The 60,948-nt window shown below is 42.3% G+C and overlaps 3 protein-coding genes across 4 annotated transcripts; 2 read left to right on the forward strand and 1 right to left on the reverse strand.

Moving 5' to 3' along the window:
* Window positions 1-5,136: 5,136 nt before the first annotated feature.
* Window positions 5,137-28,849, forward strand: cers5 (ceramide synthase 5; the record flags this gene model as incomplete). The annotated part of the gene is made up of 10 exons (XM_080727274.1): window positions 5,137-5,309; window positions 16,570-16,675; window positions 18,862-18,992; window positions 19,288-19,345; window positions 19,511-19,561; window positions 21,136-21,228; window positions 24,086-24,214; window positions 25,177-25,283; window positions 26,647-26,803; window positions 28,673-28,849. The coding sequence occupies 10 exons, from the start codon at window positions 5,137-5,139 to the stop codon at window positions 28,847-28,849; spliced, it is 1,182 nt and encodes a 393-aa protein (XP_080583400.1).
* A 3,460-nt stretch (window positions 28,850-32,309) lies between these two features.
* Window positions 32,310-33,793, forward strand: LOC308287126 (pre-miRNA 5'-monophosphate methyltransferase-like; the record flags this gene model as incomplete). Its single annotated transcript, XM_080728246.1, has 2 exons — window positions 32,310-32,522; window positions 33,230-33,793. 2 exons carry the CDS (start codon window positions 32,310-32,312, stop codon window positions 33,791-33,793), a joined length of 777 nt encoding a protein of 258 aa, XP_080584372.1.
* A 1,016-nt stretch (window positions 33,794-34,809) lies between these two features.
* Window positions 34,810-60,010, reverse strand: ppp4r1l (protein phosphatase 4, regulatory subunit 1-like; the record flags this gene model as incomplete). 2 transcript variants are annotated; one of them, XM_080727851.1, is made up of 20 exons in its annotated part: window positions 34,810-37,221; window positions 38,583-38,724; window positions 40,899-41,033; window positions 43,746-43,866; window positions 44,322-44,422; window positions 45,358-45,519; window positions 46,056-46,241; window positions 46,763-46,849; window positions 47,142-47,482; window positions 50,582-51,093; window positions 52,402-52,526; window positions 52,841-52,999; window positions 53,307-53,372; window positions 54,372-54,479; window positions 54,707-54,853; window positions 54,987-55,129; window positions 55,256-55,362; window positions 57,078-57,207; window positions 58,005-58,049; window positions 59,986-60,010. In XM_080727851.1, the coding sequence occupies 20 exons, from the start codon at window positions 59,990-59,992 to the stop codon at window positions 37,076-37,078; spliced, it is 2,970 nt and encodes a 989-aa protein (XP_080583977.1). In that variant the 3' UTR covers window positions 34,810-37,075. The 2 variants fall into 2 exon arrangements, with proteins under 2 accessions (XP_080583977.1, XP_080583976.1); XM_080727850.1 differs by lacking the exon at window positions 59,986-60,010 and having other exon boundaries at window positions 58,005-58,095.
* Window positions 60,011-60,948: the final 938 nt, after the last annotated feature.

Below are 60,948 nucleotides of genomic sequence, written 5' to 3' on the forward strand. Positions count from 1 at the left end.
TTTGGGCATTGTTTCAGCATGTGGCTGTTACGGTGGCCACACTGTTTAGTATCAGTCAGCATGCTGATCTCCAAATTTGGGCATTTTTTCTGCATGTCAGCATGTAGAAGACAGACTGTCGGACGCCTTTGGAGTAATGGTTAAGATGTTGGACCGTCGCGTGGGAGACCCGGGTTCGAAGCCGGGTGGGGAGGTTCGGATCACTTTCGTTACATTGGTGCCGTGACCCGGATCCGGGCTTCCCCGTAGGAGGAGGTCAAAGGGGGGTGAGTGTGGCGGAGAGAGTCGCAGCCCCAGCCTGAAGCCTCAAAAGTCTAGTATCTGCCCTCATTCCATAGGGATATCCCTTTGGATTAATGGTTAAGATATTGGACTTTCACGCGGGGGACCCGGGTTCGAAGCTGGGTGGGGAGGTTTGGATCACCTCTGTTACATATGAATCAGGTTTTTCTCTTTTATTTATTATAGCCTATTTTACTATATATTTTTAAGGCTTTGCAGTTGTAATGTTGTCAATGACCACATGGTGGTGCCATCGCCCAGGTCATTGAGATGTCAGGTCAGGACAGGTCAGTGTTAATTCCCTTATTGTTCCATTCAATTCAACTCAAATACGGAGCTTTATTGGTATGAGAAAAACATACGTTTACATCGCCAAAGCAAGTGTCAAAAACCTAATAAAACAAACTAGGGAAAGTTTGTGTTTGACAAAACACAGAAAACAGTGTTTGATTACCAGAACTGGCAAATGAAATAAAATAAAATAAAATAAATCATATTAAAATTACAGGCTTTTTAGCTCAATAACCGCAGCTAACCAGTGGTGTAAAGTAACTAAACTAAACTTACTTAAGTACAATTTTGAGGTATTTGTACTTTGCTTGAGCCTATTTCCATTTTCCAATAGGCTACTTCTACTTCTACTCCGTCCACTATCTCAGAGGCAAATATTGTAGGCTACTTTTACTCCCCAGGAATTATTTGACAACTTTATTTAGGCCTACTTGTTAGGCTACTTTGCAGATTTAGATTACAAAACTTACATTAACGGCTCACAATGCGATGCCACGCATTGTGAGCTTGTAGATCTGCTATTTTCAAAAGATTGTTATACATTTGAAAACTTGAAATGGGACATTCTGCATAACAAGTACTTTTACTTTTGGTACTTTAAAGGAGTAGTTCACCCCCAAAATGACTTTTTTTCTATTGATTAGTCACGCCATGGAGACTAGAGTTCAATAATATTTTTTGGTTTTTGTCACATTCCTAAGACAAAAATTTGATTTGAGTAAATTTACCCCCATTGATTCCGGATGGTGACCCGTTTCGAAACGGGTCACCATCCGGAACGAATGGGGGTAAATGTATTGTTATCACATTTTTGTCTTAGGAATGCAACAAAAAACAAAAAATATTATTGAACTCTAGTCTCCATGGCGTGACTAATCAATAGAAAAAAAGTCATTTTGGGGGTGAACTACTCCTTTAAGACAAGTACATTTTGATGAAGATACTTTTGTACTTTTACTCAAGTACATTTTGAATTCCGAACTTTTACTTGTAAAAATGCAAGGTGGATTCAGGCAAATATTGCAGCATGGTCATGCTGGACCTCCAGAAGGCATTTGACACCAGCGTAAGTCACTGATTGATAAATTAAAAGGTATCGGTCTTGATAGCGCAGCAGTGAGATGGATGCAAACAGGTGGTGGAGGTGAACCCCCTCCCCTCCCCTCCCCCCCTGAGCATAGGGCCCAGCCCGCCCCCTGCGGCAGGACTCAATGGCTTATGGTGCCGTCCGTAAGCTTAAGGTTGCGACCATTATGCAAATGTGTGTTTCGCCTTTGTTTTCGAGTATTTGCCGGTTTCAAGGGGCCCGGCCACAGCAGTCCCCCTCGTGCCGCCGGGCCTGATAGGGCCTCTGTTCGCGGATGACTCGGCTCTCCTTGTCTCGGTCAGGGACAAGTTGAAGGTTCAAAAGGCCCTTAGCGCTGAACTAAATAAGATCTGCACCTGGCTCAATGACAACAAACTGTCAACAATAACAAGAAAAGATGAAATGTCCTACTTGGGTTGCATCCTAGAGGCTAATCTTTCCAGTGAAATAATGACTACTAAGGTAATCAAAAAAATCAACCAACAAACTTGTTTCTTACGGATTGCCCCGCTGGTTGGAAAAAAATACATTGAAGACTCTAACAGGAGCACTCATTGAGCCCCAGATTCCCCACTTTCACTATGGAGTCCACATATTCACGACGCCTCAAAGGCCCTAAAAACAATTAAGGCTCCAAACAGCCCAAAACAAACTAATTAGGCGCTTCTGCTTAACCTTCTATCCATCTCACAATTACAACACAAGGCAGCTCTACAGATCATGTCCAACCCTCATTTGGCAAAAAAGGGTCAAATGCGTTCTCTATGCTAAAATGTGGAACGCCCAAAGGCCTTAAAGATAATGTAAATCTCTCCATTCCTTTAAAACAGTACTGAAAAGCCACTTAAAGTGGTCTGCTACTCTAACTGGTCATTGAAAACATAGCATATCCTTACTTACCTCCCCTGATCTTTCTATTGTAAATACCATCTATTTTCCATTGTCTATCCTTACCTCCCCCTGACCTTTCTATTGTAAATGTCATTTTATTTTTGCATTGTGTTTTTTACAACTGTTTTTCTGATAACAGCCTAGCACAGGCATGCACTATTGTACATTCCGTGTTGGTCCGGGGAAAGGGGGTGGGTGGGTTTTCTTTTCCTTTTCTTGTTTTACTATTGTTTGTGTTGTTTGTCTGTTAATTGCATTTTTCTTTTGATTATGGAAAATAAAAATATTTGATAACAAAAAAAACTGTTTTTCTGATGATATCTTCTGCATAATACTGTGTTCTATCTGTCTGTCATTCAATGTTATTTTAATTTAAAAAAAAGGATCTAAACAAGCCAAATAGCCATAGGCTTTCTTGGGCGTATCCTTTTAGTTGACCGTGTACCAGTGAACTGTACTGTCATGAAACTGTACCTTTTCCTATGCAAACTTCTAATAAAGTCTTCAATCAATCAATCAATCAATCAATCAATCAATCAATCAATCAAAGTTAGGCTTACTTGTTTGTTACTTTATAGATTTAGATTACAAAACATACATTACCGGCTCACAATGCGTCTCGATGCGACGCATTGTGAGTTTGTAGATCTGCTATTTTCAAAATATTTTTATATATTTGAAAACTTGAAATGGGACATTCTGCATAACGAGTTCTTTTACTTTTGGTACTTTTAGACAATGAAATTTTGATGCCGATACTTTTGTACTTTTTCTCAAGTAGGCCTACATTTTGAATTCCAGACTTTACATTGATTGATTGATTGATTGATTGATTGATTGATTGAAGACTTTATTTGAGTTTGCATATAAAGGTACAGTTGCATGACAGTACAGTTCACTGGTAAAAGGTCAACTAAAAGGATAGAGCCTACCTCAAAAAAAGCTTTTGGGCTTGTTTCAATTGGGGTCCTTTCTCATAACATAGAATGACAGACACATTACAGTATTGGGACGTTTAAGTAAAAATAATGTAGTACTTTTTCCCACCACGGCAGCTAAACACCATTTATGCATGAATGCATCCATCCATCTATCTATCCATCCATCCATGATGATCCATCCATCACTTCACTGAGAGTAGCGTGGGAGGAGAGGAGGAGAGGAGGAGGGGCCGCCTTACTTCCTCAAATTCCAGTTCTAGAGTCTACATCCCATAGCTCGGACTGACAGCAGTGCCGTGATTGGCCAGTCAGGCTAATGCATGCTCTTCTGCTCTGTGGAAGATGAACAGTAGGTCATAACATAACTGCTGCAGTGACACTTTACTTTCTTTTTATGAATTGAGTTCAAAAGGACCCCAATGTAAACAGGCCATTGTGCTTTTTTTGTGGTTTAAATCCTATTAGTAGACCTTAACATGACATACAGTATCTGAACTGTAGGCCTATTACTATGTCCTGTAGGCCTACTTTTACTGTGGGAACTTCAAAAGTATTCAATCAATCAATCAATCAATCAATCAATCAATCAATCAATCAATCAAAAACGGACATAAATAGACTTAAGAGTTGTTAAAAGTATTTGAAGAGATACAGTGATGACGTTTTTAAGGATGTACTTACCCATGTAGGCCTACCTGACAAAATACATCCAAAACATCAAGGATGTTCACAATTACAACACCATGGCAGCTCCACAGATCACGTCCAACCCAGATTTAGCTCAAAAAAGGGTCAAATTCATTCTCCTGCTATGCCGCTAAAATGTGGAACGCCTAACCAAAGGCCTTAAAGGTGTGTAAATCCATTCCTTTAAAACCGCTCTGAAAAGCCACTGAGGCTGATACTCGAACGTGATGAAAGAAAACAAAGCCTATGCCTCCCCCTGACCTTTCTATTATAAATACCATTTATTTTGCATTGTGTTTGGGTTTTTATATTTTCTTCATAGTAGGCAACTGTGTTTTATTTGTCTGTCATTCAATGTTATATGGAGCCCAAAGGACCCCAAATGAAACAAACCCAAAAGCTTTCTTGAGGTGTTATCATTTTAGTTGACCTTTTACTTTTACCAGTGAACTGTAAATGAAAATGCAAACTTCTAATACAATGAATCAATCAATCACCTTCATGTAAAGCATATTATTGTGTGCAAACTTCCAAGAATGAATGTGTGTGTGTGTGTGTGTGTGTGTGTGTGTGTGTGTGTGTGTGTGTGTGTGTGTGTGTGTGTGTGTGTGTGTGTGTGCGCGCGCGTGCGTGCGTGCGTGCGTGCGTGCGTGCGTGCGTGTGTGTGTGTGTGTGTGTGTGTGTGGTTGCCAGACGACAACGCAACAGCGCAACTGTTCCTCCGAGCGATGGGATGTAGAGCCATACCTTCCTCCTCCTCCTCATCTCATGTCCCTGGGGCGGTAACTAAACTAACGTTAATGAAGTGGAGTGGGGGGCAACAACTCATCAACAAACTCTCAAGGAGGAGATCCTTATACTTTTATATATATACTTCTATTATAAATTCTTCTTTGGGGATACGGGAACTTCTTTAAAAAAAAGAAAAACAGCTCAAGAACAGAAAACCCGTGAAGAATGGCTGCTCTTTCAGCCTGGTTCTGGAACGAGAGGTTTTGGCTGCCACACAATGTAACCTGGGCGGATCTCGCAGACCCAGCACCCGGGATTGAGTATCCCAAAGCCGGACACTTGCTCTCTGCCCTGCCGCTGGCGGTGGGGATTTTTATCGTTAGGATCTTCTTCGAGAGGTGCGTATACGTAAACTTAAAAGGTTGGAGAAAGTTTAACATATAACGGTAGGGGGGTTGGGGGCAATTTTTCACATCACGACACATGCCCACTTCTGTGGGGCTATAACAACACTAAAAATCTGAACGTTTTGTGGCTAATAACGCTAGCTGGCGATTTCCTGTCTTCTTTAAACGGTCAAATCAAGACCCTGCATGACATGTATGATGCTTGGGAAAGTCTGGAATGTTGCAAACTGCTATTGTGACATCTTGTGTCTTATAGGCATGGTGATGGGTGGATAGAGACGAGTATCTAAACCAAAGTGTGAATGAAGAAGTTATAAACTTTTTAAACCTTTGTTAAAAGTTTCTATTGTGAGGGCAAGGGAATTGCACAGTAGCCTAGAACATGTATTGATATGATGACATGGAATTGAAGCACAGTTAGCAGCACACCCTGACTAACTTCTAATGCATGCATGCAGCAGTGCCAAGCTGAAGTTCAAGTCATGCAGGCAGTTTCTTGCTGTCTAACCAAGTGCAGACATGTCACGACGGAGGCGTTTACTTTGGCAACCAGAGGAAAAAAACGGGATTTGGTTATTCATTTGACTGTTACACGGGAGGGAAGTTATATCATCCTTAAAAAGATAAGGCAGGCCCAGGCCAGATTGCTGTTATAATGCAGTAATGCACTCACTGATAACATGGGGGGAAACATTGGAATTCCACTGACATGCAGTTGATTCTTTGTGGGCTTATTTATGCTGTGAAATAAACGTGCTCGTTTCTCGGCGTCACATTTCCCACTTCCAAATGTCACCTCTCTCCATGGGCTTTGATCTTTGGTCTGGGGTCTTTGGTAAGGGTTTATTTTAGAGAAAGCCTTGATATTGTGTAATAACGGCATTCTGTTGGTGAATCTGAAACACGCCTACTTCAAGGCACTGCTAGTGCATGACCGTGACTACTAAACCAACAAACCACAAACTGAACACGTATGGAAAGTGTGATGATGATAGATCTGTTTAATAACGTTTTTCAAAATCACATGCCTTGCCAGGGCTTAACAGGATTATTTGCATTGACACCGAAACATATAGGGAAAAAGTCATAATTGATAAGTTAATGCATGTCATCTGCTATAGCCAGATTTATACTTTGTTTGACAACATTGTCATGTGCTGAAATTAGCCCAAAGGTATAGTCCACTTTTGCACAACAACATAGGGAGTTATTATTGGGATACATTTTGAGCAAGATAATATGGCTTTAGGGAGAGTTCAAACGCAGCCCACAGTAAGTAGAGTTTCAGGACAAGATTAGATGTTGTCATCTTGTGATCCTGGGCTTGGTAAAGTGAGTAAAGTGCCTGTGAATAAAGAGCAGTCGGTTACAAAAGGTTATCAGAAACCATAGCCGAGGTGTTTGGGCTGTCTCTCTGTCGGGTACAATGGCAACTGGGGAACCTATCAGGTGCCAAACGGCTTCTGGCTTTTCCGCTCTCATCAGAGGCTCTGAGCCTCCAGGGGAGTGCAGTGCCTGGGGTGATATTATCAGATACCATTAACCCTGTGTCTGTCATTCTGGCCTGGCGGACTCATTCATTTATTCATCAGAGAACCGGCAGACCTGGGCTTGGTTTCCAACACCTGCTTTCCACAGCGCAAACACAGCGCGGTTTAAAGCACAAACACACTGAAACACAATGCACACAGAGTGTGTCAATTAGACACACTGCATGTAAACTAGAATTGGATATTATTGGAGAAAAAATGTACTCACACAAACCTTGTAGCCTATACATACTGTAATGTACTGGTTCCCAAATGCTGGGTGGGGACCCATTTGTGGGTCGCGGACACATTTCTATGGGTCGCCTAATCTTTGTTTTGCGAGCTTGTAGATCTGCTATTTTCACTAGTTTGGGTCCCGGGCGATTGTCCAATTTCTCTTTTGGGTCTCGAGCTAAAATGTTTGGGAACCACTGCTGTAATGTACACGTATTCTATTCTGTCGGTGTTATACTTAATAATTTGTGCATACTGCATACACACACGATCACATACGATTGCAAAATGTCGATTATCCACTGCCAGCTGCCAGCCATGGCTTGTGCCAAGGTTTGTTTGCTGCATGGCTAGTGGTGGAACAATGGAGAATAAGCCAGTGTAACCTAATCTGTGCCTAGATAACAGGCCCGAGTATCATATCTGTGTTCAAAACCCACGCCATGTTGAATTAACACTTGCATTTTATAAAGGTGATCAAAAACTATGATCCTTTATTTCCTACCATGTACAGTATGTAGCCATAAACTTGCCGCTAGGCCCAACTAGCTTGGTCTTGTTTACCAATTACTATGCTGCTGAGCAGTGCCCATCCCTCCAAACATGTCCTTTGTCCTATTGAAGCAAGGATGCATATCTGCAAGATCCTCTTTTCTCTTTTACCCACACAGGCAGTGGCCTGTGTAGGTCAGGTTGACATTACTATTTCAGAAGTGAAACAGGTGTTCTTTGTTAGACTTGTTTCTTGTTTGATCATAATCATTACTTTCCTGTTGGCAGCAACTGTGTAGAACAGTCAGGGTGTTGGTGTGTGCAGGCTAAGGCCTTTCACTAAGCCCCGTCATGGGTTGAACACTGTTAATACTGGAAACAATAATGTGTGTCGGATTATGAGCTGCCAGACATACCTTGCAATCTGCAGCGTGCTGTTAACCAGTTTCTCTTATCTACCGCTATCTAAGTTCTAATAGTGGGTATGTCACCTGTTGGACTCATCTTAAAAGGAACACTGCCTCTTCTGGGAATAGGTTTTGAGGAAGCTAGGAAACAAATGTTGGTTGTCTGGTTGTCTGCTAACGACACATCCTTCTATTCTGCGTTGTGTTGCCCTGAGAACTGACGTTATGGTTTCTTCCTGATCTGTCGTTTTCCTGTTTAACCACTGTCCCTATTTTAGGCATATGTTACACTGAAATAACAGTTAAATCGCACCTGTGCGAACTGTGTTATTGGTATCAAACACGACACACGTGTGTACATCTCCTTGTATGGGCCTTTCTGTCTTCTGTCCGTGACGTTAGTTATCTCCATACATGGAGTTCCACACTCATATTGGACATAGGGACCTACACACAAAGCCAGACGTAGGAGAGGTTAGCACAGCTCAAAAATCAACACGCGTACGTCACGTGTTGTGATGCTGCATGCTACATGTTCAGGCTTGTCACAATTATATATATATAATATATATAATAATTGCTTAATCACAGTTATTTGAGATAATCACTATTAATTTGCATAATAGTCATTGTCGTCTCAATGTTGAAAAACATTAAAAAACAATAGTGGAAATAGCCGATCTACAACCTCACAATGTGTCCCAATGTAACACATTTAATCATAAAATGATTAAATGGCCTTTTTTGCATAGTAAATTATAGGCCACTGTCAGTAATTTTGTATATTAAAGGTATTTGTCATATCTGCGCCATGCAACTTTAGTTTACAAAGCCTAAAAGCCAAACAGAAATGTGATACTTATGTTCCAATGTTCAATGGAATAAATTGTTAATCAAAATTATTTGTATGGCAATTAATCATCAAATATAATGTCATGCTTGTGACAGGCCTAAACATGTTGTGAGTTTTGATGTTCCCAGCTTTTAATTTCACTGACATGAACACTACATTTTTGTAAACATATATCGGTATTCGAATAGCCTAAAATGAAGGGAGCACAAGCGAAGGAGTGTGTGAGCTTGTAGATTGGTTGTTTTAACTAGTCATCATCGTACGATAAAGTATACAGGGTGGTTAAACCAACAGTGCAGAGTCTGTTGCTCAAGTTCCCTCAGCCCTATGTTCCCTCAGCGACGCGGGTGAATGTTAACCTGGTAACCTGCCGATGCTGGTGAGCAGCTAACTGGTGAATGTTAACCACTATGTTCCCTCAGCCCTATGTTCCCTCAGGGTGAATGTTAACCTGGTAACCTGCCGAATCCGATGCTGGTGAGCAGCTAACTGGTGAATGTTAACCACTATGTTCCCTCAGCCCCTAACCTCAGTGAGGGAACATAATAATAATAATAATAAACTTTTTTTGTATAGCACCTTTCATGACATGAAATGCAGCTCAAAGCGCTTTACAGAGCAGAAGATGAAGCACAAGTGCTTAACAGAGAAAAAATAATAATATTAATAATTAATTACAATGATTACAATAAAGCAGAAAAATAAAAACATAAAACATTGAAGAACAATTTCAGAACAGTGCGGATGTCAATTAAACTGCACAGGGATTTAAACATTCAGCTAAAAGCAAGAGTAAAGAAATAGGTCTTGAGCTGTGCTTTAAAGCTATCCACAGAGGCTGCCTGTCTTAAGGTGTCTACACACCAAACAGCCTATAGGAGACTCCTTCTGACTGTACACAGACTGCAAAGAACTGCAAAAAACTAAGCACTTATTTTTTTTTTTTTTTTTTTCAGACGACGCCGACTGTAGTTACTGTATGGCAGTGGTGCCAGGTCTGCTCCTTATAAGCAACGTTGATCCTGTTTTCCTATAATGTTGCTAGTTGTGTGGGTTGCTTTTGTTTGGGCTTGTTTCTGAAGTGTAGTTGCTTATTTGGCCTTGCTTTCAACATTATTTTATAAAATAACTAATGTAATAGAGTTCAGAGGTGAAACTGGTCGCGCTTTTGGGCTTATTTTCATAGACCTGGTCGCGTATTTCACTCACAGAATCTGGCAACCCTAACCCTGCCGGAGGCAGCTCTGTTCTCCGTGCAGAGGAGGAAAAAAAAGAAAACATCAACACGGGCACTTGATGGACTATTACTAGCCTACTACTAGCTTTGCTTTGGATCCGATTGGAATAGGAATTGAGAGTTGAGATTGAGAATATGGTATTTAGTAAAAATATGCGACGGGAAAATGTCTCTGGCTTGTTTTGGCTTGGTTTTGGAGCAGTAGTAAACTATTCTACAACTCCCTCAATCTTACCGACGGCGAGGGGCGACTGAACAAAACTGAGCAAGTCCAGTTTTCCAGTTTTCGGTCGATAAGGTTCCCGACCCGCTGCCGAAAACCTGACGATGAGCTCCCGTTCGGCAACAGGCGCTTTCCGCCGCCTTCCGCCGCCGAATCGTCGCCGAATCTGTGCGGTTAAAAGTGGCCTTTAGGTGTAGTGGGAGTTTATTCCAAGCTGTCGGTCCGTAGAAGCAGGAAGCTGCTTCACCATATTTTTTACATGTCATTGTTGGCCCATAGGGTCCAGGGAACATACAGTAGCCATGATTGTGTGAATCATAGCGAGCTCAGGGATTGCATTCAGTGCTGCATTCTGAACGGTCCCATCCTTTATGTATGTCCAAGGTTTTCTTTCACAGATTGTGCTGCCTCCCTCCGAAGCGCCACCGCTGTGAGCATTCACAGGCCATGCCGAGCCTGTCTCCTGGCAACAGGCTTTGTGTATGTTGGAGTGGTCAGGTTCTGAGGAGGAACAGGGATGTTTTGACACATGACATAACAAATATATTAGTTTGTCACCTTTGTCAGCTTTTATCTGCCCATCCCCATTCCCCTCCTGAGGTTCCCCTCCAGGCTAATACTAACATGGGCTATTTTGACATTAATCCTCCTTGTTAAAGATCACTGGGGTTTATGCTTAATTAAGAGAACATATCCCATTTGTGTGGCATAAGGCGAAATTGCTTACCTTTTGGCTTATAAACATCTTAATCGCTGACAAAATGTAAAATTATACTCATTATAAGAGGCACCAGGGGCTAACTGAGGACGGTTGAATTAGACTTGCAACGTAACCTACACGTAGATTAAAGAGCTTCATTCAAAAGAGACAATGGCATTGTTGTCATGCCTGCATGTTTATGTCCCTGACTCACTTTCTAATATCTGCTTATTTATTGTTCAAGGTTGCCTCCTACACTGTCAGACTGTGATGAGAGAGGCATTATATGCATTGCCTGGAGTAACGTTTAACATTATGTCACAAAGCTGAACTATGTAGCCCAGGGCTGGGCTGGGAGGGAAAGCCATGTCTTGACATTGTACCAGGTGATCTTGACAGGTTTAACCCCAAAATAGATGCCTCTGCCTGGATTATTTGTTACCGTGCAATATATTTATTCTGTTGTGTCATATTGTCACCAACTACTAGACTATAACTTTATTCATCATTTAGACTAATACTCCTTCTGTATGCTTCTCTGATTAAGCTAATGTCACCTTGTTTTTGTTTTGTTTGCTTTTACCCAATGAATTGAAAATGTACAGTAGTGAACCCAAATAGTTTGCAATCCACTTATAGATTGCGAACCACATAGTTTGCTGTGTGGTGTTTCTTTTTTTTTTCTCGTTTTGGGGCTTTTATTGGATAGGACAGTTAGACTGACAGGAAATGGGGGGAGAAATGGGGAGCGACATGCGGCAAAGGTGAATCGGGAATCGAACCGGCGACGCCGCCAGGCATCCATGCCTAAGTGCTATGCGCCTGAACCAGTAGGCCAAGCCCCTGCTGTGTGGTGTTTCATTCAGAACTGGATGGGCCAGGTATCAGGAGGCAAGGCTGGTTCATGTTGCAAGACAATAAGAACGGGGAGGACAACAAGTGGGAGGTTTTTTGTTAGCGACACAAGCTGGGTTTTCTTTTTTCACTCCTTCACATGTAATGCATCACAATGGCTCAGGTTATTGGGCAGTAAGTGTCAGATTCCCACGGCTGAGAACCATCTCCTATGTACTGCATTGGCACAATGGAATGGAATTACCGGTGTATCATGAATTAATTATTGGAATAGTGCTGTATATCAGGGGTCTTAAACGTTTTCAGGCCAAGGACCCCTTGTTTGAGAGAGAGATGAAGCAGGGACCCCCCACAACCTTTTCGTAGATTCCATATAGTTTCATTTCATCGTTTGACAGCACAATCATCAGTGTATTTTGGATTCATGCTAGTCCCATATAGAACCTCACCCGTCGGTGCATACTGTTGTGCTCCGAGACGAGGTCCTATAAAGATTTAGTGGGGGGGGGGGGGGGGGGGGGGGGGAGAACTTCTCCAACGTTTAGGTAGAAAACACTTTTCCCGAAATTGTATCCACAAAGTAAAGGTAGTTCCAAGCTCCCAGACTGTGATAACCTAACAAGGGTCCATAAAATATGAACCAGGGCACGCTAGTTTTGTAATGTTTACAAGCCTGGAAGTTGCAGCCGGAATGGCAGCATTAGCGCCTCCTCTGGTCGAATGTTGCATACTGTGACAGCTATTTTCGGCTAAAGTTCTCAGAATATGGACACTAGGGTTCAAGTGCATGCATATAAAAAAGGAGAAAAACATGTTCTATCACACAGAGATTTGGAGGACCCCCTGTAGTAACTCTGAGGACCCCCTAGGGGTCCTGGACCCCCTGTTGAAGACCCTTGCTGTATATAATTGGAGAAGATTCTGACGCAGATTAGAAGGTTGTGCCTGGGCCTCATGAATGTTTATGAAAAATAAAAGCCCCATCATGATTCTACATGTGGCAGAAGCAAGATATCTTGAGTTGAAATAAATCCATGCAGGGCCTGTAGTGTGGATTTCTTTTTTCAGTGACTCAGCAGACTTGCTGTCTGTCATCAAGAACAAATTGAAAAGCTATCTCTTAAAAATATTCTCATACCGCCTCTTTCCCACTAATTAGATGCCCTCGCCATGCCAGTCTTTTATCTCGTGCTGTTCTTATAATGTCATTCTTCCATTATCTGACCTTCTGTGTTTACTAGAACATGTTCTGCTACCTTAAGCCCGGCGTACAACTATCAAAAATAGCAGATTTACGAGCTTACAAAATCTACCACGCGATCTTGAAGTTTGAGATTGTAGATCTGCTATTTTTGCTATGCGACACCTCCAGGGGAAAAAGGCTTTTACCTTTGTTTTGCCCCTTGCTTGAAATGAAGACGCGAGCTACAAACTGGTGTTTATTCTGCAGTTCAAAGCTAGGTTAACCCCCCCCCCCCCCAATGGAGCATCTCTGAAGTGCTTGAAGTCATTAAAATGGTACTTACTACTGTACTTATAAAGATGACCTCATATTAAATAGAAATGCCGAAGTCCCAGGGAATTCCAGCTGTTACAGGGGACTCCCCTTGTATTACAGAATCAGCATATGGAACATTTAGTGATGAGATCACGGCTAGGCGATATGGACACAATCACACTATTTTGGACCGAATACCTCCATCTACAGTATGGTTACGATATTGTGGGGATAACAATGCAGTATATTAAGATAAAAAAAATATTTACACTGAGATTAGCCTACTGACAATGGATACGTTATTGACATTTGTACTCGATTATCCGGTAGGCTTGTTTGAATTGTTCAAATTCTTTACTGAAAGCACTTGCTAAGCCAGAGGTAAAGAAAGTTTGACAATGATGAAGCATGGGCTTTTGAGAGGTGTAATCGAGGAACCAAGGAATTCCAGTAGTCTCAGCATGGAGGTTTTTACCACAAATATTTCTTGTATTGTTTGTCAGAGATTGTTTAACACCTTCAGAATCAGTACATTATACAGTAGTCCACTGGTTGTCAACTGCAAATGTTTTTTTTTCTTTTTGTAAATACAATGGGCATTTTCTTTCCAGAATTAGCTTAAAAGAATTGAAGGCACACATTTAAAGGGTAGAGCCACCCATTTTCAACTAACTCTCTTTTTCTATTTTTTCCCCTTAGTTTTTGTTTAATCATGTCTCTTTCATTAAATAAAATGTTCTTTTGTGTGATCATCATCTTGCTTAATATGAATAAATTAACAGTACTTGCTCCAGTGATGCATCTTTTACACTAGCAGCAGTTGGATACTGTGTGTTTGGAGGGGGAGTGTTTATATTTGTAAATGTGTTTTTGGGATGAAGTGCAGCAGGGAACTCAATGCTTTGTATTAGCCTATTAATTGTTCATTGATACCGCCACCTGCACCCGTTTTAACCCCCAAAAACACTAATAATTTAACAAAATAATCCAGAAATTTTGCGCGTTCACCCAAAAGAGTCCCACCCTGAAGTTTCCAGGCCCACCCTATTTCTCTGTTCTGGCTGCGCCCCTGATGCGTGTGCAGTGCACTGATCTGCTTCTCTGCAGTGCCACAGGTTCACTCCAGTCCTCTGCATCATCTTTTCTCAACCAGGCCTGTCATTCATTTCACTGGACCAAGCTATCCTCCAGCAAACATCGCATTACTGTCCGCTGCTTGTGGTTGAGTCTTCCCCAATAGACTGTAAAAAAATATGGACAGTAGAAAGCCATTGGTTTCTATACTGCGAAAATTATGCTTTTTTGGCCCTTGTACGGGTGCCGCCATCATTGTAGAAATCAACGTTCATTGGTAGAAATGGTACCATCTTGAAAGCTATTGGCTGCCAACGGTCACGTGCAACCGCAGGGATACTTGGGAGAATGTGGTGTTGAGTTTGCAGAAAATAAAGCACACAAAGAAGAATCATCACAAGCCTATGATCACAAGCCTCTCCTACAGCATACCCTGCTTTAACATCAATTATAAATTGGACCATATTTTCACAAAACGCATATCATGGTGATTGAAATGAGGCTTCAAACTAGCGACAGTATTCATGACAATGTTTATTAAGGTAAGAAAATCAAATATAAAGGTTCGGAGGAAATACATGGAATCCTATGGAGAACATGTTGCTTCTGGTACCAGAACAGCACAATTAGCGGCCAATCATAGGAAATTTTAGTTCCGTGTTGCTTCATTTTAAATCCGGACAACTTCCCCCCTGGTCTTCCCACTAAGATTTAGACCAGCTGTTTCTGATCTCCTTTAATTAAGCACTTTTGTAACGTCCGTCCGTCCGTCCGTCCGTCCGTCCGTCCATCCATCCATCCATCCATCCATCCATCTACCGGTATCTTCAACCGCTTATCCGGAATCGGTCACGGGGGTAACAGTTCCAACTGAGATTTCCAGAGTTCCCTATCCTGAGCAACTTCCTCCACTCCCTCCGGGAGTATACAGAGGCGTTCCCAGGCCAGTGTGGAGATATAATCCTTCCATTTGGTCTTTGGCCTGCCACGGGGTCTCCTCCCAGTGGGACGTGCACCGAGGACCTTCCCAGGAAGGCACTCGGGAGGCATCCGTACTAGATGCCCGAACCACCTAAGCTGACTCTTTTCCAAGTGTAGGAGCAGCGGTTCTACTCCAAGTCTCTCTCGGGTGACTGAACTTCTCACCCTATCTCTAAGGGAGATACCAGCCACCCGTCTGAGAAAACTAATTCCGGCCGCTTGTACCCGTGACCTTATACTTGGTAATGTAACATAGGTAACCCACGCACCCTGCTTATGTACTAACTAGTGCTGCCAAATGTAAACATTGTAAGGATAATCATCCCAGATTATTATAAGAATATGTATTGGTTTTGTTTCTTGACTCTCACTCTTACAACTCTCCTGTGTTTCATTCTCACTGTTGTTGCTGTTATGACACCCGAATCTCTCCTGGGATCAATAAAGGTTTATCTTTATCTTAACCTGTGATGATAAACTGCATACTGACCTTGTGGACTTCTATTACTTTTATATGCAAATGAAATAACCTATATTTTTGCAGTGATAACATATAATAATAGTGTCATTATTGTGAAATTGTAATTGTCTTCCATTTGCTGTCCAGCAGCTTCAGAGAATCTAAATATGTTGTATCTTCTGGCTTTCAGAGGCTTTTTCACATTTTGAAATCTTCTATTAGATTCAAACGGACCATTTATGGGATTATTATTCATCATATTATTAAGCACAGTGTCACAGTGAAATCCTCAGCACACAAGATACATTATTTACACGACTTTATTCAGTTTCACTGTTTAACAGTTTTTAGGAATGTTAAGTGATCATAGTTTCTTTCACCTTACAAACAACCTCAGAAAGTTATGGAAAAGTTCTTGACTTTTATGTCTGAATGTGTGAAAGAACCCCAGATCAAGACATTTACATACCAGATAAAATACAAACTAATGCAAGCTCATGCAATAACATAGATAAATTATACTACTACAGTATATACTAATCTCTCTCTATTTGAAAAATGTAGCAAACAGTTTGAGTCATAAAAAAAAAACAGAGTTTGTCCTTGGTGACACAGGCCCAGTAAGTTATATTTATATCCATACAGCGAGAATGTGTGTATGTTATGGTGTGTATTGAGACTGAGTCTTCCTACGCTCTGTGTTGACAGGTTTATTGCTGGCGTGTGTGCCCAGAGTCTACACATACAGGCAGACGTGGGGCGGCGATGTCAGCCCAACGCTGTGTTGGAGAAAGTGTTTACATCCATCACAAAGGTAAACACGTTATTACTGTGGTTCTAGTCTTTGTTTGTTTTTTGTCTTGTTTGCCCATTTACATAAAACACTAGGGATGGGACGATAAGCGATATTATCGTTTATCGTGATAAAAAACACTCACAATAATCGCATCGTGGAGATTTCATTTATCGTGAAATCGTCCTCCGTCATGCACTGGGATCAATTTAACTTTTTATTTGCAGAGGTGCATATCCGGTACCACTTAAACCCTCTATTGGTAAAACGTAATATACATACTTGATACAGTCCCTTTTTCACTCTGTACCAAATCTCTTTGCCAAAAAATAGCCGATCTACAAGCTCACAACGCGTTGCGTTGCAACGCGTTGTGAGCTTGTAGATCGGCTATTTTTTGGCAAATGTTAATGTTCTGCCCCAGGATAATGGATGTTGGGGATATTTTGATTATCGCGATAATATCCTAAATCGCGATTTCTTTGGTCACAATAATCGAGATATAAAATTCTCATATCGTCCCATCCCTATTGTTTACTATGTGGTTCATGCATTGATGGATGGCGGGCTGACTGACATGTTTTGAGTTTACACAGGTGTACGTCAGTTTATTTGAAATGTACATCTTGTCACATGCCATTTGCTCTAGAAATAAATGTTTGGGAGACTGTAAAGGTTCTTTTTACATAATAAATTGGGTTGCGGTGAAATATATTATATATAAATATATTTGCTGTTACATTGAGCCCCAGCAGTCAGTGTAAGCCACCCGGAAAAATATAATCTGTAAATATTGCCTAATGATACATTGTGTTCCTGTTCATAAAAGCAATTAAAACAGCAGTTAAATTAACCCCTAGGAGGTGCACTGACACACACTACACCAAGCTCAACCAGCCTTTTCAACTTCTCCCTTTAGCCCTCTTATTTCTTGCAGGCTACACCTGAATACCTTTACTGCACATAAAGTAAACAAAGGAAGGATAGCCAAGGTTGGCTTGGTTCACTGTTCACATTGCAGTGCATGCAGCATGCCCATAGGCATAATGAAGCGTCAGCGTTAGTTTATGCAGGACATGGGAGTCAAGTGCTGCTCGGCTGTAGTCAGTTGTCAGTCAGCTCTGTTCTCATACCTCATTAACATATCTGCTGGTCATTATGTCACATGACTGCCATACTCCAATCAAAGCTCATCAGTAGGGGAGGCTCCTTTAAATAGAGCTTGCTTCTCTACCAACGCTTGGTTCCGGAGCTTCGGGATCATTTGCTGCTTACCTCCACCACCCCAGCCTCCACCTTTGCACGATCAGTCTGGCTAAATACTTGTGATTGTCTGATTAAGTTACATGTCAATATAAAGTACTGTGATCTTGAGTTTCATGTCAATGTTGTTAAACTCAATACTGTGATTTTGACTAAGTTCATGTCAATGTTGTTAAGCTCAATACTGTGATCTGATTATGTTACATACTATGATCTGATTATGTTACATGTCATGGTTATTGCTTTTGCTATTCTATCCCTATGGGGGGTATTGCTGCGTTCCCTGATTTTGCTTAGCATGCTCAGAAATGCCTGCACAAAATTCAGGGAGCATCTCCGATCGCGGAGCCCTTCAAACGCCAAAATTAACTGTATTCCATTTATGCAATAAATGGTTAAATCTGCTTTACCTGTATTCAGTTTATGCAATAAATGGTTAAATCTTCTTGACGTGAATGTTCGTGCCTAAAATATTACCAACAGTGTTGTCTAAAAAGGTTTTTCTTTTTTTGCAATAAGAGGCCTTGTGAATGCAGGCAACACAGCAGCAGGAGCTTAGCAGTGCCTACTTTGTTTTTGTTTTCCATCACAAGATCGAAGGCAGTAATATATTTGAAACTATTTGACAGGTTCTAGATCAGGCAGCCAGATATAACTAGTGAAACGACTTCTGTCTGCGACAGTATGCAAGGTACATGCATTCTGTTGGGGTTATTTATTTCCATTGGAGGAACTATGTAATGCGGTCTACAATGAAACATTATGCACAACTATGTTTCCACTGACAATAACAGAGACTCACGAACATTAACAATGTGCCTTTCACTGAATTTCTGACATAGTTGTGCAGCAAATGTCTCTGCTTCCGTCTCTTAAAAACTAGTATTTTTGTTATGATAAGAATCCCAATGTTTAATGGAATAAACTCTCTGTCTCTCCTGTAGAACCCAGACTCGCGGCATCTGGATGGCCTGTCCAAGCAGCTGGACTGGGAGGTACGCAAAGTCCAGCGTTGGTTCCGGCAACGGCGAAACCAGGACAAACCCAGCACCCACACCAAGTTCTGTGAGAGCATGTAGGTCTTTTTTCTTCCTCCCAATGCTCTGCTCTGGCCTTTGACCTCTCTGTGGGTTTGAGCACACAGCATAGCACAGCACAGTGCTTTCTGTGAGGATATTGTGTTATGTGTGTGGGGGGGTGGGGGTAAAGGTTTATTTGCATGATATGTTTGAGTTTCACACATTACTATTCAGGGAGAATATTGTCATTTTGTGTGGTTGTATTATTTGGTTTGTATATTACTTTGCCTGATTACATCAATAGTTACATCATATCTTATTGCAACTATTTTGTTTTTAATTTATTTCTAGGTGGAGGTTTACATTTTATCTATGTATATTTACATATGGGATCCAGTTTCTGTGGCAGGTGAGCCTGGCACAGCTCTGCAAAGAGCAGTGAGTGTACCTGTCAGGAGAGAGATTTACTGCTATGATAAATTGTAATAAATAGGCTTGTGTTTATTTCCCATACATACAGTACAGTAATAACACTAGTATTTGTTTGCTGACCTAATATTGTTTTATTGTACAGTGTCCCTGGATGTGGAATACACGTCATTGCTGGTACAATTACCCCTATCAGGTGAGAAACTGATTGGTGTATGACTTTGGTGTGCATGTTGTTTGTTTTTTATTGCTCTTTCTTTGAATTCACAGGCCCATCTTCCAGGCAAACTTTAGGGCTCTTTAACATATTACAATTCTATAGTATCACCAACGACACAGAATCCTCATACTCCACCTACCTGGAAGCAAATGTTAAAGGACAACTCTGCTCCAAATAACATCTAGGCTCATTTTCCTATTTATATTGATCCCAAATGACTGTCCATTGGGTCTATTAGGCAGATACGCTCCTGTTGTCCAGTTTCCCTCGCAGAATGCAGCAGCCCTCACAGCATAGAGAAGATAAGCCTATTGCTTTTACGCTATATGTTGTGGTCAAAAGTGTGTTTTTTCTTTTCTCAATCTGTTATTACAGTAGTTGCCATTACGCACGCATCCATGCCATCGTTGTCCCACACCAGCCGCCACACTCTGCTAAACAGATGTTTGGCTATTATGTGTTTTGTCAAGTCCCGGAAAAGACATGCTGTGATTGGTCAGTATAGTCACACCCCAAACCATGATTTATGAGACTGTGGTGGCTTGTGTGGGACAACCAATGTGTTTGTAATGACAACTAGTAACACATTTGTCAAACACTTTTGACTGCAACAAATAGTGTAAAAGCCATAGGCTTATGGGCTCCACTCTATGCTATGAGGGCTACTGGGTTCTGCTGGGGAAACAGGACAACAGAGCCATTTCTGCCTAATAGACCCTATGGATAGTAATTTTGGATCAATATAAGAAGGAAACTTAGCCTAGATGTTATTTAGGGTGGAGTTGTCCTTTAATGTCTGTTTAGTTTTATTTAGCTGGCCTCCTCATCTGTATCCTTGAGTAGATGACGTTATGTCACAACAAGACTCTGTGAAAACTACATTATTAGGCTGGGCTTTGTGAGGAACTGTGTGCAGTTTGTTAGAGGGATAGTCAGTAATGGTGTCTATTACGTATGTGAATTCCTTGATATGAAATGTTCACCTGCAATTTTCCTTTGTGGTCCCAGTAATATTTATTGTTAAAGTGCTGTAACGTGACCAATGTTGTAACCTGGTCACCTTGTAACTTGACCAATGCTGTAATTTGGTCGTCTGTAACACGGTCAATCATTTGCCATCAAAGTCACCCAGCCAGCCCAGGACCCAGTCTGACCCAGCCAAGAACAAAGAGTTAGCAATGTTGATTTACATTATATCTGATATACGTATGTGGTTTTCCTGATATAGAGCCATATGATTTCAAGACCTTTATTGTTGCAGCTACAGTATATTGAACAGGCTAGGTGGATTTGCATGGTGACAGCAACAGCCGGAACGTATACCGGTTGTATATCTCATAGATCTCACCTCTAAACAAACAAAACTATTTAACTGTTGAAAAGGAGTGAGTTTTGTTCTTGTGGTGAGGTGGGCAGCAAAATCCTGAAAGTTAACTTCAAGTTTAACGTTACATTTGACATCACTTCTCCATTTTTCAGTCAGTCTTTACCATGTGCTGTTTTGCATTGGAAATATGACCGAATCCGCCTTTCTCTATCAATGTCTATAGGTCCTGACTCCAGGGCTTTATCACTACTACGTAATAGAACTGGCATTCTACTGGTCACTCATGTTCTCGCAGTTCACTGACATCAAAAGAAAGGTGAGTAGTACCACCATGGAAGGTATTGCCAGAGAGAGACAGAGAGAGAGACAGAGACAGACAGACAGAGAGACAAAGAGAGAGCGAGAGAGAGCAAGAGATGAAGAGATGGGATGGCACTGCTGTGGATGCTCAGTGTTGCCACTCCCTGTTTCAGATTTGTAAATACACGTATTGTTCCTCATTTGACTGTGTGTCTCTGAGCGTGTCTGTGGGTGACTTTCTTTCAGAATGACTGTCTTGTGTGTGTGTGTGTACTGTATTTGTAATCTAAAATCTAAAAATCTAAAGGAGAGATTTGTGGTTTTGCTTTGTCACAAGCTGTTTAAACTGTGCTCCTTTGTGGAGAAGGTCATGTGATCTGCTGCTGGAGAAGGAAACGTGCTCAATCTCTGAATGTCAGACAGATTCGGCACTTTACTATCATGTGACAGTGGAGCAGGCCTAGCTCTAATACAATTATGGAAATCCCACTAAGCACCACTGCCAGGGGTTGGAGCTGGTGTTCACACTGTGCAACAGACCACTGTCCTGACTTCACTGGTGCATATGTTTCCTCACAGCCAATTTGTAGTGTTTGATAAAGGAAAATAGGTTAGCAAATCGTATTATTATCATTTATGTTGGCGGTTTGGAGCCATCAGCCAAAGCTGAGTGTAATTCACTTCAGTGCCTTTGATTTAATTATGTTATTCATAGTGTGACGTTGAGATGAAGTAGCTGTAGCTCTTACTCAATTGAATGATTCTGTAGATGCCTTTCTTATTAAGGCTTTAGTGACCGAAGCCTTCCAACAGGCCGAGTCTTATTTGTATAGACTCTAGAGCAGTGGTTCTCAACCTTTTCAGGCAGTGACCCCCAAAATAATCATATTTTAACTGGGGAACCCCTCCCCACCCTGACGAGCACTAAGAGTTGAGGCATTACATTTTGTATAACACGGTTCTATTATAGAACGCGTTGTGAAGCGTTGTGAGCATGTAGTTCTGCTATTTTCAGAATATCTGTCTCTAATACTTGATAGTTTGGCCAATGTTTAATTTGTCATTTTAGACTAGAGGTATTAAAAAGTCCTATTGTCACTTTAGAAACGTGCATATACCCCCTACACACTTACACTTTATGTTGGTTTGTTTACTGTTGAGTGACAAAACAATGTTGCACATTATCTGTGGACCCCCCAAAATAATTTGGGACATCTTTTTCAAGGGAATCTTGGCTGTGAAGGGCATTTCTTTACATAAGAAATGACAATGCATTAAACATTAAAATTAAAAATGTACTAACCATAAAGGTGACAATTTTTAACCGAGCCATTAATGAAGGTCTGTTGAGTAATTATAATCTTAATCAGCTAAACACTAATGAGGTGGCAGAGTTTTACGACCTTGGAATGAGTAGCAGAAGAACATGGGTCCTGCTCATGCATGGCAAAAAGGCTTTCCAAAGTAGCTGGTAATAACATTCTATTATAAAATAGCCTTTTTGCTAATGATCTAAGAAAAGTGAAATGCACTTTGACATGTCCCCTGAAAAAGGCCATGATGACAAATGGCTACTACAACAACTGTATGATTGTACTGTAGCTATCTGGCTCAGTTATAGTTGTTTTATATGATATTGTGGTCTTGCTGTTGCAGCAGTCAATGACTAGTGAAGCATATTTTTAAGTGTGAAAACAAGACATTCTCCCTAACCCCTTTTGTGGTCGTCCCTTCTGGGCATGTCATAATTAGCAGAGTATTTGGTGAAAATAGGCGAACATTCTGTGAAAATAGCAGATCCACAAGCTCACAATCGAAGAGAGAGATTTGGTATAGAACCCTGGGGGACCTCAGTCAACAAAGTAAGCAGGGTTTAATACAGCTCTGTTTGTTTGTCTTGGATTGTTGTGGACTGTTAATGTCTGACCTTTATCTTCTCCCTCTGACTGTCCCAGTAGTCTGGCTGCTGTGTGTAGTTCATCACACAGAGTCTAGAGTCTGTCTACCACTGCTGGTCCTTTCCTATAAAGGCTTGAACATCGTCTTGTTTAGAAATTCTGTGTGTGAGAGATTTATCTCTTTCATGATATGTTTGTTGTGTGTCTCCTCCTTGCACTTGAACTCAAGTGTACATTTTAAACCACTTGCCACTTGGACTGAAAACAGGACTCTAACAAATTTGGTACTACTAACATGGTTGAATGCACTATACAACATATGCCGTCTTTCTGAAGCCATTTACTCACAAATCAGCAATACTTAGGAGACTGTGTCCATCTGCTTTTGCCCTGTTCAATAATAAACATAAAGCAGCTATTTCCATTCTGTAATGTATTTTTAAGTCATTGGAAACCCTTAATGTCTATTATATGTGATAGCCTGTAAAAGAATATACAGTATATATATAAAAAATGCCCACTACACTGATTAAATAATAACTGACTAAATAATGGTATTCTGCTGCTATGTGAGGGAATAAAAGGTCATTGTGAATACCACATTGCTCCCATATTCCCCACATTATGCCACATGCACAACTAAAGCGAGTTCAGTTATTATGCCTGAAGGGAGTTACTTAAATTGTACACCATAAAACTGTTCGACCAGAACAGCCATCTCTTTTGGTCGTTTTATGTGCTCTACGTTGTTCATCATTAATGGGTCTTAGACGGTTAACTGTGTTGAATTTGTCTCTTGTGTCGGTGAGTACGTGTTGTGGTTTTAGAAACCCACTGCAATCCAAACCAAATTTCCCTTTTGCGACAAGGGGGGGGGGGGGGGGGGGGGGGGGAAACTTTGAATGTGGAAGAGTTAAAATGACAACCACACCACATGCAGATCTGCCCTCTGCTTTGTTGTTTTTTTAAACACAGGACTTCCTGATCATGTTTATCCATCACCTGGCCACCATAAGCCTCATCAGCTTCTCCTACGCCAACAACATGCTGCGAGTCGGCAGCCTGGTCATGTGTGTCCACGATGCGTCTGACTTCCTGCTAGAGGTCAGTTAAAGTAGATATAGTCACACAGTACAACACCGTGTGACTTGTAGTCACCCTGCACGCTGAAATATGTGGAATGAATTGACATGTCTTGACTTTCCTGAATTACTTTAGAAGACCCCAAACTATATATGATTGTTTAAATACGCTTGAACATTATCTCTCTTTCGCGTGTGCTCTCTCCATATCTCTCTCCCTCTTTTCATATCTCTCTCTGTATTTCTCTCTCTCTCTCTCTCACACACACACACACACACACACACACACACACACACACACACACACACACACACACACACACACACACACACACACACACACACACACACACACACACACACACACACACATTTGGACTTGTGTAATTCCCTGTTTTCATTTCCTCATTCCTTATTGAAGGAAGCATGAGCACAGTTCGGGGCTCTCCCCAGGTTGGGGTTGAGTAGCGCCCAGGATTACAGTTTAGACAAAATCGTGGGATCAAATACATGTTATGGCTACACCTCTATAGACACGGCCAGTTTTGTGTAATAATAATTTAAATGACCACCTTGGATCAATGGAACTAACGCAGTATAAATATATTTTGTATCGTATTTGTATTGTATTGCATACAGTTTGTATTAATAATGAATTGACTACAATGGACCACAATGAAAACACCTGTCAATCATTGTGGTCAATGTTAATAACATTGTTAATAATAGTGTTAATAAAGTATATAATCAATCAATAATTTTAAGAACGAATTCATTTTTTTATATTAATGTTATTAATTAATGTTATATAATCATTAAAATCGTAGTGTTTTGCCAATTATTTGGAGGCCCGCTTGCAATACTCTCGCACCTTGCCAGTGGGCCCCAGCCCACAGGTTGGGAACCACAGGTTGGGAACCACTGCGGTACATGAAATCCGGCACCCATTAATCATGTAATCTTTCATGTGTTCTTTCTCTACAGGCAGCCAAGCTGACCAACTATGCCAAGTTCCAGCGCTTGTGTGACTTCCTGTTCATTGTTTTTAGTGTTGCATTCTTCATAACGCGGCTTGTCATATTTCCAATATGGTAAGTGCATCATGCCATCCACCATTTGGGAATGCATGCCCCCCCACCCACCCACCCGCAGACATATGACAGAATCATTTTGTGCATCGCTCTTTGTGCATCGCTCTGTTAAAGAATTGAGTCTTATTATGCACGCTACCACTTGTTACAGCAGCACTGTTGGGCTAGCCCAAGTTATGCCTGGGACAGATACACAGAAAGACACAGATTTCATTAAGTAATAGACAGGAAATGGGGAGAGAGATGACGAGTAACACACAGCAAAGGTTGTCGGGAACGAGATTCGAACCCGCGACACACTGTCAGGCTGGCATTGCAGCCTAGGGTGCCCAGGGGTCCGCTCACTATCCCGACAGGCCGCTGTTCCGACTAGCGTCGGCAGGTTAGTTACTGAGGTACGGTTACTGAGGTTAAGTTTAGGGTTAGGGGTAAAGTTAGGGTTAGTTTTAGTGTCGGAATACCGGCCCGTCGGCACACTGATGCGGACCCGGGTGCCCAGACAACCACGCCGGCGGCCCGGGACAATTATTCAAGCTATCTATCCTAGGAGACACAGGGAAAACATGCAAACTCCACACAGAAAGGCCCTTTCGCCAACCCCACCGAGGGTGCGGGTGCTGATGACGCGGAGGAGGAAACACGGCCCCAGTGCCCACAGTGTCCCCCGGCGGGAATCGAACCCAGGACCTAGCTGTAAGGCGACAGCGCTACCAACTGTAACACTGTGTCCCCCGAATATCTTGCTTTTAGCACACTACCTGTGAGCTCATTTATTGAAGCTCTCTCCAGAGAGCCAGACAATAGAGAGACCTATCATTGGTGAATGTAACCTGAGCAGCTATATTCAATGTCTTGGTGAGGTTGAGTGATAATGCTAGTGCTGCTGGTACAACTACCCAGGACTGAAATGCATACCTCGTCGAGGGGGGTAGGACTAGGCCCTGATGACAAACAAACACCTGCCACTCATTCAGCTTTGGGGAACATGTGGCCATACCCTAATGTTGCAATGGAGTGAATAGACCCATGATGGCTCTCGCCTCCGGGTAAATTGGCTGCATTGCTCTCACCGGCACCCACATAGGAATTTGGCTTAATTAAAGTGCAGCTTGCCAACTTGTTGTTCGTGCTACGATTAATAGTTTTTTTCTAAATGCCTGTGTGTGTGCAAGACGTGTTTGCACATGTACACATTGCACATCAGTGTAGGTATGCTGATATTAGTTACATGACTGTGTTGGTGTTTGTTCATGTGTGTGAGTGATAGCGTGAGTGAACTCAAGCACAACTAAGGCTATTATGTGCATCTGTGTGGTCATGCATGCATGTTATGATGTTCTTGTGTTTTTTTCCCCCTCTCCAGGATTATCAACTCTACCTTTTTTGAGAGCTGGGACATAATTGGACCATATCCTTCCTGGTGGCTCTTCAACTCCTTGCTGCTGGTCCTTCAAGTGCTGCACATCATCTGGTTTTACCTCATAGCCCGCATAGCTATCAAAGCCATGCTACGTGGCAAGGTGCGTAGATGGGATGGATTGTTAGATTACTGTCAGATAAAAAAAAACTGTTCTTTCCTGCACTTTAATGGCATGATATTCAGATTACTTTTTTCATGGATAGACATTGTTGCATTTGCCATTCAGTCTGAAGTAATCTTCTGCTACGAAAGACGTCATTATACTGTAGTGAAAAGCACATGTAGCCTATGGGAAGGGGGTGAGCAGGTCTTAAAGAGCAAGGTGCCGCCAAGGTATTTCAACAACAGAGCCGAGGGAGGATAGCCTGAAGATATCAATGAAACCGTCATACTGTACATGGAGCCATGGGATGCATCAAATATCACATAATGCAGCTTTAAAAGGCTTTGGCCTGATAACTGCTGATAACTACATAGAGGGAGAATTTCAAGAATAGCAGGCGTTCGAGTGGGGAAGTGGTAAAAGTACCTGCCCAGCCCACCACCATGGAGTATAAGGTTTTGAATCCACTGCGGTGCGTTCCATCCGGCTTTTGTCAAGCGCCAATACGAACACATTTGGCCCGAGTTCAGGGGAGGTAAGCCAGGTGGGGAGGGTGATATTTGTCACATCATGTACATCATGTACGGGCCGAGGCAGCACCTTTCAGAAGGGAGTGGTGGGCAGGAGGAGTAGGACAGAGGCACTGCGTCCTCCCGGTGGGCGCTCCTCACTGGCAGGTGAGCCAGTAGGGTATACGTTGTGAAAACACACAGACAATGTGTGGGGAGGAATGAATTGGCATAAGAGGACAACAATAATTGTCTTCTCAAAAAAGAAGAAAAGAAAGAAAAACATTTAAAGAGGAAAAACAGTTCAGCATCATTTAAAAACAAATTAAGCATAGAATGAAAGTCATGTATTTGTTTTTTTGACATGTACAAAACTATTAAAAATAACTAGTAAATTACTCTGAATGAAAGAATAAAACGGTGTGTGTACCATACATATGCAGTAACTATGTGCCATCTGCTCGTGAGAAAGTTTGACAACACAGCAGCTGTTTGTCCAGAACTGGCTCTCCCTTTTGTTTCAATCTGTTCCTGACAATGTCTCATTCTTTCTGCAGACGCAGTTCATTTCCTATCCCTCGGGAATGAGAGGGAGGGATCCTGTCTTTCTGTCCCTTTTTCTCCACTGAGCCCTTCTCGCTTCTCTCCCCTTTCGCTCCTGTTTTCTCTGTGCTTCACAACTATACTGTACCTTCTCTGTTCTTTGCTGTAAGTGTTAGTTCAGTCGCTCTTTAGGGATTGCGGCTCTCATCATTCATTTACCAATCCCAAAAGGATTCGTATTGCACTTAAATTGCACTGAAACAAAGGCTGCCATTGTATCAGATTGGTGTTTATGCCTAGACGTGCATCCAGGGACTACGGTTGAAAGTTTGCCTCTAAGCAAACACTGTCTTGTTTACAGTGATTACTAATTTATTTATTAACGTGCGCCATCCCTGTGATACAAATGATAAATAAATGAGTCAAAAACAAAAGCACACCTCCACCCATAATTTGGGGGAGGTGTGCATTATTTATGTCATAATGTGGTAATGGATTCTTTTGATGTCAGGTATGTCCAACTGCTTCTCATTAGGCAGCAGCCAGTTGAACAGTAGACCACACTGCCTCCCTGTGGGAGAAATGAGGATAACAAACATTGCAATGCTAATAGAACTTTTTTCTGTCTGTGATATTTATTGAAAGGATCGTGCAACCAAGTATGAATTAGCCCGTACACACAACAGTCTACAGATGAACTACATGAATTAATGGCCATTCTGCTGTACACAAACCATAGTCTTTGTTCAATTCTCTTCAGTGCGGCCTAACAATTCACCTAAAACTAGCATTTTTCTCCCTGTCTGATTGCCAGGTGGGTAACGATGTCCGCAGCGATATCGAGAGTAGCTCTGAAGAAGAAACTGACGTACCCAAAGAGCAGCTCAAAGCCTCCCCTCTCACCACCACCTCTCCTAAGAGTGAGAACGGAACTAATGGCATCTGTACCACCATCAAAGCCAGGACACAGAACCACAGTAACAGCTGGTGACACACAGACCCACCCTGCCCTGACTGCCTCCCGGCCCTGCAGTTCGTCCACCATGTCTCAAAGAACACTTTCATGTCTTATGCCATTGCCTGGACATTCATGGCTCTGGGTCCGCAACCGCACACATCGTCTCCTACAGCAGTCGATCTGCGAGCCGGTCTCTCTGTCAGTGAAAACGAGCGTGCACAGGTGTGTTTGAACAGGCAATGCATAAGCAGACTTACACCGACTAAGGCGATACATTACAGAGTCCTGTAGTGAAAAATGTTTGTTTTGTTTGTCCTGAGTTTTGCTGCAGATGTTTCGTTTTAATGTTCTCTCCCCGTTTTATTGGTCAGATGAACTGTCTTTTTTTTACTGCATTGTTCCGCAATTTTAATTGGTCTGTTCTGTTTTACTGTATTTTTACTACTTCTGAGACCAAATGTGTGAATTGTATGTACAATGATGTTGCTTGTACTTTGGCTTTCACTGCCCATCTTTAATACTGAGGAATCGGGTTTGAGGACTAATACTGTCTGACTGGTTCTCAGTTGAGTGCCTTATAAAAAAAGAAATGTATTTCCAAATATATTAATTTGTTGACAGATTGCTTTCTCTATTTTAATCCTACAAAGAAACATCACATTGCACTATGAATGTTCTTCGAAAAGGCTTTTTAATATTTTACAAAGTGATACAATAGCACTTAAGTCCTTATGCCTTCCATTTGTACAGTATTTCTCTACTAGGACAAAGCTGTTGACCACTTTCAACCTAGCCGGTCCCATTCTTGGCTTGTCATGACTGGCGAAAATGTTAATCTTTCAAACATATCGGATCTACAAGCTCACAACATGTGATGCGTTGTGAGCCTTTAGATCGGCTATTCTTTGCCACGCCACACTGCCATTATGACTACTACATAGATGTGGGGTTTGAGTGGTTAGAAATAGAATTACCATTTCTTTGTTCATCTTGCCTCAGTTGCCTGGATAAATTATGAACAACTTAATACACAAGACATTTTCCTTATGAGAGAAACACAACACGCCTCACTCACCCATAAGGTAACAACCACACAAACGTCCATGAATAGAATACATATATTATATTTCATCATGGAAATATGGGTGAAAAGGAGAAATTTAAATCCCCCTTTCCACAAAATAGAAAACAAACGCATTTAGTCCTTGAGGATATCTGGGTCCTGGTTTTCTGCAGCGAGTTTCAGCTGTTTTTGCCTCTCCATGTAGCGGTACCCTCGCATCACACACAGGAAGCCTCCGTAGCCCGTCAGCAGCATCATGGAGGCAGAGAAAGCCTTATACCCGATGTCAGCCAACCTCTTTCCAGTAACCATGGTGATCCAGGAGAAGGTCTCTGTGGGTGAGAAGAGTTAACAAGTCAGTTTACTTTACCTGCAAGAAAACGATCTGGAATCTAGAGTTGCAACACCAACCCTTGACAGCCCATACTGTACATCCAAACAGACAGTCCTATCTGATTGTATTACATTGCCATCTCTAGGTGCCAGATAGCCAGTGGTGGAAAAAGTAAAGTACTCAAATCCTTTACTTAAGTAAAAGTATCAATACCGCAACCTGTAACAAGTAAAGGTCTGAAATTCAAAATATACTTGAGTAAAAGTACAAAGGTATTTGGTATCAAACTGTAATTTAAAGCACCAAAAGTATAAAGTACTCATTAGGCAGAGTGTCGAATTTCATGTTTTTAGATGTATAATGTATTTGAAAATAGCAGGTATGATGTTATTGTTTTGTGATAATCAAAATCTACAAAGTAAATATTAAGTTTTAAAATAAATGCAGTGGAGTAAAAGTATTGAAAATTTGAAATACGTGGATCCGAGATGTAGTGGAGTAGAAGTAAAAATATTAAAATCTGAAATACTCAAGTAGAGTACAAATACCTCAACACTTTACCTAAGTACAGTACTTAGCTACTTTACATACAACACTGCAGATAACAAGCAACGCATGAGTTGCTTGTTAGGTCAAGAAAGGTGTTGCTGTCCTTTCTTGACCCAAGACTGAGAATTTGACACCTGTCCTGTCATATTTGGACAACATCCATCATGCATAAACAATCCAAACAATCTGATTTAAACCTGTTCGCAGTGCTACTAGTGAGGCAAATGTAAAAAAAAAGAGAAGAAAAAAGGAATTGTTATACTTACACTGTATTAATCAATCGATGTTAATAGGTAGACTTTTCTCCTTTTCCAAGCTCAAAGTGTAGCCCTCCTAGGACAGGTTAGCTAGATGACAACGCTACCTAGGAAAACACAAACAGAAAGGGCAACCTCAAGAAAACAATAAAGACTCGTCCCTTTATCTTAGGATGCTTTTGTTTCAAAGCTTACCGTTGTTGTTTTTGTTTAAGTTGATAACCGCTGATCATTTAATTCACCCCCAATGTCAAACGCAGCACAATGTGAGTTAGCTAACACCACTACAAACCAGCAGACGTCAAATCAATGACGGGAAGCTACAGAGGACAATTCGCTGTAGCGCATTTCGACCAATGTAAGTTTCTACCCGGTACGGAAATATTTTGAAGATGCACACGAGGTTTGATCGATTGAAGAATTAGACGTTTGCATATGAAAAGGTACAGTTTCATGACAGTACAGTACAGTTCACTGGTACACGGTCAACTAAAAGGAGCTTGTTTCCATTGAGATCCTTTTTTTCCCCTTTTTAAATTCATAACACTGAATGACAGACAGCAATATCATCAGAAAAACAGTTGTAAACAAGGTTACAGTTTTGTTCACACGCAACTGTGTTATAAATACTGGCTGCGTTATTAATCACATGCGACATTCTGTGTATTGTATTGAATACTACCGGTAATCCAATATTTGACAATGTTAGGAAAGTGCCCCATCTTGTTACAAAGCAGAGGTAATCTACTACACTTAATATATGTTCACTGTTCATCACAGTTAAACGCATAGATAAAGGTTAAACGTTGTTTGGTTTTTTGAATTCCAACCGCCCTTGGCTTGAAATATAAGGAATCGTCCCTTATTTGGAAGGTTATCTGTTTATTGAACTGATTTAGGTTTAGTTTAATTTAGTTAGTCACATTAGTACTTTCTGCTTCTTTCCAGATAAACATAAAGATATGTCAAATCGAATCGTGTGCTTGCATTTTGCTAAGAGATACGTTATATACATTTATATACACTTATTTATATTAATGTATTAGTGAATTAATGTTCCCCCTTGACTTGAAAGGGAAAATGCAAACATTAAACTTTTCCCAAATATGGACATGACTGACATCATAGATGTTTGACGTCATAGACCCCATGAGACTGACATGTGGTCTATGACGTCAGACATCACAATATATAATAATAAATGGTAATAATATAATAATAAATAGAGCCCCGGCCACAACCTAACGTCATTTGTTCCTACACGGAATTATTTTGAAGATGCACACGGAGATGGCGGCGTGCGAATCAGAGGATTCATGCAGAGAAGAACTTGATGAAAAAGAAGATCCAGGCGCTGCACCTTATGGAAACTTCATAAACTATTACACGTTTAATCCGCCCGAGAACCGTCTGAATCTTATTCCCGAGACACTTCTGCAGGATCTGGGCTACAACGCCAGCCATCAACCCACACTGATCCTCGACGTGGGATGTAATTCAGGGGTACGTATGTGTAACTTCCAAGGTGGCCAGTTATTATTGGGCAGTACTAGCCTTGGATCAAGACTGTCATAGATGTATAATGTATTGTATCGATTTTTTTCACATTTACACACACACACACACACACACACACACACACACACACACACACATATATATATATAGCCCTGAATACATGACTATCATATCATGTATATGATAGTCATGTATTCAGGGCTAATATATATATAGCCTATAGGCTATACTAAGTAAAAGTCAGACTCGATAAAAATACATATATGATAGTCTTGACTCTTTATCCAATGGCTAGGGCAGCTATCAAATCAAATGATCAGTTTATTAATACATACAGTATGGTCAGTCAGTCAGTATCATGCCATACTCGTTTTCAGCAAAAACGTATCCATAAGTTAAGAAATCTGTTGCCCCTCATCTTCTGTTATTGTACAAAAGCATTATTCTACCGGTTCTGCTGTTTTTTTTAACCATGTTTTTTCATTATATTGTCCATGCCTATTCCCTAAAAAAACAACATTTTCACTATTACCTGTATTGCTTTCAAGATTATCGGACTTTGCACACCGACACTTTCTGATATGAACAATAAGGCCATCACACACAACAAATAACACTGATGCCAGTAACTTAATTAAAGACTTTCGAGTGCTGGTTTCTTACTTTACTCTATTCTCTCCATTGTATAACAGGAACTGAGTGTGGCTCTATACGAACACCTGCAGAAGGCCTCGTCTGAAGGAGAGAGAAAAGCAGAGGGCAGTCATCTTCTTCACATCTTGGGTTTCGATCTAGACGAGAAGCTTATCCAACGGGCTGAACAAACCAATCCCTTGCCTCAGATCATCTCCTTCGTCCACCTCGACATCACCGAGGACGACAGCCAGAGCAGTCTGCTGCGCTACGCCGAACAGCACGGATGCTCCCGCTTCCATGTGTGCCTGTGCCTGGCCGTCACCATGTGGGTCCACCTGAACCATGGCGACGAAGCCCTGCTGGAGCTGCTGTCTCGCCTCGCGTCCATCAGTGAGCATCTCCTTCTGGAGGCCCAGCCCTGGAAGTGCTACCGCTCTGCCGCCCGACGGCTCAGGAAGCTGGGCCGCTCACAGTTTGACCACTTCAAGACACTGAAGATCCGCGGGGACATGGCGGAGCACGCCCGCGCACATTTAGAGAGCCACTGTGGCATGGAGCTCACGCAGAGCTTTGGCAACACCACATGGGACCGAAGGCTATTGCTATTCAAACGGAAGTGAAGCCCATTTTATACTTCGTAGTGGGCAGCAGTTGCTTGTTGATCTGTTTTTTTTTTCTTTTTAATGACACTCTCTGGGGATGGAGTGTAAGATGATAATGTATTTGTAATAATGTTAAATATCTACCGTTTTTATCAAAGATTTTACAAATAAAGTGGAGAAGCACTAAGAAAGCTGGAAATTTGAGATTAATCACAGGGATATTTTGTGGTAAAAAAAAATAAAGGAAAGAAATATTTTAAAACTGCTACTTGGTCTTGATACTAGAGAAGTGTTGGCTATATTACTGTACATCTTCAGTCATATTGATACAAAATTTGTATCCAGCAGCTGTCTAGCTAATCACTGACATTGAACTGTCGTTTAGTCAAGTGACATGACAGTGATGTAACAGTACAGTGGCCCTGGGGGACTAGATTGACAAGACACATACAGTTGTGATCAAAGGTTTACATACACTTGTAAAGAACATGTATGTCATAGCAGTTTTGCAATAATTTCTAAATTATTCTGTGATAGGTTGATTAGAGCAAATAAGTCACACACAAAAACAAAAAATATTTTCATGAATTTATGGGTTTTCTGAAAATGTGACTAAATCAGCTGGGTCAAAACTATACATGCAGCAATGCTAATGTCCCTTGCCCTTGTAGAAAGTTGTCAGTCAAATAAGCAATTGTAAGTATAAACTGCACATTTTCAGAAAACCCATAATAAATGAATGCAAACAAAAAGAAAAGAAAAAAAACATGCTTTTTGTGTGACAAGTATTTGCTCTAATCAACCTATCACAGAAAAAAGTTTTAGAAATGACTGTAAACTCATAACTGCCATGACATACATGTTCTTTACAAGTGTATGTACAATATTCATTTCTCATTGATCTCATCTTTTTATTAAGCAGTGGGATGAGTAGTATTGTATGTATTTTTACGTCCACAATTCCAGGCTGGATTACTGCTTTGAATTGAATTATGCCTGAGAAATTGCAACACAAAAGGACATTTTCACACATCTAATTTTCATTCAGTTTAATTACAGAATACTAAAAATAACATTACATAAAATGTAATCTTAAAAGAAACCATTGAATATTACAAAGGTCGTAAATTTTGCAAAGTTAGGATATAAAATCTTTGAACAATGGTGCATAAATTGAAAAGAAAAATAAATTTCATAAAATGCATATATTAACAGTTCTACCACATAAAAAAAACAGATGGGCACAAATTGCAGACAGATGAGATGAGTAGACACTGCATTACCACAGTGAGCTCTCCTTTTGAAAGAAGAAAGACTTGAGATGCACAGCACACCACAAATCAGCTTAAGTTCTCAAGTCCTGTCTATGATTAAAAAAAAAAAAAGTTACCATTTATACACAGGGAAAAAGAAAAAAAAAAGACTACAAAAGTGACTTGGTGACTGCTCCCATAATATTCACACGCATCATGTTAGATTTAAAAAAAAAATGAAAAACACCCTACTACACTGGCCTTGGTTCCATAAACATACTGGTTCCACAGGTTGTTTTTTTAAGCTGTACAATGTTCAAAGAGTTGCACATTTTGAGAAACCTCATACTTAATGCATTTCGCCACTACAGGGGAAATAATACAGTCGGTTGTCTTTCAGTCGCTTAAACTCTTTGACCATGGAGCTAAACGACAACCCAATTCCTTTTCCTACTGTACAACCATGGTCAGTCAGAGCCAATGAAAAGCTACCGTGGTGTGGCCACATGATCAGGAACTTAAAAAGACAAAGTGGAACAGACTATACACAAGAGGGTAAGGCTAGATTCATAGTTTGTTGCACGCAGTGTTGCATGCTGAAAATAAGTGATCTACAAGCTCATTCTTGACACGCAACATCAGCGTGCAACTAAGTAAATGAGGCTTAAGAGAGAGGGAAGTAGGGGTTTAATGTGAGGGAACATGCATATTCCAACAGTGTGCTTGCAATCCTCCGCTTTCCAAGGTTTCACGTCACCCATTGAGGTTAACATCACCCTGAGCCATTTCAACAAAACCCTTTCTTTTTTATTTCTCTCTTCCAATCCATCCACACCAGAGAGACCGCACCTCTAGAATCACCAATCAAGGACATTCAAAGCCAGTTGAAACCTGGACGTTTCCTCTATGTATGACACACTGGCCAGAGTCATGTCCATAATATGGAGGTATTTTCATTGGTCTCCTGCCACTTGGGGGAGACATGCTGTGTCACATTATTGGTAAAGACATTGATAAACAGAAGGGATGCAATAAACTGTCCTTAAGGTGTTGTTTAGAGAATTGTCACGATATGGATTTAAATTCAAGAGGTCCACTGAATGATGGGAGTCTCATGTCCATTTTCCTGTGTAGTAGTAGTGGTTTCAGGGGCCGATGAAGACAAAACAGTGAAAGACAGCAAAGAAAGGGTGAGAGAGAAAAAAAAAAGAGACATTAACCCAGAGGACATCTCAGAAGCCTGAGGAAAACATGAGGCGTTTAAGGTGAGGGACACCAGCAGAGCTACTCGGTGGTGTGGCTGGTCAGACTGCTGAAGGTTTCACCTGGGATCCAGTCACCCACCATTGCCATGGCGGTGACTGCTGCTGCAATTATTTAAGCTAATGCTGCTTGGGTTCAGATCAGTCGCCCTGAGTTAGTGTGCACATGTCAGAGTCAGACAGGCCTCATCTGCTTTGTTCGTTAAGAAATCCACAAAAAGAAGCAGTAAGAAAAAGATCGCCTGGGAAAAGAAATCAATTTTATATCACAAGCTCTTAGTTAGCTTTGGTGAGCGACACTTCGCTCAGTTTTACAAGTCTGCAATTAGACAAAGCCAAGAGTCAGTCTTGGGGTGGGGGCTTGGTAGTTGGGAGTCCAGCTGGAAGTATAAGTTGCTACCACAGTGGGGGGTCCAGCTAACTGCTGAGTCCTGCTCATTATTATCTGGGAAAACTCAATCGGTGGCCAAAGACATGGGGATGCTTGTTTCTCGCCACAAGTATGCCTTTTGGGTTTGCGATGTGCGTGGATGTAATGTCGCATTTTGCAGCACGCCCAGTATCTGGTTGTGTGACATGATTACGGCTCATGTTTGTGTGTGGCTTTGCCAAGTGGTCATCAGTGCCGCCGTGGTACAGGTCTGTCCTGCAAGTGCGTGGTGTGTGGGGTCCGGTCAGGTACTGGTGATGGCAGTTAGCTGACTGTGGCTCAGTCAGACAGGTAGACAGTCAGACAGACAAGTAGACAGGCAGGTGGGTGGTACATTGGGAGTCAGGAGCTGGGGCTAAATTAAAGGAGCAGTGTCCATCAGGGCTTTGTTGGGGTCCAAGGTGGCAAAGAAACGCACATCACGGTCCTTGTCAGCCTGCAGAGTCATCACCGTCTCCTCCAGCTCGTCTGAATAGGCACAGCCCGGTTCCTTGAAGTAAGCTGCAGACACAACACAGTCAGCATTTAAAGCAAGGACACCCACAAACAAAGTTCACAGGCCGACACGTGCAGTGGTTATTAACCCTGGTGCTGTTGGGTCAAATAAGACCCGACTCAGTCCAAGAAGCACTGCTGCCCCTGTTGGACAAGGGTCAGTCTCTTCCCTTCATCTCCCTCTCAGTTTTCCTACAGTCTCCTTTTTACCAAGTGAGAGAAAGGAAAGGAAGAAGCACAGTGTATGCGTTGGTAAATTCCAACTGTCCTCTAGGGCTGTGAAAATTTGCCAAAAATAGCATTCGAATATTCGCCTGAAAATCCCCCGTATATTCGAATAAATTCGAATATTCGAAAATATCGAATAATTCGAAGCATCCGAAATTCGAAGCCCTTTATTCTAGACAGTCGCTTCTATCGCTTTTCTCTTTTTTTTACTGTGTGCAGGTCCGCGTTGGTCAGGGACGTGCAAAGAATGTTAAGAGAGGCAGGGGCTGACATTTCTAAAAGGGCCTTTTGGTGGACAATTCTCTGTTAAAAGGGCAGGGGCTCAAGCCCCGTTTGATGTATGTGTGCACGTGCCTGCGTTAGAGCAGAATCTGATCCTCGTTGCAAAGCGTCACTCACAGCAGCCGTGATTGAGTTGAGTTAAAACAAGCCACAACATGAAATGAGCAATTATAATCACACCAATGGATTATGTTCTGGTTTGAACCAAATTAGATAGTCTACATTAAGAGCAGTGTGAGTGACGGAGGGAGTTTTACCGTTATTGCGTGCGGGGAGATTGACTCGGTGAGAGAAGAAATCCATGCTTTTTTATAGTGTTTTCGGTGGAGAAGTCTCGTTGTTGTATGCCTTCCCGTCACTACCGAAACGAGTCGCCCGTTTCAGCTTAACTCGTTAATCATTCTGAATCAACGTGAGCCAGTTTAAAAGCACTGTGTGTGCACTGTGCACTGTCTGCGAGGCGGACGAGTGCATCTGTCTCTCCACTCCGACATGTGACGGCCAGTGTGTGAAGGGAAAGTGAAGCAGCTGGAGGTTTATTCTTCGCTGTATGACGGTGTCGCTAAATAGGCACCCTTAATGTACAAGCCCACAGCGTATTGGATCAGCGACGTATTGTGGACTTGTAGATCAGCCCACTTTTGCAGCAGCGAATGGAGACTTCTGCCTTGCGAGACCAGCCACCTTTTAACGTTCCATGCGCCCAGAATCTCGCGAGAAGTGCGGTAGATTTGTTTTAATTAAATATAAATTAATTCGAAGCTCAATTTTTTACTTTCGAATATTCGTTTATTGTTAACATTCGAACGAATCTTCGAATATGGAATATTCTTTCACACCCCTACTGTCCTCTGTACCTTTCTCCATGATGCTCTGTCGTAGTGCCTTGGCCACCAGTACACGGACATTGGCCACAGGGTCAGAGGAGAGGCTGAGCAAACTGGGCAGGAGATGCTGGGCAAACTGGTCCATGGGCATACAATCCTCCTCCACTATAGCCTGAGGGAGAGTAGGAGACCATAACACAAATAGTTAAATCATGTTTACATTTGGCATTTATACTACTACTAGGTCCAGATCCTTAACACCTTGTAAATTGTCTGCGTTTTATTAATAAATTCACAAATATCATGAAGCTTCAGCGTTAGTTTATGCAGGACATGGGAGTCAAGTCGCTGCTCAGCTGTAGTCAGATGTCAGTCAGCTGTGTTCTCATACCTCATTAACATATCTGCTGGTCATTATGTCACATGACTGCCATACTCCAATCAAAGCTCTCAATCAGTAGGGAAGGCTCTTTGAATAGAGCTTGCTTTCTCTACCAATGCTTGGTTCCGAGCTTCGGAATCATTTGCTGCTTGCTTCCTCCTCCACCCCAGCCTCCACCTTTGCTTCGATCAGTCTGGCTAAGCTCAAATACTTGTGATTGTCTGATTAAGTTACATGTCAATGTGGTTAAACTCAAATACTGTGTTTTTTCTATGTTATGTTCTGCTATTGTATTGCTATTCTATTGTTTCTATGTTCTGCTATTGTATCCCTATGGGGGGTATTGCTTGCGTTCCCTGATTTTGCTTAGCATGCTCAGAAAACCTTGCACAAAATTTCAGGGAGCATCTCCTATCGCGGAGCCCTTTAAACGCCAATATTAACTGTATTCCATTTATGCAATAAATGGTTAAATCTGCTTATTGTGTATTCCATTTTGCAATAAATGGTTAAATGACTTGACGTGAATGTTCCTGACTAAACTGACTACTAATTGAAGCCGAATTGGCCGAATACTAATTGAAGCAGAGGCCGAATTGGCCGAATCGCATGAAAGAGCCCTGACAGCACATGGTTGATTCTACAGACTCAAAATGTCGCACGCAGATAGCTCAGATCTTTGCCTACGTTCTTAGCTAGGCCTCGATCCGACCTGATAAGGGGTTTTCGGGATCCGGCGCAAAACGTTCGTAATCTCCGTATGCGGAGATGATGTCTGATATCAGGCTGTTCCGGAGGGACCGGAGCAAGCGCTGACTCATTGTGACATCACTTCATAAGAAGGCTCTGATGGTCAAAACGGGTTCTATGACAACATGTATAATGGGGTTTGCATTACACAGACTTCGGCACGCACGTTCCCCGCAGCTGCAGGGAGTGCAGTGCCCGACCTCGACCCGATACGCGGTTTTCCGGAACCTGCGCGAAAGGTTCGGAATCTCTGTATGCGGAGCTGATGTCCGACATCAATGTTTTCTGGAACCGGCACTGTGTCTGCAGAGATCTCCATATGGGCATAAAATGGACGCATTGCAGACAGATATCTTCATATATGGGCATAAATGGACACAGGCAAACAGATGGTCAAAACAGGTCCTATGACAACAGGTATAATGGGGTTTGCATTACACAGACTTCGGCACGCACGTTCCCCGCAGCTGCACGGAGTGCAGTGCCCGACCTCGACCCAACCCGACCCGCGGTTTTCCGGAACCTGCGCGAAAGGTTCGGAATCTCCGTATGCGGAGCTGATGTCCGACATCAATGGTTTCTGGAACCGGCACTGTGTCTGCAGAGATCTCCATATGGGCATAAAATGGATGCAGACAGATATCTCCATATATGGGCATAAATGGACACAGGCAAACAGATGGTCAAAACAGGTCCTAATGACAACAGGTATAATGGGGTTTGCATTCATGCCCTATTTACATCGTTCCTGAGTAGGCCGGTCCCCGACTAGACGCTCGGCCACCCGACAGACAGATACAGAGATCTCCATATATGGGCATAAAATGGACGCAGACAGACAGATATCTCCATATATGGGCATAAATGGACACAGGCGGTCAAATCAGGTCCTATGACAACAGGTATAATGGAGTTTGCATTAAAGGGCGGCGCATTCATTCCCGAGTTGGCCAGGTTGCCGACTAGACGCTCGGCTGCCCGAGCTTCTAGTTTAACCAATTAGTGGTAATCCTAAAGGGAATACAAAACAAAAAAACAAAGGTCTACCGCTTTTGTAAAATGTTGTGTAAAATGTCAAGTATTCGACAGATGTATGTGCAACTGCATTTAAAAATACACATTTAAGATAGGCATGCAAGCAAAAACTCAACTCGGATAACTAAAGAAATTAAAACAGACAGTCCAACTGTAAGTAACCTGAGAACTCCACTGACCTGGCAGATGAAGGCAAAGGCTTGCCTCCCCACCCACTTGGGACAGTGGCAGAACCTTACAATGAGCTCGTTGATGAAGTTCAAACCAAGGTCATGAGCTCCGCAGGCGTACAGCTTTTGGAGGATTTCCACCACCTGATCACAAACACAGGGAACAACAAGGTCTTTAATCAAGACAAAAAGAGTAAGATAGAAAACTGGGCTCCACAGACATGTAATATGCGGCCAAGATCGGATGATTTTTAGACCTTCTTTGGAAAGTATGCCAGGGGATGTATTTGGTGACCTAACCCCATCTGAAAGGATTTTGTGCCAGGGACCCCATACAAGATTTGTGTTGTTAAAAAGTTCTTTTTCAGGTTTTGTTGAAAATAGATTTTAATTCTATATTAACACATTTTGCTGGGGACCCCCTGGAAACCCCTCAAGGACCCCTGGGGGTCCCAGACCTCACTTTGAGAACCACTGATCTAGTGTAAGTGTTGTCACCTCAATTAAGGCAATCTTAAGAGAATAAAAAGTTCTCATCTGCGTATGTAAGTGTCTACATCAACGTTCATGTGGACTTCGTTGTTTACTCTTCATACCCAAACGTCCAACTCAAGGGTCTTGACTACAGCTAAGGCTAAGCGGTCTACATAGTAGACTATACGTCACCGACCGGCAAGTATTGCCTGCCTGCCTGTCCCTCTGGCTCCTCCCACTCCCAAAGATAAACAACACACTCTAGTGAGAAATGCTCCAGTCCAGGTATTTCCCTGTGAATTGAGGGCGATGGCAAGAGAGTGGTGGATAAAACAACAGTATGGTGCATGTATTACACAACAGTGCTAAATGCTGCCACCAAGTTTTGTGCAAAGGAGAGGGATCATGTGCACTCATGGCATTTGCGGAACCTGAAAACACCTACCACTCAAATTGAAAAGATTTAAAAGGGGATTGAACAAAATCTCCACAAAAGCTGTCCCAAAAGCTGGATCTAACCACTTACCCATGGATGCCACTGAATATTAAGTCACCATGACCTGTGAGTATATTTTGATACATCGACCAGCTGAGCCAATCCACGCCACAAAGGATTATTTTGAAGTGCATATTTTGGGACAGTATAGTTTCATTTTAATGATTGATTCTTCAAAGAATCTTAGCCAGAATAGCAGATGTATTTCAGTGATGTTAATAGGTTTTCAATGTAATGGGTCCCGGGACCCACAGGTGGTCATTCAAATGAGTCCCAGAAAAAATGTATGGGTCCCCAATTTATTTTAGCATTGTGAGCTTTTAGATCGGCTATTTATAAAATGTTTGCCTCTTTCTTATATTATTTTACAATTTGACTAATGTTTGGACATTTTTGATAGTATAGTTTTAGTTTGTTGATTACTTTGGTGCAATAATGGTATTTTTTTATTTTCTTGGGGTAATAAAAAGGTAATTTTCTCAAGTACTGTACTTATATGTACAATTTAAGGTACTTTACTTTACTGGAGTATTTCCAATTTTCATTACTTTTACTCCACTACATCTGAGGCAAATATTGTACTTATTCCACTACAATTATTTGAAAACTTTACTAGTTACTTTGAAAAGTATAGCCTACATAACCACTTCAGCCATGGCTATTTTCAAAGGATATTATTTGGTAACATGTGAAACAGAATAATTGTGCATAATAAGTACTTTTACTTTTAGTCCTAAGTGTATACTTTTACTCAAGTATGATGAGAACGTGTAGAGCGCTCGGGAGAACGGCTGTTGTAAATCACAGATAATTAGTTTCTCCGCTTTGAAAATCAGACGTCTTTTTATTACTTAATGAGTTTATTGCGACCGTCAGGTCGCATTTACTACCAAAACCTCCACCGGCTGTCTGTCAGTCTGTCCGTCATGTCACACTTTTCCCCAACTCATAGATACGATGACATCACAGAGTCCACAGCTGATGATGTGGCGGGAATGCTCTCTTCCCTGGTGAGAATTGCCCCTTTATATAGGGCTTGTTTGTGTATTGTATGACATCACGCCACATCATCAGCTGTGGACTCTGTGATGTCATCGTATCTCCATATATGGCCATCTCCGTATATGGAGATATAAGTCGTCCATGCCCAAGTATGGGCTGGTGAGGTCAGACTTTGTGTGATGCGTAGGTTATCTCCATATATGGAGATTCAACATTCCAGGTGTAACTATGGCTGCCCGTATGACATGAGAGGTGGAGGTTGTGAAGCTTATCTCCCGATTAGGGAGTCTTACTGGTGACCATCTGCCAGCCTCACTCTGTGCCTCAGACGAGCAGCCAGCCCAGAAACGGCAGTAGCTTTAGCATGTAGCTAAACGTAGCATCCGTTCACTGCGTTGAAGTTCAGTGCCTCTGCTCTGCTGGCTGCTGCAGAGCGCTGTGGCTCCGCTGCATGCAGAAAGAGACAGACGGCAGGCACTTTCTGGCGAGGATATTAATGAAACGAAATGCTGTTTGCGACACGTTCATTCCGCGGGGACCCTGACCGCGACGCTGTAAATTATTTTAACATGTACTCCAATGAGTGCGCGTCCCTGGGACCCCGGGAGCATGGCGTGAATGCGTCTCTGGGCGACGTGAACGCGTCTCTGACGCGGGACGCGCACGTAATGACGTCTCTGTATTTAATTTGATTTAGGTCAGTAATGCATATCCCTAGATTAAAAGTATCTATCGCTCACTAACAATCATAACATGGTTCATCAACATTGATAATCCATGCTATTTCGCATGTTCTACAACTATCATAGCATACACCACGAAAGGCTTTTCCAAACCACGTTTTATATGTTCCACGCAACATTAGAATGCATCACAAGACTCACCAGTTTGTAGGAGATCCACCTGACTTCTGAGACTTTGTCTGAGCAGAGAGTGAGTGCTATCTGCCTGAGGTAGTCGTAGACATCGTAGTGACTGTACAGCTCGATAATCAGGATTAGCTGCCTGAAGGGGACAGAGAGTGTGCATCAGGAAACTTCACTTTTGCCATACGTGCTGCATTTAATAACAAACAAGGAAAACCTTTATTCAATCATCTAAGATTGAGAAATAATAATTCTACAGTGAACATTCTTTTTTTTTTATAAATAAAAACATTGCATAGAATGCAGAGCAAACTGATGCATGGGCAAGTGAACCCCAAGAATGATCGACAAGCCTTTTTGGTTTGTTTTTGTTTACCTCTCAGTTAGCTCTGTATAGATACTTTCTACTTTAGTCTAATGTTGTAAACGTGTTATGCAGCATCCTTTTACAAGTAACAACAGTTCCAATGTATGAACGTCATACTTGGAAATAAACGTCAAGGAGATTTATGCTATGAATGAGTCCCATGTTCTGAATGAGTTCCATGTTCTGATAATTATTTTAAGTCCTGACTCCTTGTCAAGGAAACTTACTCTGCAAGCTCATATCTGAACCTCCAGTTGCGGCTGTTGTCTGTTACCATGAACTCTTGTAGTTGGTACAGATACTCCCTCCGCTTGTCTGCATGGAGAAGCTGCAACACAAAGAGGCATACAGTATGACTAGAATGAAAATTCTTTACCTTTGGTTTTTGGCATGAACTGTTCCCAATGACACTATGACAAATTATCCCAACTCGAATAGAACTGTTAGCATTGAGTTACAGTATATTATTTTAGAATTTTAAATAAATAAATCAGGGGTCTTCAACATTTTCAGGCCAAGGACCCCTTAACTGAGAGAGAGATGAAGCAGGGACCCCCACAACCTTTGCATAGATTCCATATAGTTTAAACTTTTGACAGCACAATCATCAGTGTATTTTGGATTCATGTAAATGTGTGTTTTCAGATATTTTACCACTTGAGCCGTCATTACCTAATAAACTTGACCTTTTACTCTGTACTTAGTCTGCTCTATTTCCCCTCTACATCAAACCTCTTTGCCGAAAATAGCCGATCTACAAGCTCACAATGGCTCGCAGAACGAGGCGTTGTGAGCTTGTAGATCTGCTATTTTTGGCAACAGTTCTCAAAATGTGGACACTAGGGTTCAAGTTGTTAATATAAAAAGGATTGGAAGATTTGGAGGACCCCCTGTAGTAACTCTGAGGACCCCCTAGAGGTCCCGGACCCCCTGTTGAAGACCCCTGAAATAAATAGATGGTGACATATTTGGTTTGTGTTTAGATCTTTAGGACCTCATGTCAACTCAACTATAATTAAACATAACCATTATCTCTAATCCATGATCTAACCACAAGTTTCCAGCATCCCATCATGCATTGCGCAGAAGATGGGCGGCAGTTCCAGCGCCGTAGCCGAGCCGAGCAGAGCGTGATCTACAAGCTCACAACGGTCACATCTGCGACGTGACGTGAGCTTGTATGTCAGCTGTTCTCCGGATGTGTCTCACACATAATAATTCTACAGTAAATTCCCGCGGAAACAGGTGGATATAGAGGCCAACCTTGAGGAAGTCATAGAGGTGTTTGAGAACGCCGATGCGGACTTCGTCCAGGTCTTTGAGGAAGCCATTAAAGATGGGCACCAGGTCGGCCGCCGTCAGCTGATCGCCCAGGATCACCGCCAGCTCATGGATGGAGAAGGCCAGCGTACGACGAACCTTCCACTGAGAGTGGAGTTAGAGTGAAGTAGGTAGGGAGAGAAGATAAAAAAGATTTAGATCTGTTGAAATAAGCAGTATTTTCAGTATAAAAAAGTTGCATTAAAAAAACTAAAAGGAAACAACTGTCATTGTTAGAATAGATATGAGTGAGAGAGAGTGAGAGAGAGAGTGTATTCTAGGCAAATATCCTTTGCACACCATTAGTTGATCCAGGTTCTCAAGAGTAAAATAAATGAAACCTAAACCCAATTTTGTCTTTTCTTTACATATATCCTATATTATTCATGGCATCAGGCACAAACAAATCAACTCCAAATACACGAACAAAAGGGGCATTCCAATATAGGCCTATGAGCATTTACTGATGCAACGTACAGTAGGTGTGAAGACCGTCCGAACTCTCGGGTCCTCTAGTAGTGTTAAAATGTCAGCCAAAGCCTCATTAATACGTGCTCAAAATAGCTAATAAGAAATGTAATTTTCCATTAATTAATTTACTTAGAATGAAACTCGGGTAACGTCACAGTCTCTCTGCTTACCTGCACATCGGTAGCCAGGGTCTCGTACGTATCCTTGAGGCAGTGCCAGTTCTGCCGTCCCAAAGTGAGGGCCACCCCGGGCAGGCTGAAAGCACAGTGTTTGGCTATCTCCGTGTCTACAGTCTGGGCGCGTGCCGGGTCCGTCATAGACAGGTACTGATCCAACAGCTGCTGTGGGATGACATTCTGCAGGAACAGACGAAAACGGAGAGGATTTAAGGGGAGCGTAGATACATAGATGTTATGAAACAGTGCAGTGAGATGAGGGTAAAAAAAGAGAGGTAAAGGAATGTACAACACTCAGGGAGAAATGTACAATTAAGGCGTTTAGCGGACGCTCTCATCCAGAGCGACTTACTAAGTGCAAGGTGGGGATAATGGCCATGACCCCTAGCCAACCAACAACTAAATTAGAGTGCTAAGAAAGAAGAGGGAAAGGAGTGGAAAAATGAAGGGGGAAGGGGGTTAAATTGTAGTTAAATGGCAAGGTACTAACACAAACTATTAAATGTCAAATCATTTCAACAGAAATTACTTTTCACCAACTCATTTCATTTCCATTTTGAGAGTATTGCCCTCTGAGCCTGTGTATTTCTGTTGCTAGGTGAGGTGGTGATGAATAATCTATTCCTATCCCTGTGCAAACACTGACAGTAGGGATTAGCTGAACATTTCCTTGAAGACAGAACAGGACTTGCAACACCAACCTGGATCTTGGGCTTCTCCTCGGACGCTAGGCAGGGTAGAGAGTCGTCCTTCCCCTCTTCCTCCACACTCTCAATCAGTTCAGACTCCTGAGGAAGATGTAAACACACCTTTAAAGGCCAGGATCAGATTGCACAAGGTTTTTGTCTTTCACAATGTTCAACGTGTCAGATTACACGATTGTAGTGCAATACATTCTCGGTCAAGACAAAACAGTGGCTACAAAAGTATGCCGCTGATCGATCATCACTTGTCATCTACGATGTTGCGCTAGATCGGGGAAGCCGGTCAAGAAATATTGTAATCCAGCTACTCCAATCGAGGCACACACCCATGGCCTACACTACGAGCTCAGATTGTGGTAACGAACCACCGACTCACCGCGCTGCTGTGGTCCGAGTCGTCTCGTACAAGAACAGGTGAGTCTGGAGGTGATTCTTCCTGGCCCTCCTGGGTCTCTGTCTGGGTTTCTCGCTCCCCCTGCTCCTGGACGGGGCATGACTCCAACGCCGGGGGAGGCTCTGCCGGCTCTTCCTCTTCTGTGGGACTTGTGTCAGTCTGCGATTGGACCTCGGAGGAGTCGCTCTCCGCCGACTGGCTATCAATCTGGCTCTCTTGTTGGCTCTCCTGTTGGCTGGGTGGCTCAGGTTCAGGGGGGCTTGCATCAGTCGGACTATCTAGCTGGGCTGCCTTAAGAGCTGCTGACAAAACCTGGACTTGAGCTGGAAATTAGCACACAAACCAAAAATGATATTTTAAATTCCAATTCACAGAGGGACTACACCATGAATTTTCATTTTTCCAATTTGTATGTATTTTTTTGGTGTCCCACCAGCACGTTCTATCCTCACAAAGTCCTATTTCTGACCATTGTGTCTTTCTCAGTTTATGGGCAGATCTACGTAAGCAGGTCTCAGAACGGGCTGTCTGATTTTAGGTCTGATTGTGACATCACAATCGGGACCTCCTGCTACTGCTGTGCTGAGTGGTGGTTGGGGAGGGGTGGGCAGGCCTGAGAAGGAGGCAGGAGGAGCTGGGAGAGGGTTGGGCAGGCCTGCTGAGCAAGAAGTGGGGAGGAGTGTGGGGCCAAAACTGTCTCAATAGCGCAAGCCTCCCACTCAGGACAAGGTGGTACTGCAGCTGAAAATGCTCTGAAAGCCAGGCAGAAATGACAGGGGCTATTTATTCAGGAGTGGTAATTTAGCCTCAAACCTTTTGAAAAACATTTTTTGGGACACAATGTTATATAAATTATTTTTAAATGCATGGTGTAGATTAGAACCTTTAATCTGAATATGCTTACTGGTTGACATGCTAATAAATACATGTGCTGCATAAGATGCCTTTCCACACCAGAAAGTCTACATCAGAGAGAGTGAGCAAAGGAAAGCGTTTGGGACCATTTCACAAAGAATGATGACAAAGGTACATGGTACTAGAACACAAGCAGCACGAGCAACATGCTAAACCGCTTAAAATATAAGAATACGACACGTACGTCCAAGCAATCCATTATGCACAGATGATGGGACGCAAATAAGAACGCAATTCTGTTTCGTCGGACTTAACTACTAATGTAATTACTACAGAAGGAAATGGCCCAGTAAACAAAGTGGAGAGGTTCTTCAGAGATGCTCTAAATCCATTACATTGGTGAAAGGTTCCCCAGACTGGCTACTTTTGCCAGATGCCATCTGTGTGTGCCCGGGACATCTGTGAGACCAGCGGTTCTCGTCAGTGAACCTTACACTAAACAAACTGCGGTGTGCGATTGATGCCAGAAGTACACATTGACATGTTAATCTTCCTTAATAAAAATATGTACACTAGCCAACAAGCCTGGGTCAAGTCAATCTGTGTCGGTGGCATTTGCATTGCATTTGAGCTGTGCAGATTATTAGAATATAATTATTGGAGGGGCCTAAAGAAATGTCTACCATTCTGATAAAAGTTCATGTGTAGATGCATTTTTTTCATTTCAAGTTGGGAATGTGCCTATGTGAGTCATCATAACTGTATTTCAGATTTCTTGTTCACACTTAAGTAGGCCACAGAAGTGCCTTCACAAAAACAAAATCCACGTTTTTAAATTTAAGTCAACAGCCTTCGAAATCCATACGTCATAAACAAATTATGTCACAGGCTGGTCACAAGAAGTCAGAGATCCGCATTAGACCCCAGCGTTCACATTAACGATTAATCATGTTAGCTAACCATTTGCAAAACATCCGTCTTTGACATCCCTAGTTATGACTGCTGACTATTGAATGTGTGCTTACAACTGGTGAGAAACCTTATCGGTCATAGGCAAAATCTTAACAGCATTTGCCTGCTTGGCTGGTTTTTATGTCTACTAGTAAGACACCTGAGGGTGGAATGCGACCTCAGGGTGACATGCGACCTCGAGCCAATTCTTGACTATCTGGCCAACTACAGCGTTTCTCTGACGATTCTAGTTGTTGTCATTCTGGGGGGAGTTTGTACATGTTTTTGTGAGGGTATCAACCCTAGGAGACACGGGAGAACATGCAAACTCCACACAGAAAGGCCGTATCGCCAACCCCACCTAGGGTGTGAGCGATAGGGCCTAAACATGGAGATGTGGAGAACACAATATATGGAGATAGTCCAGTCCATCATGTCATATGGGACTTTTTATGCCCATATATGAGTCATTCTGTACCACATCACCATGTTTAGGCCAAACAGGTTCGCTCCATTTCTCCATGTATAGGTCCAAATGCCCAACGTCGAGCTTGACAAGGAGGATACCGCACATTGTACCTCATCCACCCTTTCTTCTCTCTCCTTTTGGTATCTTTATCCTCCTCCTCCTTTTTTTCTTTTTTATTCTTCTCTTTTTTTCACAGCCGCCCCCATATTTACTTTAGAAAATATATATTAAATTCTAAGAACGTTTCGAGTACCAGTTTGATACAAGAGCGAATAAGCGCTACACTTCTGGAATCCTGTGCGTCGACTTTAAGTCAGATCCAGGCCTAATAACTTTATCTAGCCGCCCCGTTGCCACCTCCTTGTTACATTTTCTTTTCTGAGACACATTGTACCTAATCCACCCTTTCTTCTCTCTCCTTTTGGTATCTTTATCCTCCTCATCCTTTTTTTTTCTTGTGTATCCTTCTCTTTTTTTAGTCTTTCGTGTAGCCGCCCCGTACAGGAAGTGATGTCACAACTCGCTGACATCACACTGACATCACTCCCTGTACAGAAGGAAGGTTACAGAAGGAAGGTTACGGAAGGAAGGAAGGTCACTCAAGTGACAAGGTTTTTCAGGGTATATGCGACCTTTGGTCGCAACAACCTTCGGTCGCAATTATTCAGCTCAAAAAAGTAAAAAAGGAACATTACAGTATTATCATTGCATTTCAAATAAATATGGATGATAACCATATACGTACAGAGAAAATACGTCATAATGCAGTGGTTCTATGGGTCACGTCCCAAAGTGCTCACGCATTGGCAAGAAATGACCAAACGTGAAGAGGACGCCCTTGCCCCTTCATAAACTATATAGCCTAGTTATTTAGTAGGACTTATGTTCGGGTGGCTCTAAGAGCTGTTTTGATTTCCCCCCCACTAAAACATGATAGACAGAAGATTAGCTATACTAGACCGAAGATTCTTTCCAAAAAAGCAGACAGAAAGTGTTAAAATTATGTTTAAAAAAAATACAAAGCGACGGCAAATTCGCACATTATAACCACATCTGGGGGTATATTAGAGTAACGTTAACTCCATTGACACATACAAAACAGAAAAAGTACAAAACTAAGGCACCACCTCTTTAAAGTCCGTCTCACCTTGCACGTCCGGGTCATCCATGTGTGGCTGCAGGCAGTCTAAAACCTTCTGGATCTGGTCACTGGTGGCTTTACCAGGGCTGGACTTTGAGGTAGGACATTCCCCCATCGTCTCCTCCTCATCTTTCTTATCCTCCTTTTCTGACGTTTGCCTATTTAGCATTTCCAGTTCCCCACTGATGTCTGGTAAAGGAGGCCTCCAATAGTGGAAAGAGTTAAAGTTCTCGTCCGCCTGCTCCATTTCGTTATGGTTCCTATTGCTCTCTAAGACCATGGGGATGTCGTTATTGTTGTTGTTGCTGCGCGTGGTGTTTCGGTGGCCTTCGTGCTTCGCTGCGGGCGTTTGTGCGGGGCAGTCGTCAAAGGAGTGGATATCCTCGTTGTCGACCATGGACAGGTGCTCCGGGGAGGGCGTGGCACGGCCGTCCTGGTTGGGAGGCGTGTGTGTGATGGTCCTCTCTGTGTGGCACCCGCTGATTTCAGAGCAGTTTAGGGAGTTGAGGGATGAGTCACTGTAATGCAAAGGCAAATTGTAACACAGGGGTCTTCAACGTTTTCAGGCCAAGGAGAGAGATGAAGCAGGGACCCCCATAACCTGTTCATAGATTCCATATAGTTTCATTGTTTGACAACTCAATCATCAGTGTATTTTGGATTCGTGTCAATTTGTGTTTTCAGATATTTAACCACCAAGTCAATACTTAATAACTTGACCTTGCACTCTGTACTTAGTCTGCTCTTTTTCCCCTTTACACACCAAAGCTCTTTGCCGAAAATAGCTGATCTACAAGCTTGTAGATTTGCTATTTTTGGCTAAAGTTCTCTGAATATGGGTGCTAGGGTTCAAGTAGTTAATATGAAAAAGGAGGGAAAAAAAACGTTCTATCACTCAAAGATTTGGGGGACGTCCTGTAGTAAAGCCCTTTGCACACAGGCGCGTTTATCCGCACGGATAAAACAGACAATTTCATTTTTTTTAAAGAAAACAATGATTCTCTACGACCTCATGCACACCGGATCCGAATTAGCCGTGCGACGAGTGGCTGCGGCCGTGCGTTTTTTCTCGATCGAACCCAGTTCGATTTGTGCGTCTCACTCCTTTTATGACTCCTTTTGGGATCCGCAGCGCCGATTCCGCACAACATTACACACCAAATCCAATGCGTTTTATTCATGCAGCAAACGAAAAAAAAAACTGTCCTGTGTGCAAAGGGCTTAACTCTGACGACCCCCTGTTGAAGACCCCTGTTGTAACGTGAGTGTAATTAGTTTCCGCCTCTACATAAAATAAAAGTACCGGTACTCGAAAGGGGACTGGAGGGTGTATTATAATATAGATTTCTTGCATCCCAATCCATTACAGCCAGGTATTAGTTACTTCAGAGTTTCAGTATTTAAGCGCAGCCCACCTTAACATTTTGGGGCACAGAAAAAAAAACAGTGTAGGAGCTATCCACGAGTTTCCTACGCCCCATAGTGCATTGCGCAAACGTCTGCACCGAGGTTCCGCCGCCGATTTACAAGCTCACAACGGGTTGCATCTGCGACGCGAGCTTGTATGTCTGCTGTTAAACCCGGAAGTTTGGTCCCGATAGTCTCCAGTAAACTCCCGCGGAAACTTGTGGATACAAATCTAGGCTAAAATGTGAAAATATTCTATGGTTGTAATTTGTAATTTTGCAAAGTGATGTTTTAGCTAGAGATTTCAGAGCATCAGGCACTTCAAATAAAAGTGCATACAGTGACACCCAGGAGGCTGCTTGGGCATCAAGGGAACCAGACTAACCTCTAATGTCGTCTGGAAAAAAGGTGGTTCTTACCTGTCTGAGGTACACCTGGGGACTTCCAATAAGGTTCCATCGTCCCTGAAGAGAAGGCCTGTGCTGGAGGGGTTGGCAAAGGTGGAGATGAAACGTCCCAGGGACTGGAAGGCAGCTTGGCGCACCTAGACAGACGAGAAGACGGATAAATGGCTTATTTCTTAGCAATCTCTGACAGTGACATAGGAAACTAGATTAAACATATAATTTTCACTTTGGTGTGCATTTAGAAAATTCTCTGCCTCTTGTAACATACGGTCAACTGCAAATAAATCCATAATGAACACTGCAATCAATGACCCCAAAGATCACCTGTATCTTGGTTACAGAAGAATGTGTAGTCTCCACATACAGCACACTCCTCGGCATGAACTTTACATTTAACATTTGACAACTGTTCATCTCTCAAAATGATGTTTACTGCGTCGGATGTACTTACCCAACGGGACTGGTCACTAATGAGGCTGATGAAGAGTGGGGACAATTTAGTGCGTCGCACCTCTGGGGAGGTTGAATTGGAGACTATCATGAAACACTCTGCACAGGCTTTCCTGATGCCCCACAGGCTGTCTGAGCACAGGTCAAAGAACTTTGACATCTGCATACAAAAATAAAATGGGGCACATTACAACTTGTATGCAATATCCAGCATCTGAACTGTGAAGCTAGAGGCCCGCTGCAATAAAAGTGCTATGCAGATGAAGGGGTGGCTCACTGATGGAAAGCAATAAACAACCTAAGTCTCATGACAGCAATAAGGCTGCTGTTTGTTATCTTATATGACTTGCCATGAGAAATTATTGAACGGCTGTGGAAGATTAGTGTTACATAATCACAGATATACAGACACTCACGGCTTTTGAAGTTTGCAAGCTAAGCAACAGAGGAGTCTACAAGTCTCTTACCAGTAGTTTCTCTGTGGCATCCTGGCCGACAATAGAACAGAACTCGCCAAAGTTAGCTGCACAGACCTGCAACAGAATAAATGAATCACAATGCATTTGGTGGTCAGTCAAACATTTTCCTGATGGTTTAGGATACCAGGTAAACATAAAAGTAGATGTCTGTCTAAACAACATGCTATCTAAATAACTTAAAATCTGTGGTCAACAAGTTCTTTGGGTGACATAACCCAGGTCCCAAAATGGCCAAAGTAAATACTACCCTAAAATCATCATTGTTGATTCATCCATTTGTAACTCAGGGATTGTATAAATATAACCAAATGGACCCAATTAGTTAATACCACTTTTTACAATTGGCAAAAGCTCAAGAAAATCCACATGGGATTTGATCATTTTTGCTTCTCCTAAATACCCAACTGGCACCATGTACACTGGATAATTAACATTCCAAACAGAAAACAAAAGCATAATGTAGGCTGGCCCGAAATTAAAATAATGCTGACAATCAAAACCCTGCGAACAGAGGATCTACAGCGCGCCTCAGCCTTCACGGCTAGTCTGGTGCATCACAGGAGCAGGGACTGATGTATGCAGAAGAGAGAGACACTGGAGCAGCTCAGACGGTTCTAACCTTTTATTCAGGTGCCAGTAAACAGTGACTAACGTTTCGATGCTAGTGCATCTTCATCAGAGTCAAAACCCTGCATTGGTGCCCTACCACCCTGAATAAATATTAAGCCCAATTTAACGATTCTTCAATATTATTTTTTTAAACATTTCTAGGCAGATCTTGTTTTATTTAGATGGAAAAGTAATGAGCGACAGGAAACTGAGGGCAGAGAACACATTGAATACTTATATTTAAACGCACTCTAAAAAAAATCCAATTTGGTGCATGTTATGTATCGAAACTAAGCACACACAGCACAGCAAGTATGTTTTTCATAAATACTCAACAAGCTGTAGGTGGTCACAATAATTATTTTGCTTATTAGTGGCAAGACCACAGAAAACAGTTGGGAAATGAGGTGGTGGTCAATATGGCCATGGAGATGTGTTGCTTACCTTGCGGACTTGGAAGAGCCTGGCATCACTGCACAGTTCACAGAAGCGTGGCAGCAGCAAGTGCTCCACTGTGTCTTTGTTCAGCATGGTTACCAGCTTACACATGATCTGTAAGGGGAAAGAGAGGGCACTGTGTATTACAGGATGTATTCGAGGTGCATGGGTCAGAATAGAGATACACTGAAAGCGCAAGAGAGGAAGTGCTTCAGTGATACCATGGATCTTGTATAGATTCTGCTGCTGTACTCCTACTGATACATATAGCAAACACCTTTAATGTAGTACAGCCCCTAAACAACTTATTTTGATTTAGATAAATCAGAGGATTATCTTACAGCAACAGCTTCTATTTTGTAGTCGTCGTCACTGCTGGGTTCTGTGAGGTCCAGTAGAACAGGACAGACTTTGGTCTCCATGTCGGCCTTGGAGATGAGGCCTTGTTCCAGTAGAACAAGTAAGGCTGCCTGGCTGGTCTTTCGCACCTGCAAAAACAAATTGAAAGAATAAAAATAAAATAGATCAAACTGAAATAAGCCACCTTCATTGATGTTACAAATATCCTTTTAAAACAAAATCTAATTAATAACTAAACCAGTTTACTTCGTCAGTGCCCACCTGATTATTTGGGTCTGTGAGATACCGCACCACGATGGGAACCAGGTATCTTGAGAAAGCGGCTGGAAAGTTGGGCCGATTTTCATGTAAGAACATGGCAATGTTGGGGACCTGCTCCATGAGTTCAGCTCGCACTGTGGGCTCTGAACACATAAGTGTAATTTTAGTGATCAACAGTGTCATGGTCAAGTCATATTTTGTTAAATACTCTTAGCATATGCAATAGAAGCATATGATACCAATACCAAAAGAAGTAAAAAAGCATATACCTCCATCTTCTGACATTCTGGCAACTGTCTCCATCACACTGATAAAGTCATTCTCATTGTCACTGAACTCTCGAAGCACATCAAGCAGACCACGTGCCACGATTTGCCTAGAAAGCAACACACACTCCAGGTTAGTTGCCTGCCTGCCAACACCTACAAGTGCATGCTGCATAACAGGGCCCTGTTGGAGCTGCCAAGTACATTATACACATGTACTGTACTTGGGAATGACAGGAGGGTTTGAACCCAGCAAAGCAGACAGAAAAAAGCAGGACCTAAAATGGCTTTGCGTGGGGGCAACAGAGCACTGTTAAATATTTACAGAGGAACTGCGTTTGAACTAAGCCAAAAGCACACCCTGAGGTCTTTATAAACCACAGAGGGTATCTGGCAGGCTTTCATTTTTCACTGGTCAGAGTGCTGAAAGAACCACATCAGAAAATGCATGCAGACAGTAAAACAAATATTCTACCACTTTTTCGAGTCACGTGTTCAAATACTGGATTCTGATTGGCTAAATTCCGGAGGTTATGAGAGGACTACTGCCGCAAAGTTGTGTGTCCGAGATCAATGCGCCTCAGTGTACATCCGGGGACTTTCCCCCAACCAACAAATGAAGGTCGCAGCGGTCCTATGTTTACTAACGTGCGTACTATCGTCGCCGATTTATTTGGATCCAATGCAATCCGCCAACTTTAAAGCCCCTTTTCTCTGAACCTATGCCTTTCTGGAAGCGAACAGCCTCTATTTACGGCCGGAACGGTGCTTTTAACTGACGTTAGCTTAGCTGTAAGCTAGACGCATGGATTACTATGGAGTTGGCGCCATCTGTTGGTGAGTAGAAGATGTTGTTTGTGGAACTATCTGCTGTCTCGCGGAAGTTTTATAGGCAATAATGATTGTAACTTAAGATCCTTGCAAGTTACAACTATGTGTTTTCTTTCATGTATACGGGAAAAAGTGGTAGAAAAGCTATTTACCACTCGGGGTCGGACATTATGCTCTCATAATGTCCTGAGTGCGGGTGTTATCGGACTCGGCTGCGCCTCGTCCGATAACACCCGCACTGCGGACATTATGAGAGCATAATGTCCTCTCACTCGGGGTAAATTGCTTACATGTCCCACTCCTCAGTCAGTGTGAAAAAAAAAACCTTATGTCAGGTGTCTGACAAATTCATGACCTTAAACACAGAGGATATGGATGCACTGTAGCCCGGTGGTTCTCAACCTGTGGGTCGGGACCCCCAGGGGGATCCCCAAATTATTTTGGGGGATTCCCAGATGATTAACTTAATTTGCAACATTGTTTTCTCACTCAACAGTAAACAAACCAACGTAAAAGTGGGTTAGGGTTAGTGGCCAAATTGTCAAATATTAGAGGCAGAAATTGTGAAAATAGCAGATCTACATGCTCACAACGCCTCGCAACTTAGAACTGGGTTATACAAAATGTAATGCCTCAGCTCTTAGTACTCGTCAGGGTAGGGAGTCCCCAGTTAAAATATGATTATTTTGGGGGTCACGGCCTGAAAAGGTTGAGAACCACTGCTGTAGCCTGCCCAATGCCCTGCATCAAGACTTGTTGCATTCCTGCTCTATGGTATGTGCTTAGCCAATAAACAGGAATGCGGATGGTCGTAAAAAAGTATATTGTTCTGAGTGGTTGACAGAACATGCCATTACCAGTCATGGACATCCAATTACCTGATATTCTGGCTTTGCTTTAAGATTCATTCAAACGGATTGAGTGATACTGAGGGATTTTGTTTTAGTTTGACTTCTTTTGAGAATCAACAGCCCGACGATGTCCTCCTGCTTACCTATTGAAAACGTTCTCACTGAAGGCATACTTCTCTAGCCTCCCTAGAGGAGTGAGGTTGTCCTGCCCTGCGTCCAGGAAGGCTGTGATGCGGATTCCATCGCACTCTGATCCATAGTCATCGAAACCAACTGTGGCCAGAGAGAGGAAACACGATGCAAAATCATGCAGACCATGGCAAACGTGTCAGAACACGTACCAAATACCAGGAAAAAATATCCAAGCATAATAAGAACACTGAACCAAGGATACTACATAGGATTATGGAACTGCAGTAGACACAATGATATACTGACTGACTGTACATAGCTGTGCTAAATATAGGATCAACATTATGGTTCACCCCTCCCCTCCAAATGTGGAAAATAATTCAAAGGAATATGGTCTCGTTGTACAGATAAAATGTTCATCTATGAACGCATAATGTCTTTATTTAATTAGAACGTTGGAGGCTGGAGGAGTGGAGGCTACTAACAGCTTTAAATTTCAAATGAGCAAACAAGGATTCCCAGAAATATAATTCTGCCTATAGTATATATACATGTGTGGAGGGGAAAGCAAGGATTTGCAAATAACGATGCACCTTATGTATATATTTGAAGTATTATACTAATGTTTGGACAAATTTGACATGTTTTCCTGTGTATTTTCTTCCCTATTCTTTCTTGAATTTACAAATGATGGGTGCTTGTAAGAGAATTTCACACACTTTTTCTTAAACCTGTGATGTGACAATAAAGTTGACTCGGAAATGATTAACACAATTTAATAAAAACAGCATTGGCTGTATAGACCGATTTCTCAGAGCGGCAACCATAACTGCGGTGCCAAACGACACCGCTTCGCACAGTGACACCGCAGCTACATGCAGTGTTCTGGGAAAAGGGTCTATACATTTCCAGAAGTAATAAGATATTAGAATACTCACAGTCATCCAAATCGTCGTGACCATCTTCAAAGTATAAAGACAGACCTGAAACAATAGGGCAATAAGAGGGGAAAGGCATATTGGCAAACATGTAATCAACATTTCGTAGTCCTCTACATAGCACGGCACTCCCTTTTTCAACATGTTAGTAGTTCTAATGGCATCGGGGGTTGGCACTAACGCAAGGGTCTTCAACAGGGGGTCCTCAAAATTACTACAGGGTGTCCTCAAACTTTTTGTATGATACAACCTTTTTTATATTAACCACTTGAACCCTAGAGTCCATATTCTGAGAACTTTAGCCAAAAATAGCAGATCTACAAGCTCACAACGCCTGTGAGCTTGTAGATCGGCTATTTTTGGCAAAGAGGTTTGGTGTATAGGGGGAAAAGAGTAGACTAAGAACAGAGTGTAAGGTCAAGATTATTAAGTATTGATGTTGAGGTGGTTAAATATCTGAAAACACAAATTGACATGAATCCAAAATACACTGATGCCTGATTGTGCTATCAAACGATGAAATGATATGGAATCTATGAACAGGTTGCTTCATCTTTCTCTCAACAAAGGGGTCCTTGGCCTGAAAACGCTGAAGACCCCTGCACTAACGGTTGCCCGACTGCCCGTAGCAAGTAAATAAAAAGTTTAGGCAAGTGGAGTTTGCTTTCAGGTTGCCCGACAGGCAAGTGCATTCCATTTTCATTAAATATTATTGGCTATTTATGAAGAACAATACTACCTTTTTACTTTTACAACTAGCAGTTGCACTCATTCTGTTTTTTCAAAGTGACTGTCGCAACTCTGAACTAATTTGTTCAACAAGCACATATTTTACCAATCATTTTATAATGGATTCATTGGACTATTTGCTTTTCGGGCAAGTATTCATGACCCTTGGGCAAGTTGAAAATGACCTGTCCTGTACTTGCCCGGCGGCCAAGTGCCTCTGAAACCTTCTACCCAATCTATCTACACAATTAATCTCACTAGAAAACAGAGACTTCATGCAGATTCACATGATGTAATGTAATGTAGACCAAGTTGCGTGCTTTGAGATAATATGGAGAAACACCAGGGGTTTCCCCGGAATCCCAGCATACACATGTAACTTTAACAGGAAGGGGGAGGTCACAATATGCCAGGTTGTTTTTTTTTTAATTAAATGGACAGTAAAAGCGAATCAATTTCAGCCAGGTAGATACAAAAAAATAACTGGATTAATTGATTTATATTTCCCACAAATCAGATTACAGTCTCAAGTCAAGACAGTTGGTCAATCATGTAAAGAGTGGTGCTGGAATGGACGTTATTGCTATGCTATGTAATTGCAAGAAAAGCAGAGAATGCCCGCCTCAAAACTGTATTTAATTGCAAACCTTTTAAAGGGACATGTGTTCAGTCTTACATTGTGTTGCTACGCGCTGTGGATGTTTATAATAATGCAATACGCCGCAAGCAAGCTGCCTGGAAGCAACGTCTTCCTTTGTTATGGTTTGAAGCAGGGGTGGTTTGCTCAAGCTTGTGTTGTGTTGGCTCAATATGACGTTAGCGGTGTGGCTAACGTTAGCTAACGTCAGGTCAACTGGCTAAGCGTCGCTATAACAACAATTCGACTTTGTACGCGGCTGTATGCAACACCAAAGGCCAGTAATGTAGGACCGTGGCAGTGTAAAGTCTCCTACATGGGTGGAAAAAACATCTACACTTCATATTTAAGTACGAAATCGGGGGGTCTTGGCGTTAGCTAGCCCGCTAGCCACGCTAGCTAACATAGCTTGTGTGTGTCCAGCCCTTTTCGTCTTGACTTGCTCGCCGAGAGCAGTTTGCTTTCAAAACAACCACGTCGACGGGTACACTGCGCGTCTCCACGAAAGCATTTTCACACAGACGACATCCACGAACAACTGTTACAAAACAATCCCTGCGTGGAAGTGTGTGTGTGGATCTGTGGAACAGAGAGGTGTTATTAAAGTGCCATTACCTGCCATCTTGATTCTCTGCTCTGCTGCTGCTGTGCCGTGTGGGCTGTCACCTCCACACAGCTGTCACTCAACAAGCACTTCCTCAAAGCCACTTCCTGATGCTCTGCCTTATTTATTTATCTTTAAATAATATGTATATAAGAACAACAATAATACTGTTGAAACAATCCCGCGTCAACTCAGGCATAAATGTGTGTTTATTATTAGTCATAGGACACAGAGCTTTGTCGGCTTTGTGGTTCTTCAAACAAAAACATAAAAAAAATAGCTCAGTGTTGTCATGTGATCACTACTGTAGTTCAAGATGGAGATAGAGCCCTATTAGACCCCATAGCCTGAACGGAATATCCAGCCGTGATTGGCAACTTGCGGTTGCCGTGTATCTATTCTGCATCTAGAATGAGCCTGAGGGAAGACCCACATTCTTTTTTGGAGCGGTGAAAGCGCTCCCAATAGACGACAGGTATGTCCGTGGGTATGTCCCTGGGTGGGTGGGTGGGTGGCTGGGGCGTATTTGGAATTGACACCAGGCCTCCAGGGAAACCCCGCCCACCGAAGCTTTTGATTGGCTGAAGCGGAGCTAGGGAGCGCTCAATTGTAGTCGCTTGGACAGGGCGTTTATCGTGGGCTTGCCCAGGCCTTACGGCCTGGGCATAAATATAACGATTGCATTCACCACGGCTTCGTAACTCGCGCGGCGCTCCGCCGGCCGCGCGGCCCTGGCCCGCTCTTCGCGGCCACTCGCGCCTGCGGCGCTCGGGGGCGAAGAGCAGGACCAAGGTCCGCTGGCCTGCGCGCCGCTTGCAGTGTCGTGGACAATCGAGCGGCTCCGTCTGGAGGCCTGGTGTCAATTCCAAATACGCGTGGCTGGGTGGCTGGCCGTGTCCGTAGCCTGGCAATACCTTGAGTGGCCACACACAACACACTAGTTAAAGGAGGGGCGCTGTTTTGTGCAGGCCAGA

Source organism: Nannobrachium achirus, assembly GCF_963921795.1.
Source record: "Nannobrachium achirus genome assembly, chromosome: 6".
NCBI lineage: Eukaryota > Metazoa > Chordata > Actinopteri > Myctophiformes > Myctophidae > Nannobrachium > Nannobrachium achirus.